Source organism: Neolamprologus brichardi, chromosome 19 (genome assembly GCF_056152115.1).
Source record: "Neolamprologus brichardi isolate AB-2024 chromosome 19, ASM5615211v1, whole genome shotgun sequence".
NCBI lineage: Eukaryota > Metazoa > Chordata > Actinopteri > Cichliformes > Cichlidae > Neolamprologus > Neolamprologus brichardi.
This window is the reverse complement of record NC_142122.1, coordinates 12,763,862-12,835,950: the sequence shown is the minus strand read 5'-3', so window position 1 is coordinate 12,835,950 and position 72,089 is coordinate 12,763,862.

The window sequence follows — 72,089 nt, the reverse complement described above, 5'->3', positions numbered from 1 at the left end:
CCCAACTTTTCAGAAGAAATAAGCATGTTTAAAGCTTAGTACAAATAAAAAAAAAAAGTTTTTATTTTTGTCATATATTGTGGGTGGCAATGGAGAAAGGACCCAAATCCTGGACATGAAGGCAACGTGACATTATTTAGCTGTCCAAAGAGCTAACAGGGAACTGAGAGATGAGTACAACATCCAAAATGAACAAAAACAGAAAATAACTACTACTACTACTACTACTACTACTACTACTAATATACAGGAACATATATGGCTGTACAACAGTGATCATGGACACTGATTTATCTCATCTCCTCTGTCTTCCAAAAATCTCTCAAACAGGATGTTTTTATCTGTATATTACGCCATCCTGTGCATTTAATTGAAAGCAGCCCTAAATATAAAAGATGTCATGAACACATCACATCTGAGATCAGAAAATGCACCAGTAGTTGGGCTAACTTTATGACACAGTTATGTCAAACATTGAATTTAACTGATGTTTTAAAATGACAGCTCCAAAAGAGGGATGTGTTATTTTGTTAAATGCCTGCTGCATTGACTCCGCTCACTTCTCTGGTGAAATGGACTAAAATGCGAGGAGATGAGAGGATAATGTGTGATTTGGTAAATAAGAAAGGGGGATAGAGGGAGACAGGGCCATTTATAGGTATATATATATAGACCAAGAAAGCTAACCTTTAAAATAAAACAGGAAGCCACTGAAACACAAGCCTGGACAAGCTTAACTTCAACCCAAAGCAAAACAATGACTCAAATAGTAATAATATCACAAGAGGTAAAACTTACAGTCTACTAGACTAATAAATAAACCCCCCAAATCCCCCAAAACAAACACAAAAATCAAAACTTCAAACACTAGAGTACCAGCAAAAAACAAAGAGAAACCAGGAAAGTAACGATCCCAAAGGTCAGCGTCACAATAAAAAAATTATCATTTGGAAACTGGAATTAAAAAACGAGTCTAAAACTTGAAAACTTAACCAAACCCCAAGAACATGACATGTTCCATAGCCCGGCTGCCCTTTCAGAACAACTGTACAGTCAATCAAAAGTCGGCAGCTCAGTTTCAGTGAAGACTGATCATTTGATTGTTGCGGTTTTGTCTGTAGGGTCTTTACCTTACAATCTAAAGCGACTGAGGTGTTTGAAGGGCTGTAACTTACCTGGGCAGCAGCATTGACTAGTAATTCATTACCACTCATTCATTTGTCACAAGTAAGCAGCCAACCCTGTACTTCCTGGTAACACTTGGGCACCGGCAATATGAATACAGCACAATCACGTTTTTTTTGTTCCTTTTGGGATTACCACAGATGATCATCTGTCTCTATCTCACTCTGTCCCTCTTCTGTCATACCAACCCTCTACATTTCCTTCTTCACTCCATCCATGAATCTTCTCTTTGGTCCTTTCCTCCTCCCTTGCAGCTCCTTATTCAATCTTTTTCCATACATCTACTATCCCTCCTCTGCACATGCCAGAAATTTGAACTTTGCTTTTACTAACTTTGTCTCCAAACCACTCAACCTGAGCTGTTCATCTGATATACTCATTTCTAAACTGTCCATCCTGGTCACTATCAATGGAAGTTTTAACATCTTCAGCTCTGCCACCTCCAGCTCGGCCCATCTTTTTGTCAGTGCCTCTAAACCATATATCATAGCAGGTCTCTCTACCATCTTCTAAACCTTCCCTTTCACTCTACCTACTATCCTGTCACAAATAACCCCTGTCCCTCGTCTCCAACAACTCCACCCTGCCTGCACTCGCTACTTCACCTCTCCTCTGCACTGTCTGTTGCTTGGATGGTTGACCCCAGGTATTCAAACTCATCCACCTTCACTGTTAAACCTGTCTCTCTCTCACACACACATATTCTGTCTTGCTTCTATTGACTTTCATTCCTCTTTTCTCCAGAGCATACTTCCACCTCTCCATGCTCTCTTCCACCTGCTCTCTACTCTCACTACAGATCACAATGTCGCCTGCAAAGATAATAGTCCACGGAGACTCCTGCCTGAACTCATCTGTTCATCTGTCCATCACCATCACAAAGAAGAAGGCGCTCAGAGCAGATCCCTGATGTAATTCCACCCCAACCTTGAACCCATCTGTCATTCCTACCACACACCTCATCACTGTCTTGCAGTCCACTAACAAGTCCTGCAGCACCCTTACATACTTCTCTGCCACTTCTGCCTTTCTCATGCAAAACCACAGCTCCTCTCTTGGCACCCTATCATCTGCTTTCTTTAGATCCACAAACACACAGTGTCACAGATTCTGACCTTCTCTATACTTCAACACTCTCAAAGCAAACACTGGATCTGTAGGGCTCATTGATAGAATAGAATAGAATAGAATGCTTTTCAATTTTTCATATGAATGAAAATACTTTTCAACTTTTCACAATTTAAAAGAATAATGTGGACATTTGTAAATGAAAATGTGACACTTGATTCAGATATATGACTACATTTCAGGCCAGAAAAGCAGCTTCAGTGGTTATCTAAGCTTTCACTAACAATCTGCATCATTGTTCTGATAAGCATTAGCGCTCATGAAATGTTTTCCCTGTATCTACAGAAGCTGTTGGCTTAGGTCACGTCTTTAGCTGGACACAATTTGTAAGTAGGAGTCCTGAGTTGGATTGTTTTGTTATGTACAAATCAATACATTTGTTTTGGTTATTTGGTTTGTGAACAGCTTGTGGAGCTGCTGATAAAATCTCAGGAGTCTAGCAGCTAAACAAACAAGCTAAACAAAGATCAGCTGATATAAAAGATGGTGATGGTGCACAAAACTTAGAATTTCACTCATTTCTAGGCAACCGACACGATCCACATTGACACAAAGAATCCAGACCTATATATCGAACGGTTGTTATATAATGAGGATGAATGCGAGTGGATGATTCAGGTTTCAAGTCTGTTATAAAATACTGCTTTTTGTATGCTTGTTCGTGTCTTCTGAGGGCTCAGAGGGGCACTTTATAGTATATCTGGATTATCATGGGTGTTGTTCAAGTCCGGGCACTGCTGCTTGTTTTGAGTGCATGCCGGGAATAAAAGGGTGAACCCAGTTGATTTAGAAACATATTGATTTAGGAAAATATTTAAGCAGCGATTCTCTTTTTTTTGTTCTCGGCTTCAAATGTTTGCTTTCACGGGGTGATTTGTATATGAATGCTCATGAGAAATCATATGTATGTCAGCCTTTGGGCACGAGTCTGCGCACTAACGGGTGCCGCAGGCCTGTGACTATATTCGATCTGCATAACTGTGGGATAATTAACATCTTCACCTGGCTCCTGGTTTGTTCGTTTAAAAAGCCTAATTAATCACAGGGACAACGTTGAGACTGGAGTCAGTGCTGTCGAGCGTGAAATTACCTTTCTCAGAGACTGGGCTCAAACGTCCATAAACAGTGATCCTTCCAGCCTACCCTCTGTACCAGACTCTGACATTCTTTATCTTACAATGTACATGGCCTTGGAAGGAGGGAGCGGGGTGAACAAGAGCAGGAAAGGACAGCAGAGGTGGGAAACAATGCTGATGAATAAAAACGAAGCTAGAAGGAAAAAGAGTTTTCTTTTGTGATATCCCACTGCGCAGGCAGACGGATAGTCCTGCTCCGCTGCGTAAAAATAAAATTAGCTGGTGGGCCAGGTATGTGGAACACCTACTCGGAGTGAGCTCTTTGGCCGAATCGATAACTCTGAACTCTCCAACACGAAAGCAGTGAGAAACTCTTTACATCAATAGGCGTGCGCTATCATATCCCACTGCTGATGTTGAGTACAGCAGTAGCCGTTCTGGGAGTCGCTTGTATGAATCATTCAAGACACCCACTCTCCTAACCTCTCCCTCTCTACCTACCTGCCCACCCGGCACCCCCTCGCCCACCATGAGCCGCCGTCAGCATCAACTGTCTTTGTACTTAACCTCACACATCACAGCTAACTCGTATATCAATGTTTTGTTGAGACAGCAGAGAAGTGATGCATGCCTATTTCTGGCTCAGTAGGAGTAGATGATAGCTCCTGAGTGTGTATGTGTGTGTGTGTCTGTGTGTAAGGGAGGCATGTTGCTCAAAGTGATGGAGATGTATGTTTCATGAACACTGTGGAAGTGCTATCTGTGTATTCAGATCTTTGACGCTAAAGCATGGAGACACAGACAGACACATACAATAACAAATAATGACAATGACAAGTGTCAGTGTGACAACATCCTTTAAGGAGATGGATATGATCATAACATACATGTCTGCCAACAATTCAAGGTTAGAATAAGTGTTAGCTGTAGAGTATGCCTCTTACTGGATTGCTAGGGCTAATGGCTAAGGATATGATTGATATATCAGATAATATTAATAGTTTAGTGTCAAAATTTGGCTTAAAAATCAAATGAAAGCATGGATCCACCCTGCCTTGTAACAGCGGTTCACGTCGCTGCTGCTGCTGCTGGTATAATGGTGAAGGGATATTTTCTTGGCATTCTCTGGGCCCTTTAATACCAACTGGGTGTTATTTAAATGCCACGGCCTACCTGAGTATTACTGCTGACCATCTCTATCCCTTTATGACCACATCTTCTGACGGCTGCTTCCGGCAGGATAATGCGTCGTATCATAAACCTCATATTACCTCAAACTGATTTCTTGAACATGATAATGAGTTCACTGTGTTCAGACGGCCTCCACAGTCATCACATCTCAGTCTAACAGAGCACTTTTGGAATTTGGTGGAACAGGAGATTCATGTTATGCAGCTGAAAAATCTGCAGCAATTGTGTTATGCTATCACATCAATATGGACCGGAATCTCTGAGGAATGGTTCCAGCACTTTGTTGAACCTGTGGCACAAAGTGGGGTCCAACTTGATACTAGCAAGGTGTACCTAATGAAGTGGCTGGTAAGTGTATGTTTCTTCTGTATACCACTACAAGGGATTTTAAATCAAAGGGGGAGGATGAAGTTAAAGTGCAGATATTCAGCCTTAATCCAAGCAGTATACCCAAAGAATTGGATTGCACTGTTATGGAACAAAGCCCCACATTTTCAGAAACTCACAAGTAACTGCATCAACTAACATAATTGTAAACATAAGAATTGTTTTTTTCATACTTGGATGACAATCTGTTGCACTCTGACTGCCTGAAGCCTAGAACCCACAGACATCTCCAAATGCTGCGTTTCCTCCAGTGAGATTCTCTGCCACTGAAGCCACCTCCAGCTGCTGCTCTTGTGAGGCTCTGTCTGCGTTCAGTTTTGTCTTCAACAACTGAAAGCTGGCAGTGTTGGGTTGAGATTAGGTGAATGACTTGACCATGGAAGAATATTATTTTCCTTTGCTTTGAGACACCCTTGGGTTGCTTTTGCAGTATGGCTTTGCAGCATTTGGCTGAGCAGAGAGTATAGCACTGTACACTTCAGAATCCATTCTGCTACCCCTATCAGCAGTCGCATCATCAACCCGTGTAACCTGGTTCCACTGGCAACCATAAATAGCCGTGCCATAACAGTGCCTCCACAATATTTGACAGATGATGTGGTATGCTGCTAGACTAAGCACCACTGCCTGCACCCCTTTGATGCTCCTCCGCCACATGTGCAACAGACAGCGCTGAATGTGTAGTAAACATTGGTGTTGTAGCCGATCTCCTGGAAAAATTATGTGTTGATGCCATTTCTAAGTTACACAAAAACCGATACAGACATGGTCATATCTCTTGCAGACCAATACACCGGTCAAGCTCCAGTTAGTTATTGAACATTTCAAAAAAAATGTGAGATTTGAGTTGCTATCCTAATGCAACAAAAGGGCAAGATGCATTTAGTGAGATCAAAATCACTGGGAAGTTGCAATGCGTATGTTTTTAAAGTAAGAAACAAAATTATGTTCTGGTGTTTAACATATTTTGAGATTTTTCTGTGTGAATGAATATCGACATATGCAGACTTTTTCTATTAACTACGTCATTTAAGCTGGACCACCGCCTTCTGGCAGTGAGAATACATCTGTTGCCAAGTCAGAGCTCAAGTGTGTATGTGCAGCTGCATATGCGATGCAACAATAACGTGAAGTGATGATGTGGGGTGATTTTATTCTAATTTTCACATTTTACATAGATTTCAGACATTTAAAGGTGTCAATATGCTTTAGGCAGAGTGCTTTTGGATTGTCAAGGACTACCTGAGCCACATGCTCTGAAACTTTTCCAATAATTGCATTGAGGGTTCAGTTTGCTTGCCAATTTTTTGTATCTTTCCAAGGCCAAAATTCCTACAATCACACCCACACTGCAGCAATTTGCCAGTTTTCACAATTACAGAATGTTAGAAAGGCACTTTTTAAGAACCAGGGGATTGTCGTCTTGCTGTTTGGCATTCAAAAGTTATTAGACCCCCTACAATGAAAGCTGGAGATTGAGGAAAATATTAAAGAACAACCTTGTTTTTAAAAACTTGGGACTCTGTGTAAAATCTAAAACAGGATGCAATCATTTGCAATTATATTAATGCAGAAACAAAGATGTCGTACTGAATGTTGAATCTAAAAAAATGGTTGTTTGTTGAGTGATTTTAGCTGATGGATATGATCACTTCTTGTAAACCGAGGGGACCAATCACCACTCTGTTTACAGCAGAGTATAATGCATAATGCAGATGTTTTCAGTGGATCACACATCTGGACTTGAGGCACGTCAGTGCAGAGTGACATTGCATTGCTAAAATAAGAAAAGCCTGGGCTCTAAACAGTTAGTTGCAATATATATATTGGCATAACAGCTGTGCAGATAATTGAGATGTTGGCTTTGGAGCTGTCAGCTGATTGGATGACTCCTTTTATCAGACCAACTCGTGCCCAGAGCAGCCAGTGTTTCTGCGTCTTTTTTTTAATATATGTTTTATTTATTTATTTATTTTGCTTTGCATGGTAGTTTTGACAAATTGTTCACCAAGAGTGGTTTTTAAGTATTACTGAGCCCATGCAGTAATTTCCACTACAGAGTCATGTCTAGTTTTGAAACAGCTGCCTGCCTCTGGGTCTGTAAATCACAGCCATTCCGTACTGTCGCTGCCCTTGCATGGAAGCCAGTTTCCACCATTAAAGAAAAAAGTATCCATAATATAAATTTCAACTTATTAAGTCGAAGTTTTGAGAAAAGCAACTCAAAATTTTGAGTTAGCTTTGCCAATCAGTAATCTACATGGAATGCGCGCTCAAATTGGCGCTTTCGAGAGTACGTTTTCTGATAGTAACGCCGTGTGATTCAGCTAGTAACACAAGGATTTCATTGTTTGTAAAACCACGCTGAAAATAATCAGCAATTTGTGCATTCATGACTGGCTGTAATACTGGTAGCTTAGCTGTAGCATTTGTAGCTGAGGGCTTCAGCTTCCGGGTAACAAGGAAACGACATCATTCACGTAGATTATTGATTGGCAGCGCTAACTCGAAATTTCGAGTTATTAATTTACAATTTTTAGATAAACTAAGTCAAAAAGTTTCTCAAAATTTCAAGTTAATAAGCCTAAATTTCGAGTCATGGATACTTGGTGGAAACAGGCTTCCATACTCTTGCCCTTTGCATACAGAGATTTCTTTCTTTTAATTTATGATGTGCTGTAAATGGTGTCCTTACCAGCTTTTGTTGCTCATGTCTCAGTTTGTTTAAAATGCAAATTGATCAGATATTTAAAAGAAAACAAAACAGGATTTCTCAGTTTCAACATCTGATATGTTGTCTGTGAGCCATTTTCTGTCAAACAAAGGCTTTAAATGATTTACAAATTATTGTCTTTTATAAATATTTTGCACAGTATCAAACCTTTCTTTGGAAACGTGTTGCATAGCGTGGGCTGAAATCAGTAGTGGATTGCTTTTTTCTTGAGCATCCTTTTCTATCAAGTAATTGGGCATGTTATTGTATTTTTTATTTGTTTTTGAGTCAATAGTGGAGAGATAACAGGAGGCAAGGGAATGGAGAAGCAGGGAATAATTTGGAACGAAGACCCTCTGGCTGGGTTCAGCTAAAGCAGATGTAGCATAAGATCGCTCAAGATCTTGTACTGGTGCCTTAGGAGTCACCAGTGCACCCCATAATGATCTGTTAGTATAATGTAAATAGCATTAACCATAAACTAACTGTATTCTAAGATATGACTGTATCATCTGTTACATAACCATCTCAATTTTTCTGTGCAAAATATGTGAAATATGTAGACTCTTAAAGCTGCCAGGAGTATAGAAATGAAAAACACACAACTGCCAAATAAGGCACATTTCAACACAAGCACACACACAGTTTCTGGTGCATATTTGCAGATAGACAGTGGAAAACACCGCTTTAGGTCAGAGGGGACTAACATTCCAATCTTCTGTACAAATCTGTGAGCAGGGTCCTGTGGGAACTGGCACACATAATTAATTTGGTTTCATAAACTTCTGTTACCACATACTGGGGGACTGGGAGCTTAGAGTAAACAAATATTGAAATTATTACATCCAGATGTTGTAATTCCCAGGTAATCCACGTGGAAAAATCCTGTGTATGTGTCTAAATCTCTGTATGTGTTAATATATATATATATATTATATATATAGTTAGGCGTGTGCTCATCCAAGTGTGACTTATTTTATTGTATGTGTGTGTCTGTTTTTTGTGAAGAAAGAAGGCAGACGTCTGCTGCTGCTCAGTTCCCAGGGAAATCAGAAGGCACAGCGAGGGGGTGGGAGAAAGAGGGGTGTGTTGGAGGAGGGGGTGGTGGCTGCAAATAAATAATTTTCTCAAGGAAGGGTGGGGAGTGGGAAGAAGAATTAGGAAAGATGAGGGGAGATGCAGCGAGAACGAAAAGGAAGAAGAAAGGCAGAGTTTCAGGGAATAAAATGTTGACGCCAGGCTGCTCGCTGGCAGCTGACAGACAGAGAATGTGGCCTGGTTTCTGGGTTGCAATCAAATCCCTATAAACAGAGTGATCATTCACTCTGCCTAAATTCTACTGCATTACTGCCAGCCAGCGAGGACACACACTAGTGCTTGCTCACACAGACACACACTTGCAGTTTTTGACAACAAAAAGGTAGGGGGTTTTTTTCAGCAGGGTTTGTGGTTTATGTATGCAGGAAGTCTTTGCATACATATCACAAAAATAAACAAATGCACTGCCACAGAACAAACAGTGAAAAGTGGCAAGCGGAGGAAGGAAAATACGGGAAGAGACAGTAAGGTGTTTGGACAGATTAGATTTAAATCCCTAAGCTCCCTTGGGGGTCAAGAGTGCCTCAGTACGTCTGACGTTTATGAAGGTTTTGCTGTATGGAACAGTGCGAGCTTTCAGAGGTGATGTAGGAGTTGTGACTTTGTTGTTGGTGGTGTTTATTAAGCTGCTTAGCAATATAATTTTCAAGGAAATATTCAAAACTTTGTAGACAAGCAGTTTCGGAAAAACAGGATAAGTGGAGAACTTTTGCACCTCAAGGAAAGAATTTACCGTTTGATCTTCGTAAGAAGCGTTAGACACCTGAGTCGGTATCTGCAAGCAAGCTCAGAAACAAGCACGCTTGCTTCTCTGTTTGCACAGTCACAATAAAAAAAATAAATAAATCATTGGCCTGTGCGTCAGAGCTGATCAAGAATTTCTTCCATCTCAGTCTTGACCAATAAGCAGGGAGCTTACCTGTGCACTTACTCCACTCAGAGGGAGAATCAGCGAGCATGGAAACACCAAGTCAGGGAAAAGAAAAACTCTCATTGACTTCACGTGCTTCTTAATGCCTCTGCCTCAAGGTTCTGCTGTTCTCAAGCAGCTGCTCACTTTGTTCGCAGAAGCCGATGAAGCGTCTGGATTGTGTGGTAATGAGGTTTTTGTTTTTTTATTTTTCTCCACATGTGCCACAGGTAGATGCTCACCTGCAATCTCGGTCCGTACTTTTGTTCTTGCAGAAAATAGAAAAGAAGGAGTTAAAGGGCTCACTCGCTGATTGATAGCAGCGGGTTTGGATAATTTTGAAGACCGAATCATGTAGAGGACGTGTGTAGTTCTGACTGATAAGATAATCCTTTATTTAACACACAATGGACAAAAAAATCATGACATTTTATTTTTTCTAACCAATTTAAAACAATAACTGTGCATTACATAAGAGAGCGTTCCGATTCATAGGAGTGAATACGACTTTATTCAATATCAAATGCTCATTGAAAAAAAAAAATCTAAGCAGCAACTGTTCTGTTTCAGTGGGACTGGTTTGGGGGCTGCTTTTTCTTTTTTCTGTCTGTGTTTCCCTCATCTGGTTCCCTGGTGGAGTTATCAGACGGCGTGGTGTTACTCTGCTCAAGCTGCTCCTCCCGCACCTGTTTTGAGTGGTGCAATCAGGTGTTGAGCACATTAACTTTGAAGGGTACCACATTTCTCTGCCAGGTCGTCATCGGTAACCTGGTGGAAGTCAGGCAACCTTTGTTAGCTGTAAGCGTCAGTACTATTCATTAACTAACTGAGCTGTTGTGTGTTTCCCCCCAGTTGTTTGCCCGGAGTCATGCTGGGAAACCTGCTCAGCTGGAATACAGCACATTGAGAACTTTGGATGCCACAAGCTATTTTTTATCCTTCTCAACCAGTCTCAACAGATGGCCGTCCTTCCCTGAGCCAGGTTCTGCTAGAGGTTTCTTCCTGTTAAAAGGGAATTTTTCCTTCCCACTGTCGCCAAGTGGTTTTTCATAAAGGATCTTTACCTTAAAGCACCTTGAGGCAACTGTTGTTGTGATTTGTTGCTGTATAAATAAAATGAATTGAATTCTCTCCTGCAAAGAAAAGGACTTCCCTGTCTAACCAGCTCTCTGCCCAATCTCCACCTACTCATCTCTGGTTTACCTCCTGAATCTCTTCTGCTCGACTGTCCCTCCGAGATTCTTCTGCGTAACAAGTAAAGCTACATGTACGATCCTGCAGATGTCCACGATTTTGGTCAGACAGATGGGGAGACGGGTTTTCACCCAACTCAGACATGCTCCCGTGCATTCCTGCAAGACCCTCACTGCAGGTTGCTGGAAGTGGATGATGTAAGGGACTGCCAAATGTTGATTGGTTGGCCCTGAATAGTGCAGGGAGTGAAAGCGCAGTTTACGGGGAATGGAAGAACCTCAAAAAAACCCTTCAAACATACATGAAAAGTTTTTCATGTGTTTCACTTCATGTGTTTCACTTCATGTGTTTCACTTCAGCTCTTTGTTTGTTACAACTTCTCCATGGCTGGCTGACTGACCAACACACAAGCAAGTCTGCCACATACCCGTTGTAGCACATACTTTGTACACTGCCCCATCTTGCAACAGCGCTAGCATCTAGCCAACAGTGCAGGCAATGGAGCAGACATCGAGCGATCTACCTCTGCTCGACCATAAAACTAGCATTAGGCAGCCACAAACACTCACAAAAGCCAGTCATCAAACACATCATTCTCCAGAACTACATCTAACTCTTTCTGTGCCAGCAGACCACACAGGATTCCACTCTTCAGTCTGAAAGAGTATGTAAGCCATATGTATCCCACAGAAAACACAATGTCCAGATAAACAGAATCAAGTTTCTGGGATTTCCTTACCTAGATGATTAAGCACCATCAAGGCATTCTTCTCCTATTGTCACAATAGAAAAGGTTTTAAGGATGAGCTCTTACCAAATGGCAAACACAGGCTTCACAGCAATCCCCTTTTTATAACGTTAAAATATTGCTTTCAAAGTACACATATCCTTTTTTTTCTTCCAGCATATCTGTGAGCAAGATTGATTGACAGACCCTGGCCTGCTCTTCCCAGCACTGACACCTCCATCATGATGTGAAGTATACATCTGCACTCGTGAAGCAAAAATCCCTGCCATGCACTACAAAAAACATCATCTTTACAAAAAGCAGCATTTGCAGAAAGAAAGAAAGAACCCCCATCCCTTTCTTCTCTAACTCTGAGTGTTACAGTTTAAAGATAAAGAATTCTGGGTTGTGGATACGGGTGGGTCCATCCGTCTTGCTGTCTTTGGGCGCTGCAATGACAACGCCTCCACTGTCACAGCTGAGAAATGGTTTCCCTCTATTTGCATTTTTATTGATGCTCCAAATTGCAAATAGCTTTCTCCTCCTTCTGTCTTTGTCTTTGCGTTGAGGAGACGGAAAAAAAATCCTCATTTGTTCAAGCTGGCCCTATATAAATCACTATAGTGAAGTGAAGTGATGTGAACTGGACTCATCTCTGAATAAAACATCAGGTGGCAGACAGGGCACACTGGAAGCAGTTTTATCTCTCGAGCTTTTTTGAAAATTTTGCTTTTTCAAATGGGTGCACTGCTTACTGCTGTATTGTGCCAAGTTGGAGCTAACACTGATGCAAAAAAAAAAAAAAAATACACACAGAAACAGGACCTAAGCAGACTGCATTCAGCTTTTCTGCTAACTCATTGTCAAGAACATGTACTATATATTACATACTATGCAGGGCTACACAGCAGCTGGTCAGACACATTGATTACCTTGCTATTTTCTGCACAGGTCCAATATGGATTGGACCATTACCCCAGTCACTTTCCTATAGTAACAAACAGCAGTCACTGCACTCTGCGAGAGTGCAATTACTTATCAGTCAGTGAATTACTGTGCATCAGAGTCGCACACCTCTCTCCTTTTTCCCTCTGTCTCTCTTGTCTCACTTTCTTTCAAAATGAGTGACTGTGAGACGATGAAATTTCATTGTTTATGTATTTATTCATTGTGAAGCAGGGATTACTGACTTTACAAGGTCATTCAAACAGATGAGTGAATACTCTATTGACTGAAATGTAAATACAGGCTCACACTGGGCTCAAGTCACACAGCTAGACATACAGCCGCTGTCTTCATTGTCCTTCATTGTCAGCCAGAGGAGCAAAAGTGTTTTCCTTAAACTGCTGATTAAGTTGCTGCAGCTTCTATCAAGGTCTGGGGATCTTGGGAAATAGGAAACCAGAAAATGAGATGTTGATATTGATTCTACAATCGTGAACAGAGGGCACCTTTCACTTAATCTTAACTGATCTGACAGCTATACAATAACCCCACTTACCTGTAACCTTTATAGTAAATATTAAAGCTGTAAAATAAAAGTATCATGGCTAACTTAGAAATGCAGGGATGGTTTGTTTTTCAGCAAATGCTTGATGGAAACCCTGATTGTCTTGCTCCTTGGACTAACTGGTTACAATGTGATGCTAGAAAAAGAACCACAGGTGAACAGATGTCACCATTATTCTAAATCAAATCATTGCAAAGAAGGAATTAAATTAATTTGTATTTGTTATTTTAAAAAAATGATAACTAAAATGGTTAGTAAATTGTTGTGAACACATGACCACACAATGCTACGACTTACTTTGTCGCATGGGGAACTTACTATGTTGGACTCCTCTCTGTCCACAATGCCACTATCATTAACTACGCTATTACCCATATGTGAAGGCAATGAGTTCAGTACAATAAATGATGGACCCCATAGATACAGGGTCTCAAATTCAAGCCACCAGTGACGTGCGCATCCCCCCATATTGTTTTATTATGAACAGTTTAGTCTTATAAAGCTGACATGGTAAACCTGCTAGCAAACAACGCTCTACAACCTAAACAGAAACATTACATTAGCATCACTGCGTGGTAGGACTTGCAAAACATAATTAAACACAATTTGTTGCTGATAAACTCATCTAAGTGTTCCTGAAATTGCATAAAGTTGCACTTTATGAGGTAGCTGGAGTGGTGGTGGTGGTGACCTAAGCACACACGGCTTTCAATCAGGAGAATTGTTTGGTTCGGTTAAGCTATCAAAGCTACCTGGTTAGCATTAGGGAAACATTTTGGATTCATTATCTACATTGCACAGCTCCATTTTTAGGTCACTGTGATGCTGAACTCCATCTAAGCACAGCTGTTGGAAGTTGCTTAACTTTATTTTGCATAACATTAGGTTTAAAATTATGTTCACAACCCTTTTTAACTCTTCTAATTCCCCTCACCTCCCAAAGCCGACCAAACGGCTGTACCTTTCCTGGGTCTGGTTCTACTGGTCTTTTCTTTTTTCATTAAAAAGACTGTTCTAATTCTTGCAAATACAGAAGGTTGATGTCATTGAATTGTTAAATACAACTGAAAATAATTAATATAAATAAATGTTTGGGGGATGACGGTCTTGGCAGTCTTCTCTTTATTGCCATACAGGTGGTAGTTAGTGGCTTTGCTAAAAACAGCTGCCTATAGCTGCTGGAGGAAACTGTAAGACAGAATCACAACTTTAAAGCGGCAAGTTGTAAAAGCAAAGGAGCTGAAAGAGACTGGTGTGCTTCATAGAGATGAAGGAATTACAAAACAAGCGATCATTTTCCTAGGCATTGCTTCGAGTAATTCATTTCACACGGCACACTGTAAAATGGATTCATATAAAGACATCGATCAAGGCAACTTTAAAGACAGATGTTCAATACAAGTGTTTATGACCTCATTAGTGCATAGGCAATAAATATGAAAAAAAAAAAAAAACTGGTTAATTACCAAATTGAAAAATCACCTCGCGTTTAAATGATTCTTTAAATATAATGTCTTCCATGTCTACACATCAGTGTGAAATATGCCAATATATTGATTTGGCCAATCCATTAAAGAAAAAAAAAAAGTAATCAAAAAATATGTATAGTCACCTTCAGGTGTCCTTCCTCCAGTCCTGACCTCTTACCCTCATCGTCTAATGACCTTTCACTCTGACAAACAGACAGATGGCTCCATTTTACCCCCTCCATGCAGGTGTCACAGGGATGATAGAAGAGAAGGAAGAGGAATGTGATGAAGAAATGAGAACCTTAGCAGGATGTGACAGAACACTGCTGGAGAGGATCGGAGCAGAGAGGATGGATGGAGTGGTGAAAAGTAGGCAGGAAGGAAAGCACTGTTTGGTTGTCACTCTCAGATGTTCTTTAAAACACTGAAGTAAAAAGTAGAGCTTGAGCGTTATCCACTGTCTTCCCCTATGAAACCCAGAGTTTATCAGCTTTTTTCCATCAGCAGTTCATTTATCACTTGCTATGAAATTGCAGATCTTTAAACTTAACTTTTCCTGAGGAATTTGAGGGCTTCTTATTCAGTTTGACTCATTTTTCAAGGTTAAGAGTTAATGTCATGCTATTGTCTGACTATTTGAAGGCTATTTTTACATTTCCGATTAAATGTAGACTGAATTTTATACAAACTCTTGATAACTAACAAACGAAAATTCAAAAGCCAGCCAAGCAAAAGTATTTTTCTCATTATGAGGACTTTTGAATTTTACTGAGTTTGACTGGAACCACAGGTGAGGTGAAATGTGCTTACCCCAATTGTAATTCTGTCATTTCTATTCACTCTCTGATCTCTGCTCTACATTGTGTGCGAGTGAGATCACGTTCGCTCTGTAATAGCCCTCAAATAAAAATCCTCATCGAAACAAAGTGAGATGCCCATGGCTCATTGGAATGACAACAGCGGTGTATTCTGCTTGCACCTGATAAAAATTTTACATCGCCTCCTCTACAAAGAGGATCAGTGCGATTCCTTAGAGAGAGACAAAACTGAATTCAGCCCCAACATGTGCAGAGCACTTCTGACATATTCACGCTTACATGGATAAATGTGTTGCGTAACTGGTGAACCATCTGCTTGCAAAAAATGCCAGATAAATACTAGGTAAACAGCGAATGCGACGAGGTGAAAATGAAATGACTTAAGAAGGGTCTGTGAGAGCCGAAGTGACAGTCAGTTAGTTGGATAATTGGTTTGCGAAGTAGAAAGCAGGAGGTGGCGTTGAATCAGAGCTGGAGAAGGGGAAAGGAATGAGAAGATGAGAAGCGAGTTGAAGTGAAGAGAAAAAATGGGGTGGGGAGTGGGTGAAGTACAGAGCTCGGTTCACGCACAGCTGGCTGATGAAGGATGAAGGGAAAGAAGCAGAGGCGACTGATAGAAGTTCAGACCTGCTGAACTGAAGCAGATGTCCACCATCCAGACTGACAGGGTCGTTGGCTGCCTGAGGAATAGCAGGGGTATCAATTTATAATGCTACCTGCCTAATAAGCCTTCTGAGATGCTTCATAATGCATTACACTTAGACCAGTAATTTTCATTTTTGTGTGCATATTCTGCAGAAACCCTCAATTTACAAAGATCGTATATTGATTCTAATTTTTGCTAGCCTTTCACCACATGCTCGGAATAATTAAATTGAAGTATGGACAGAAGAAAGACTCAGACATATGTTGCAATTTGCAGCGCAGAGAGTAAAGGATGGGCAGAAGAAACTTGGTGAGAAACAAGACTTAAAAGCGCCGAGGAGTGACGCCTCTCCATAGCAGTAGCGGTGCCTCTTAGTGGTACTGACAGCAACAGAGAGGAAGAGAGAAGCTGCAGGAGTGGGTCCAAGATCTGAAGATGTTGCCAAGAGTAGCAGCGGATTTGTGATAAGTAAGAGAAGTCAAGTAACTTTCTGAAGCTAGTTTGTTGCTCACTTTATATCAGATGTGAAGCAGATAAATGTAGAAACTGCATCATAATGAGTCATAAGAGCCAAGCAAGCCATGTATTATGCGAAACACTATCAAGTGTATGATTGCTGTAGCCATTGTATGGTTTGCTAGAACAGTCCTTATTATCTCATTTATTGAAGTGATTCATATTTGATTACATTTCAGAATTCAGAATGAGCATATGCTGTATCTAACACAATAAGAATGAAATGGATACATCCCATATGAAACACAGGGTGAAAATTACAGTTAGAATATGTGATATTATTATATATAGTGACTTGTGTTATGTTGGTGAAATTAAGCTATAAAGAAAGTTGGTTGCTTTGGCTGCAACTCTCCTTCAAACCGGAGAGCTCTCTCTCTGGAGAGTGGGTAAAAGAGGAGGATGGGTGGTTCCTAATCTTACAGTTGTTCTTTCTATGATGTCTCCTGTCGAGCCCTCTTTGCCCCACGCTTGTCTGAACCCACAAGCACAGCAAGCCACTCTCTTTCCCATGCAACTCAGCCCTATGTCAGCCTGCACTGTGCCACCCCTGCCAACAACCTGGTTCACACGGAGGATAACGCTCGCTGACAGCTCCACACTCCCTTTTGCACACATGTTCACACGCAAACAGACACATCCAAGGCTGTGACACAAGCAACTTTTACACAGCCAGAGTCCTTTTTGCAAAACCTGCTTTGCTCGCTGGCGGTGTTTATGTTGTGGAAAAATTGCAAAGAAATTCAGATTTACTGGAAAGATAAGATGGATCTGAGTATGTGCATCCCATAGAAAGCGGTCGTCTGTGTTTACCAAACTCTCTTGCATGCAGCGGGGTATATCATAGGGCATATCGAAAGTGACACCGTTATTACCACAACAACAGCCCCCCCATCTGGTGGGTAACAAAAAAGAACGTGAACATATGATAAGATCACTAACAAGTGGATCTAACAAGTGGATCTGTGCTTTAGAAAATGAAGATTTATGTCATTTAAATTTATTTAAATGAACCAGAATTAAATATAGGTATTTTAAAAGAGGTGCAGTGTATTACGGCTAATTTATAAGCCCAATTTAACCTGACATGCATGACTTTGGACTGTGTGAGGAAACTGGAGGACCAGGAGACAAGACCCTTAAACTATGCATGTAATGGACTCAAATTACTGAAGGTGTGACTGTACCGAGCCTTCTGGTCTGTTACAGAAAGGATGAACTCATTTGATTTGGGTCAAAAATCAAAAGTTGGACTTACAACGTAAGAATAGTCATGAAGAAGACAATCGCCAGACCCCTGCACAGGAGCAGGGCAAGAAAAACAATGTCTGCAGAAGAGACACCTTCTAGCCAGACTGAAGAGTGTCCTTTGGTCAGATGAGACAAAACTAGACTAACTCTTTGGCCAGAGAGAGAGACACCATCCCCACAGGGGAACATGCTGGTAGGAGTATTATGCTGTGGGGATGCCTCAGTGCTTCTGGAACTGGGAATCTCTTGAAGGTGCAAGGAATCAAAGAGAGAGAAGGATATGTGAAAACTCTGAAAGAAAAAGCTTAAAACCGTCAGTATCAAAACTGGGTCTTGGTCATTGATTTCTCTTCCAGCACAACTCAAAACATACATCGGTCCTGGTGAAGAATTTCTTCCAGAAGACCAAAGATAATGTTATTGCCTGGCCTGCACAAAGCTGTGAGTTGAATCCCACTAAAAGTCTGTGCGGTGCACTGAAGCCCAGGGTTCATACCAGAAGGCCATCAAATCTGCAAGAGCTTGAGAGATTTGCTAAAGAAGAAAGGGGCTGGGTTACTTAGGAGATGTGTGTGAGACTTTTTGAAAACAACAATTCACAACTGGAGGCTGTTATCCAGCAAAAATGATACACAATTGACTATTACAATCAGGTGTGTGTTTTTAGTGAAATTATTTTTTTTCCTGTGTGCAAAATATGGAAATGTAAGCATCCAAAATAAAACCAGGATGTTTGCACTCCGAAACTTTAAAAAACAAGATTAATAATAATTCTGTGCTGTCTGTAAAAGAATCTGCCAAATCAAACATGCAGAGCTACCTGCTGTGGCAACCCCTTGTGAATAAGGGAGAAGCTGGAAGTAGCTTTATTCATTTATTTATTTTTTAAAAAAAACTCAAATCGCTCAAATATTAATGTTCACCAATCTCACACAAATAAATATTCCACTGATCATAATTGATTTCTGCGGCTAAAACATCTAATCTTGTTTTCTTGTCTTTTATAGGGAATTTTATTTCACAGCAGCACAAATTATGTATTCATTTCAACACTAAAAAGAGAGCTTACATAACAATAATACCATCACGAAACAACATAAATTCAATTACAGATCATATGTGGTCCAAATAAATGCAAAAAAAGTAAAAGTCTGTAAACACAGGAAAAAGCTGCCACCCTGATCACAGGTAAACAAGTATACATCCATTTCTATCTTTACTTTTGGCCATACTCAAAAATAGTCACAATAATAATATTAATTAGTACAGTCACATTAATATTTGTTACTCAAAAATAGTCACATTAATAAAGAGTGCAAGTTAAATTAAATCAGAATTAATGCTTAATCTGAAGCGACACGAGTGCAATATATTAAATTCAAATGTGTTTTTATTTTTCGCCTACTGCCATTTACATATAGGAGGGGGCAGAACAGTTGAAAAACCTACACTTCATTTACCAAAGTCATAATTAATAGAAATTTTGATATTATATTCCCTCAAAAACTAATCAGTTTTAGGAGGATAAACTGGCATCCAGCTGTTTTCATCCAATAAACATGGCAGAGTCTAAAACCTAGGGGGTCCTCCAAGGGCAATCATTGCAATCACTGCACAGATGTAGCGCAGACTAAGACATTTGTTGATTTCTCTTTTCAAAATGAGTTTATTAGTAATCATTTCACTCCACAGGCTGGAGTGCCCAAGCTGGAAGTTCTTTATTCAGTGGAAGAACAAAAAGAGTGCAGGCTAGGCTTGCAGAAACACAAATATGCCACATGCAAAGGTCCCTTTAGAGTTATAAATGGTTTATTGCTAATTTGATAAATACTCAGAAATTTCTTCGTATGATGACACTCTTTTGGATTCCTGTACTGTGAGGTTGTCTATTGGTAGAACATCACTGGTGAAACATCTTTACCTCCAGGTGCAGCTTAACCATGACCATGCTGTGAGAATAAAGGTATTTTAAATGTTTCTTATTTGATGTTTAAGAATATAAGGGTACGCATAAAAATAACCCCACCGGAGAGAAACTCTAACTAGAAATAACCCAGCTCATGAAGAAGAATGTGAAGCTATAAGACAGAAAATCACTCATAAAAAGGCGAACTAAAAAGCATTTTACACACACCTGTCTGATGAAACAAAAGGCTCACCCTCGGGATCAGTGGAGATATATGACGAATAAAACAAGCCCAAAGGGAAAAGCAGCAGTGCTTAAATGACATCACCAATCAATAAGACACTCACACCTGAGTCCAAAAAGTAATCATGGAAAACTGTGAGGGAAGAAAAGTTGTTATCCCTTCACTTATGCTTCAGCTGGCAATATAATGTTTCTCTCCCTGCTTTCACCGTTATTGATTTTGTCAACCGACAGGCCAGACTCAGGGACGAGCAAAGTTTCAATCTGTCAGGTTAAGCAGATGATGCATTTAGTTTGGAAGGGGGTTGGGGATAGAAAAAGTACAGAGAAATGCACTCCAATGGCGACAGCACAGCACAGGGTGATATTCCTGATAGACGTGAAGCTAATTTTGTTAACAGTCCATCGAGTGTCCCAGTTAGCTGCTGCAGTGAGCCAACATGAACAATACTGGAACCATGTCAAGTGAATGGAACGAAGCCATTTTTAGTGTCAAACCAACACCAGTGTTTTTCCTGCCATGACAGCCAAAATGCATGCTGAGATAAAAGTCTATCACAGAGAGTGAAATTTACTTTAATCTAGCATGTCTGTGTTGTAAAGAGAAACGGCCCAGAAAACCCTGTAAAAGCCACTTCATACTTTTAAAGTTTTATTTTAGGGATTATAATCTGTAATACTCCGTTTCCACAGGCAGGGATAGTCAGTTTTTTATTTATGGTAAGTTACAGACTATAATTCGAATCCTAAATATGACCACTTCTTTTTATTTTTGTTTATACACTTAAGTTTCATTTTCCCTTTGTGTCTAATGTTGTTTCTCCTTTGGTTAGATTAAGGGAGCACACCTACTCGCTAAGGCGTTGAAAAGGACGTGATTTTGGTTAAATTACTAAAGTTACCACAGGTTCGAAAGCTCCGTTGTCAGGAGAAAAATATATGGTTCAGTGAAATAGCTGCATTAGTTTCAAAGTCATGCAGACAGCCTCAAAAAAGGAAATTCATGTCCTTGTACACACACACACAAAAAAAATCACACGATCGCCTTTTTTGTCAGTATTTCATGAACTGTCATAAGACCAGCTTTTTGACATGTGATAGTAGAAAAACTAGGGATACCATTAACAATGTCCTAAACATCTGTAATGTCTATAGGTCGGTTTCATAGGTATTGACTAATTTATTATAACATTGTAACTGTTTTTTGCTAATCACTGCAACGTGGGAACCCAATCGTCCTTTAATTGATGATCATCTTCATTGTCAATGATTTCTTATGGAGCATTTTTAAATGGTTGAGAGATATTTTTATCTTATCTCTCTTTCTTCCCCCCACCCCCCACCCTCTCTCAGGTGTGCAGTTACACATACACATACACTGTACATGAGAAATCACTATCAACTCTGTCTAGTTTCATAATGCTCCATAAAAAAAAATCTTAATCATTGAATTAATATCATTGCCTTTCAAAGCGAGCTGATTCCATTCATGGTTATTGGAGAGTATTGCTGCATATATAGAGTTGTAAAGTGTTTTGTGACTCCCCAGAGAGCTGAAAGAACCTGTAAAATTACCTCAGCTGATAGCATATTATTTAAATCTATATGAACAGCTACTTAAACTAAAATCTCCAGACTGCTGGTGGCCAGGTGCACTGCATAGAGGGTAAGCTGGGTATTCTGTGCTGGGAAAAATACCTGAAGGCAGATGCTGTGTCTGGTTCTGCTGCAATGAGTTTGTTTAGCTTCTAAATACTGCATATATGTTGAGGCTATCTCTGTCTGCCTGCTGTGAAAGCGGTGAGATTCCACCAAAACAGTAAAGCTGCAGAGCAGACAGCTAAACAGTGTAAAGCCTTTCATGTTTGAGATGTGGTTAGGTGCATAAGTATCTGAACAATGAGAGTTTTGCTGGTGTACAGCAGCACAGTGGATTTTAAATCAAATAGTTAAGCTGTGATTGAATTGCAGACGTTCAACTTTAATTCAAGCAGTTTAACAAAATATTGCATTCACTGTTTTGGACTTATAGACGTCCCCATTTTTTAGGGGCTCATAAAGTAATTGCACAAACTAAAACAATTTTAAACATAAAAATTGTTTTAATGCTTGGAAGAAAATCCTTTGCACACTTTTCTAGAACTTGTGCTTCAGAAAATGCTTTGTTTGCTCCCTTGAGTGCTCTGCCGGGTCTTCACTCAGCCACAGCAGGTCCTTCTTGTTTATGGGTGTCTCTACCTTCAGTTTTATCTCCAGTAGCTGAACAGTATGCTCTATGGGGTCGAGATCAGGTGACTCGCACATTGAAAAATATCCCATTTGGTTGCTTTGAGAAACTTTTGCATTTGCAGTATGCTTTTGCAGCAACATTTGTTTTCCAGCATTTTGCAGAGTCTGAGCAAAGAGCATAGTGCTGTATACTCCAGAATTCATGCTGCTAATTCTACTATCAGTCCCGTCATCAGTAAAGACTAGTGACCTGGTTCTACTGGTTCCTGCTTAATTTGTTATGAAATAGTGAGGGAACAGGCATCACCTGGACACGAACCTGAGAAACCAAAGTATTTATTTGATATTTTTATTTTATATTCACTGCTGCGGCGTGCAGAACCAAAATTTGTCATTGTCCAAAAAGTTGTGGACCTAATTTAGCAACCGTAAAAGGAACTGAGATTCAAACTGAGAAGCATGGACACATTTTTCACTTCAACCAGTGCCAACATCCTGCACACAGCAAGTTTGTTATTTGGAAGAGTTTTGTGGTTTGAAACTAGATTAGAACTTGAGTCTGAAGTGTCTGTGTGGTCCTCAGATAACAACTGCAACAGATCACTGTCTTGTTCTGACTCCTTTGATGTCTTCAGTGCCCAAGGCCACAGCTTTCTTACAGGAATAATCAGTGACATTTAACTGCCTTGAATTACAAAATGTACATAATACATCAGCAGGGGTTTGCAAGTGCGGAACAAAGCCTGTCATTCTCCTACAACCAGCAGAGCTTTGTAAACAAGCAGTTGGATCCATCCTTTTCCTGAGATGCTGTGAGCCCTTTAACAGTTAAAGAAGGAGACTGCCATGGGGTTGCCCTGCTACAATATCTTTCACTAAATAAATAAAAAAATGAACTCAGGTACAGGTCATATATCTGTTCTGTGCTTAATCTTGCACCGTCTCAGGTGAGAATTGTCTGCAGAGAAAAAGGTGAACATTTGTGCCGTACAGGATTCCAGCAGACAAGAGACGATAATGAAACAGCCTCCTCCATCAAAAGCACCTCACTGTGAACTGAATCAGACAGTTGCTGTACAGTACATAGCGCAGACTGTTTCCATTCACCTCGCCAAGGCTCGTCTCCCTGGCAACTAAAAACAGGTTCTGAACTTCACTTCCCTCAGATGCAACCTAGAGAGGAAACATGCTGTCATGAAACAGATATAAAAAAAAATATATCTGTGTGGAAGCTAATCTTCCTCTTATGGAGGATAAAGAATGATACTCACTTACAGAAGTCAGCTGTGAATCAAGTAAAGAGGCAACATTTGGGCTGTGCTGGATTCCAGCGCAACACAATGGAGAGCAGAGCATTTGGAGGCACTTATCCACATCTGCGAGGGAGCTGCTGTTGTAACAAACAGTATCTAGCAGATGCTCCACTGTTCCCATAGGTGAGAGACCAGTTACACAGCCTATGTCACACAACAGTTTGGATAGCTTCACTGCGTGTTCAGATGCAATTTTCTCCTCTCATGCACACAACAAATTTCACAAAGACACGAAATGTGTTAACTCCTGCAAACAATGTAGCAGTGCTCCTGCTGTAAAGATGTAGCCCAGTTGATACAGTTTCATGTCATTGCATTCTTAGGCGTTCTATCGAAAGTGATCATTGTCCAATCAGATAATGTTTCCAAACACTTTGTTTGTTGCTTATCTTGGAGGCATTTTGGAGGTTTCAGTCTTGCTCAAGAGCCACATACGCTCTCCTAAGACAAACCCACAAAGGTGATTTTGATGATTTTTGCCAGGTGGTGCCGTGGTTACCACTGTCACCTCACAGCAGGATGATCATGGGTTTGAACCTGCTAGCCAGCTGGGGCCTTTCTAAGTGGAATTTGCAGGTTTTCCATATGCCTGCATGGATTCTCTCCAGGTACTCCAGCTTCCTCCCAGAAACATCCATATTAGGTTAACTGGTGATTTTAAATGTTCTGTAGCTCTGTCTGTTTTGGCCCCATCATGGACTGGTGACTAGAGAGATTGATTCCAGCCATAGGATATATCCGCTGCATTCCTTACAGCTTAATTGTATATACACAGCTAAGATTATTTTTGCCAGTGTGTAGTTGTTGAAAGTGGGGTTTTCCTTGATAATATTAACTTTTTTCCCCCAACTTTCTGCACCCACTAGCACATAGACACTGCTGCCCTCTGGCAGTTAGCCAGAAAAAAATCCAGCAATTTTTGAGAGCTTTTAAGCAATTTAACCAGTTCATGCGTAATTAATGTAACTTACCAAAACTGGTCACCTTCAACGGCAACAAGCCGCAAACACGGTTGCATGCACAGCAGTGCATCCTGTGTCAAGTTTCCATGATCCTGCTCTGGCTTAAATCTGAAACTGCACCCTCGACACTGCAGGGCATTTGACTACACTTGCCACTGTGGTGGTCATGGAGATTATATTTTGTCAATTGTGTGCCAGTGTAAGGCACAATGGGAGACATCCAGGTGTTTTTGTGTATCTGTTCAACTTCTGTAAGACTCAATGGAAGCCCTCAATAGAGAGGAAGCATGAGCTGTGGGCAAGAATAGAGAGAAGAATGAAGATACAGACAGGAGGAGGGAGCGGCTGACAGCAGTTGGACAAACACTTGACCTTTTCCTGTTTTTCACCACATGCTGCTCCACCTCTCGAACACACACACACACACACACACATACACACACAGGCCCTTGGGGTATGTTTAGCCCTAAGGTTGCCATCTGTACCTGCCTGTTTGGTATGCAGTTGGCTCTGCCCCCATTGCACTGAAGCCGATTCCCTTTTAGCTGTTTGTGGCTCTAACTGGCAGCACTTAGTCGGGCCCATGACATCACTGTATATTTATACATATGTGTGATCACATATTATTTTGTTTATGCACAAACATATATCTGTTTCCATGCGTTTCCTGTCTTTATTTATGTTTGTAACCCTGTGTGTTCATGTGCGTCTTTGGTTGGTTTGTGCGCTGTAAGATGGATCTTAGCGTGTAGCACTGACTTTCTTGTAGCATCAGGGACTAATCCTTCAGCGTTAGAAGACCAGCTGTTGTGCAGAGCAGCGAGATCGGCTTCATATGTCTCCTGGCTTCGTTTGTAAATTCTCTTAGATCTGTTTCATCATAGAAATTATAGGGCGGTGGCTCGTATCTGACTAAATGACAAGCACAGTTTTTGTTATGCACTCTGAATTAAGAGCAAGTTGTTATGTGCTTAAATGAATGTTTGCATATACACTGCATGGGTGTGTTTAGGGACATGTGTGGCAGTGAGAGCACATTGAACCGAGACAATGGATCAGCAGTATTTTTTAATTAGTGTAAGATTTTGAACACTTGCATGGGGAAGGCCTGATGAGAATGTTCATATCTGCCGCTGATTCCATGTCCCGTCAATGATATTTAAAACTTAATTAACAGATGATCAATAGTGTTTACACTGTAAAGCGACTGGGGCAGATTCTAATTAGAATATCCATACATTATTAATGACATTAGCAAGCTCTGAAATTAAAAGGAGACAACTGCCGCATTCAATTAAGGCAGCGTTCGCAGAGAAAAATTGGTGGCAAAAGACTGAAAGTGAAAGACAGAGGCTGAGTGAGGCATAGATGAGGGCACAGATGAATGGGAAGAGATAACAATCAAAGTGCAGAACAGTCACAGTCATCTTGAAGTTTGGTGATGTACAATAAGTGAGGAATATACCCGAGACTTAATTAGAATAATTTGTTATATGAATCCCAGAGTAATAATGATAAGTAATATCACAGAGAAGTACAGGGAATGGGAACTTACTCGAGTTAGCCATAAAGCTTGTAGAGGTAAAATATATATGAGCGCATATACAGGTAATGGTTTGCCTTTGAGCGGCTCTTCACCCAAGGTAATTAAACAGAGCTATGCCATGAAAATCATACCCACGAAAAGTAATTATGATTCAGTGGGACTTGGGAGCGATTTTTATAGTTCTGAACCTTAATTCTGTCAGTTATGATAACCCTGTACCGACCAAAGGTTCTGTTAAACTTCACTTAAACGAAATACCGTTTTTTTGGTTCTCTTCTTATGTAGAAGAAACAACCTGCGCACCTTTCAAGTGGATGTAGCATCTTGGCACAAGACGGTTGTTCGGTAACGTGTAAAAGCCTCGAGCTACACCTCTTTTCTTAATATTTTGCTTCCAAGGACTTTTTCTTTAGCTGCTTTTCCACTCATTTTCAGGCCACTCCTTGCACCTGACCATTTTCAGAGAAGTGTTTTCTTGTTTGTAAAGGCACTAAACACTTACTTATGAATCATTCAAGCATATAAAGGCACCTTTAGGCACTTTGTTACTAGCAGCCTGTTGCGAAAACACATTATTTGCTTAACTTTCCTCATTTGAAACTACACAGACATAAAATTGTTTTTTAACACCAACAATGGGATTGCAAATGGGATTGCAACAAAGAGCAATTGTCTGAAGCCTTGGCATTTTTTAGCAAGGTGTGCACTGTCTCCTTACAAGATCTTGACAGGAAACAGAACAAAAAACAGCCAACATCCAAAGAACAGCTTTAAATGTCCTTCAAGAAGCCTGGAGAACTAGTCATAAATACTAAAAGAAATTACAACAGAGTTTGCCAAACGTTTGCCTTGTGTTGGAATGAAGGTGGTCATACCAAATATTGCCTTTCAAGCTTATTACAAATGTACAAACTCTGTTTTTGCTCTTTTCTCATTTTCTTAGCAAAAAAATAAAGAGATAGAGGAGTGACGCCAGACGCCAGCACAGCACTGTACATTAAATATTTACAATTCCACTATGTGCACCAGTTAGCCAGTAACTGTCAGCGTGTCAGATTTATAGGTATAATCAGCAATAACATCTACACTGAAATCCTAGCTGGTCAGAGCTTCTTTTCTGAAGAGTTTAATATCTGGCTGTGAGTCTATAAGCTTCTTAAAAAGAGGTAAAGCTGACCTACAGGTAAACTAGGAGTACAATTACAAGTGAGTAATTAACCGCTCATGTCATTGTCACTTAGTGACAGTGGGAAGGAAAAACTACCTTTCAACAGGAAGAAACATCTGATAGGAACAGGCTCAGGGAGGGGCAGTAATTCTTTATGACTGGTCGGGGGTGAGATGAAAAAGAAGAAAACATTTCATGTTGCACTTTTTCAAGTTTCACTACAGCTTGGCAAGTAGTTGGCCAGTGTTTGCAGACGAGTTGGTGTCTTCTACACAGACCTTCTGCAGCTATGACAATCTTTGAGCAACCAAAGCTGTCACCTATCAACAGCCAGCAACCAACCTTTCACCAACCGGTTAGGCAATAAACATTTTTCTCTAGTGATCTGGTTGCTAGGGAGTCACCTGTGTGACCAATGTGATTTTGTTTCTGATCCAGAAACAGCACTGAAGGGTTGATAAACCATCCTTTAACAATAATGCTAATACTGAATAATGCTATCATGGTTTTGGCATCTGCCTCCTCAAGAGGAATGACCACAACTACACAAGACTCAGGTTGTGTTAAACTGTCATTATCCTTTTATTCCTTCATCAGAACCATTTGAACACAGAGTTTGAGCAGTTAAATGAGCCTCAATGCAAAAGAAAGGCTCTGATATCCAAACTTGAAAGCAGCCTTTGAAAACATCTCACTGTAAGTTCATCTGGGATCAACTATTGCCACGTGTGTCACTGGAGAAAGGAAAAAAAAACACTTCTGGAGGATGAAATTTAAGAAACTCCAAGTTAATTACAAAAGGAGCTTAAACACTCATAATTAGCCTTTTCTATTGTAGTATTGGGTTATCACAATGTCATGTCAATGTAATTTAAGAGGGAAGTGGAGGAGAAGTGGAAGTTAGAATTCAAAAGTGGCACTTAGTGGCTCAGCTGGGAATCCACTTGGATCAGTCAGTAGCTTTGAGCCCCGGCCACTGGTCTCAATAGCTATTATATCATGCCAGGGTAATATACATGGATGTTAAAATTTTAAATGAGGAACCAGTGAGTTGATTTATCAGCCAGTAAATTTCTTTTCTTCAACTTAAACCTACTCGAAGCTCACAACAAAATTGAGCAACTGTGACAAGGAAATTGAGACCACGAAAAAGGCAGTTTGCCACTTGGACACTTTGGATAAACAGACATGATATAATGTGCATGTATAAGCTTAAGAGGTGATAGCACCTGGATTTAGCTACCTCTGGGAAGATTCAAGTTAGAATGCAAATCAGAGCTTTTCCAATTGTCTAGGCTGACTCACAACAGAGAATAAGTATGAAATAAGAAAGATAAGTGAATTTCCTGGAAAATGTACGTTAAGCAATTTGTGTATTTCTTCTATGATGTTTCTTTTTAGACATCCCAATCTCAGGAAGATAAGATAAAAATGAAAATCCAATTAAATCTAAAATTGAAAGACACCTTTTCTACGTTAACCTCATAAAACATTGCTCATTATTTCAAATTGCACTTGCAGCGCTCATTGAAACCATGCAGAATACCTGGACACTGAATGTAACCTTCCCGTGAAAGGCCTCTCCAATAATGCTTTTATAATTGGTCCTGCAGAGATTAACAGCGCCCTATTGAAGCAGATCACGCAACCCTGAGGTTCAGATGTAGGATGAATTGCTGACACCGTACAGTGAGAGTAGTAAGCACAGATAGGATTCCCGGTGTCATTCATCAGAGGGTAATAGACGTGCCCAGTAGGGCAGAAAACAAGAGAAAGCAAGCGGCAGCAAGGAGGAGAGAAGCAGGAGGGATACATTCATTTCATCTGCGATGAGAGACAAGAGACACAATATCAAGAAGTTCGAGAGGCCATCTTTCACCGTCTCTTTACCCTGGGCTTGTGGATTGCTGTCTGTGTGTGTACATGAAAGAGAAAGGGTAATTTGATTTTGTGTCCTCTGTCTAAAAAGCTAAGGATTGGGACAACCAGGCAATATGGTCCACTGACCTTCTATTTTTACTCAAACGTCCAGCCTTGAAACACTAGCTTCCTCTTAGATTTACTTTGTCTGCAGCAAAAAATATTGGTATGTGAGTACATATACAGATGCAACACACACACACACACACACACAATTGCATCCCTCACCCATCGTAATTAAGCCTTCATCATTGATTCTGGGGGCGTTTTGGCCGTGTAACCTAATACCAGCAGAAACATTTCTTGCATTCATAACACAAGCGGGTGTGTCTGTCTTATTTGCTTTGTGTGAGCGTGTGTGTTCGTGTGTCAGCGTGTGTAAGCGTGGGGTCGTGTTTCCTTGGATACAGTGATGGGCTCTCAGACTGCTTGTAGCGGTCCATTAGAGATCAATGGGATCCCTGCTCCTAATTCCTACTATCAGGCAGCCTCTGATCCTTATCTGCTGTGTGGAAAATGCAGTCAAAGTCATTTCATCTTGGCACATACACACACACACACACACACATACACACAAAGACACACAAACACACACACCATGCATACAGTATGTGCATGCAGCATGAATAGCCTGCCAGACGTGGTTACTATTCATTTTATATGAAGATATTCTCACCCACACATATAAATCTTCCTGGAATCAGGTGTATGTGTGTGTGCTGAACGAGTAAGAGATAAATGTCTACTGAAGTCTTAAGCAGAGATCATCATTGCAGTGAATAGGACCTGAGGTGATGGCTGTTAATCTGTGAAAGCTAAAGCTTCCGAGCTCAGGATGTGAAGCTCAAACACACAGTAATGCTCGCGTGAATATGGTGGGTGTAAATATACTTTATATGAAACACAGTATATAGTACCCTTAAAATTCACAGTGAAATTAAAAAGTGGTGCTTATGGTATGCACATTCTCACAGTGATCTTGGTTTTAGGAATTCGCATTGTTCCTCAGAGCTCAATGCTTCTGGGTTCAAATCTCCTGTGATGAGTTTGTGTTACGTTTCAGTTTAAAAATGGACCAAAATGCAGAAATCAAAGCAGGCAGATGAAGAAAAGGCAAAATTTTATTCGATTGAAAGGTGAAGTCCGGAATAACCAAGCACAACAAATTTAAATATAAATCCAAAAGCATGCAGGAAGCCCGGGCCACAGAGGGCAAGCAGGGTAAGGTAAACAGACACTACAATAAAGGACAAGGGGAAAACTAGACTATTTATTCACGGAACAGTGATTGGAAAGGTGCAGAGATGTGAGGAACGGGGTACAGTTGAACATAATCAAAACAATAGCTGGAAGTAAAACAAAAAGACACAAAAAAAAATCTAGAATAAAACAAGAAAATGAACAGCTACCTGAAACAAGAAGAGCTCGAAACTGGAATAAACTAAATCACAACATAACATAAAATTAACAGAAATCAAAAACTCCATATACCTAGAACACTAGAACAACAGCGAAAACAAATGGAAAACTCTTCAGTAATAACTCAAAAAGTCCAACGCAACTGGTCCCTGACCATTAAGGTTTACATGTTCCTCCTGTGCTCCTGCAGGACCACAGAGAGAACATGAAAGAAGATTTTAAATCGGTCATAGATGTGGATGAGAGAGTCTGCAGGTGTCTGTCACTATGTTAGTGCTGAAGGACACACAATGTGTAATTTCCATGCTTTTGTGTGCTGTGTGTACACAGTAATGCAGTATGGGAAATTTATATGTAGCTGGCCAAATGTTTTAATACAAATATGATTTCACCCAAAACACAGACTTTATTGTTAGATATACAGTATCTCTCTGTCAGTGTGACATATGGGCTAAATACTGTACTTCACAAAATCATATCAATCCAGCCTTTAACATCCTTAAAAGGAAAACAAGTCATCCTCCAAAAATCAATAAGAGGCAGCATTAAGGAATCTCAACCTGATGGATTGCAGTAAGTGTCACAGAATGACTGTGTGGAAGGAAGACCGTGCACTCTTCAGGAAGGAAGGACTCAAAATGCAGCTTTGATGCTGTTAATTCTCAGAGTCCCAACATTTGCAGTGTAGGAGCAGGGAATGTGACAATCAGGAAGAACACATTTTTCCGTAGCCACTGGAGGTTGCCAAGGCAGACGAGTATCTGGGCCTGTGTGACTGATGCCTTAGTTGTCGTGACAGTGACAAGTTTCCATTGTGTTTCTATTGCTAAACTCAGCTTGCATTATGCGCAGTTGTGTCACCAGAATCTGGAAACCTGTGTAAAAGTATCCCAGTTCCCTTTGAGTTACTCCAACTTGCATATTCAGGCTTCTGTAAGGGGGATTTGACGTTTATATGCAAAAGAGACAAAAATGGGATACTTCAAATTCAATCTAGTTTTTCACTCTGTAAGCTATTGTCTACATATAAAAGTAATTTTTGAACTCTGAGACCTCTACATGCAAACAACTGCTGTCACCTGAGATTTATGTAGCTTGAAGGAATACTAAACTCTGCACCAAAGTTTCTGTATGGATCCGTTTCCACGTGTATGCTTGTCGGTGTGTACCGTTTCCTTATCAGCTGCGGCTTTCATTGTGGGCCTGCTATTGTGCCTGTGCACTGAGGGTGTAATTTGAAGAGGTAGGTTACTGTTAGGGTAAAGCGATACAGCAGTAAACAGCATTGTTATACGGGAAGTGGTGGGATAACGGAGTGGTCTAGATTTCACAGACGATCTCCAGCTGCTGTTATCGCATAGTGTAATGAAACCTTTACTGGCCAGAAACAACGGGGGACATCCTCTCTCCATCTCCCCGTTCTTTTTTCTCATCTCTTTTGTCCTCGTCTTGTTCTATCACAGCGTCCCTCCGTCTTGTAATCATTCTTCATCCTCGTTTCCTCTTTTTTTCCATCTCTTTTTCATGTATCTCGTCTATCACCCCCCTTCTCCTAACCATTTTCCATCACAATCTTTTGGTTTTTATTTTCTTCTTTCCTCAACTTATTCCCTTCATCGCTGGTATAATTTGAATAAATCCCCTCCTTTGTCCTTCACTCCTTTTTTTGCCCTCTTTCTGGCAGTCATTTTAAAAGATGCTGTCTTATTATGGGATGCAGACAGAAGATAAACACCAAGAAGAAATACCTGTTTTTCTTTTAAAAATCTCTCTGAGTTCATCTCGAGCAGTTCTCTGCTGCCTCTTTTCTCCTTTCAGCAGCTCGAAAGACTTTTTTTTGTGGACAAGTTATCAACCTCTGTGAAAATGCCAAGCGCATTTTTGTAAAATTACCACATAGCTTCATCTTTGGCGGTGCAGCAGAAGCAGAAGCAGATGTGAGCACAAGCTTCAGAAGAGAGAGAGAGACAAAAAAAAAACCACCCTCAAGATTGTCTGCGAGGCTTAAATCTGGGATTTTGCAAACAAAACAATCAGCCAATTTGGCTAATAAACAGACTTTCACAATAAGGCTTGCTGTTTTTGTTGATTTTCGCTCTTGGTGTGCTTTTGAAGGCCCCAAGAGGTCTTGGAAGTTTGAGATTAATTACTTTTCTTTTCTGGTCGAGCAAATGAAAGAGCTCAGAAGAAGCCCTCGTCACCTAATCAGCTAATCAGCTTCAGCGTCCCCACCACCTCACTCCCTCCTCTCCTGCCCCCCAGCCTTATCAGCATTTGACACTCCTTTGAGCTCTCTGAAGATCAGTCCATCACACAGGCTAACACCACAAAAACGCTGCTCTTTCTCCCACTTGAAAAATAGATTAATTGATAGAATTTTTCTTTGAAGGAGTGCCTTTGCGGCCCTGTAAACAGGGCCCATTCTCGGCTTGCATGTTTGCAGGCATTATTTGGACGCTTGGGTGGCAAAAAAGTCTCAGAGGTCTGCTGGTCGAGCGGCTGGTGTTGAGCCCCAGGGCAGTGAAGGGAGGCAGGCACCGAGGACTTGGGAACTCCCCCCCCCCCCCCCGCTTACTCCGCGCCCTCGTCGGAGCAGAACAGCAGCGAGCTTTCACAGCCGAGAAACCACAGAGACTCGGCAGGCTGATAAGAGTGAAACAAGCCATTGAGTCTGGTTTAAAGAGAAGTTTTTCATTCCTATGTAAGTGTGGGAAAGAGTTATGCCATGGGAAACAGATATGCGATGGGAAAAATGTCTTTGGTGCTGAGAAACAAGTGACTATGTAAAAAGAACTTTAATTAAATACTGACTCTTGATGGGATTATTTTGGGTTGCTTAATTCACTGACTCATTTCCCCCCTTTAGCCTGACCTTGAGTTGCCTTTACTGCACCCGACCTCCTCCTCATCTGATAGTAGAGATGAAGCAGTCGGCACCATCCCTCCGTCGCTCTTCATCTATCTGTCTTTCTCCCTTTCACTCTCTTCCTCCACCTCTCCATCTGTCGCAGGCACCCCCGTTTCTTTTCTTCTCTTGTTACCTTGCGTTTTTTTCCTGCCATCTATTCTTCCCTCCTTCCATCTGTCCCGACCCCATTAAGCTCAGAGCAAGAGTGATGAAAACAAGAACCCATTCTTTATCGCCCTGCCGCGATTTTCATCTCATTCCTAATCAGCTCATCCCAGCATTCCCCCCATTCAGCTCAGTTCTCGACATCTCTTTTTTGTGTATATCATTGCTTTAAGTGCATACAAGTGTACGTGTGTCCATCTTTAGATAGATAAACCACTTTTATCACTCTCTTTCATTCTCTTCATCTACACACAATAAGCCTCGCAGACTGATTGGCGCTGTCTTTCTCTTTCTATCATGTCCTACAGCGTTGTGTCACAGTCTGTTCTACAAAAGTAGTTTTCACATCACTATTTTCTAGATTGGTAAATTTTCTCCCTGACGAGAGAGCTGAACGTGTACCCTGTGCAGACTCCGGTGACATATTGGCACACAACTTGAAAGTCAGATCACAGCTTTGGCTTGGTTTCCTGTGAAATCAAGAAGAAAACGCATGAAAATCACCCCTTTTCATCTTTTGTGTTTTAATCCAGCGAGAACAATTATCCTATACAGTAAAAACACAATTCTGGCTGCTCTCCAGGGTTCCTTGCTGATGAGCTTTGGAAATATCTTTGCATCGCTAGCATTTTGCCCATTGTAATGTCTTCATTGTTGTCACACAGTGTAAATTTCCCCTGAATGTACAATCAGTTGCTGTGGTTAATGAATACAGCTTCCTTCTCTGACCTTGGCAGAGATGAGTGTGTCCCTATTGCCCACACACGCATGATTACACACACACATGCACACACAAACATCTGCACAAGCCCATTGAGTGCCCTCCCTGTCAACACAGCGAGGTAAATGAGTCTCGCTCAATAGTCCCGGCCTCTAGTGATACAAATTATCGTTGTATTCATGAGCTGGCGGACCTGTTACAGCCAAATATCGGCTCTCTGGTCGTGCTGCTGGTACTTACAAGTACAAATTGTGTGTTTTTTTTTTTAGCTAATCGATGTATTGACCAGTCTATAACAGGAAAGCGAGCATGCGTCTGCGTCAAACACACTACTCTCCAGAAACCGTCAGCGTCCGGAGGTCAACACGAATTATTTATGTAATGTAGCTATTGAGTAAGCTTATATTTGTTAAGCGTTGTTAAGCTGCTGCAGAAGCCGTCATTTACAGGAAAGTGTGTTCCCCGCTAACTACACCCTATGGCATTCATCTGTCCATCGGGTCAGGAGTATTTGTTTGTTTAAGGAATAGCCATTTCAGGAGGCAAACAGTGCGTGGACATTAGCTATTTATAACTCCACATGAGTATTGGTGTGCCCGCTGGACATAACAGCCTGTGCTTATGGAAAGCTGTATATCACTGCATAGAATTAAATGAGACACAGAATCAAAACATGTGCTCACATCGAGCGTGCGTGTCTAAACGGCAGCCAAAGTTCAGCGCGTTTTCAGCTTTCTTTAATGCCCAGAGCAACTATGCGGCCATGCATTATTGAAAATTATCACACCATAAACAGTCACTGTTTACTTCTGAGATATGCTGTGTTTTATTGATCACACATCAGCATATCAGAAATCTATACGTTACACGAGAAGCTCTGAAAAGTGAGATGACCTCATGTAGAAAAAATGCACCTCTACTTCTACTTCATTAAACTGATGCCAGTTTATTTACAAACAGCTCTCCCTTCCATAGACCTTGTGGTTAAAGTATTTGCCAGTGTTGGTCTGTGGGTTGTTTGTATTTTGGATCTGATTTGGGCTCAAAAGTAAGAAAACAAACCAACCCCTCTTATTTGTTTTCATCATGGACAAAAAGCAAGTCGAGTGCCCAGTGAATTCACAACCTCTAAAAAAAAACCTTCTGGGGTTGACAAAGTAAGCTGATTAGGATGCCAAAAAGCTCCTTGAAATGCCACTTGAGGCTGGCTCCAGGAGTGAGCATATCGACTGATTCTCATATTAAAACATCCATTGTTAAGTTTGAGTTTTCCATCTCTTTAACTCAGGAGTCAGATTATTATTTTAAGCAGTGGTGGATCTTCCAAAAATCACCTCAAACAGAAATGTTTCCAGAAATCACTCTTATTATCCTTTTAAAGACTGCACTTTGTCCATTAGTCTGAGCTTAAAGCTGACTTTTAACATGCCTGGACTGAATTCCTCAGTTTTGATGTGTTATTTTGACTGAAATCTGAAGTTCTTCAGCCTTACAGGCTTTAAAAAAACCTATTGACAAGATATGTCCAACTGCAAACAAACATCTTTTTTATTTCTACCATGAATTTTTAATAATTGGTGTTTTTCTAATCGTAGAACCTCCCCAGCAGGTACAAAAGTGAGTTTTACTACCTTGACTTCATCACAATGTGAAGTCTGTGGCCTAGTCAAGGAGACACTACAGCACATTTACATTGGATTGAAAAACGATGAAGAAACTCTTTTTGGCTTATGTGCCAGACAAGCAATTTTTCATTCAGGCGAGTGGGTGGTATCTTTTTTACCTTAATACGTCCATATTTTTTGTAGCCTCCAGAGTCGGTCAAAGTGTGTCGGGTGAGCCGGCGAGTCAAAGAACACTGAGCTCATCAGATTGGGGGCCTTAAGAAATAGCAGCTGAAGCAGCCTGTTTGAACTAAAGGGCTGCTTTGTTTTGTTTTTTACTAACTGCAAATCATACAAAGATATGCCAGCAGGGCCCTAGAGTAAATATACAGACCTGAAAATGAGACATGTTCCCTTTGAAAATGTGTGAATTTATTCACGCCTGTTTTCAGCTTTTCATGACTTCTTTCCACAGATATTTGTCATGTTGTTCTGAAGACCACCATTCTATCTCGGGCTGCTTCTGCTCTCGCCCATGACTCATCTTCCGTCCTTGTCCTCCAGTACCCCAGCCTTCGTGTCCTTTATATTTTCAGCAACTCCATGTTTTACTTCTCTTGAGATCACTTCTGACTCATCCACTGACTCATTAGATCTGTTTCTGCGCATCTGGGCGTGCATCAAGTATGTTTTGAGACCCTCTGTTTTGTATTGACAACCAGTCTTTAGAGTATAGATAAATGGTAGTCACCTGACTGCCACTGCGGTGCTCGTAAGTCATTCATCAATGCTAATTTGGTGAGCAAATTTTCTCCGTGAACTCAGCAGGCAGATGAACAGAATTGAATTAGCACTGATGTGTCACCAGTCAGCCGTGTGAAAAATAGATGAAGTGAAATAAAGGTTAAGGGCACGTTTGCATGTCATTGAAACACACTTTACAGTGTTTAAACACCACGCTACCAAAATGATTATACTGCACATGTTGGGGTCGCTTTGATAACTCTCTAAAATTAAACATTTAAAACTGCAGCAGGATGATTTTGTAGAAAAAAAGTATTCGATAAACTTCACTTTAGCACACTTAAAGAGGGACATCTTGATTCAATTAAAAATAAACCACACACAAACACAAAAGTCTGACTAAAAAACAATGTGGAACATAAATCCTCCTTTATGGTTATCCACTCGGTTAAATACCGATGTTTATGACGTCAGTGTTTATGTCTCAGGACCAACTGCGCATATTTGTTGATGGAATATTTTGGATAGAAACCGAGCGGCCAAAACCAACTTTGCACTGGGGCGGCACCCACCATGGTTTGAGCCTTAATGACGGGTAAGTCAATAATTTCTCTGCAAACACTAGCAGTTGTCTTTCAATCTGCTCGTCGGGAAGGTTAACTCGGTTCAGAAACATCGACGCAGCAATCTTTTCACTGAAATTCTTTGTTTTGGGTAAATGCTGGTGAGAAAGGTTTATAAAATAGGGGCACATATTTCTTGACAATACCTGGATGAAAAGACTTTCATGGAGTATGAGCATGTTTTGTCAGAAGAATAGGTTTGTCAAGGCTGTATGAAGTCACGCTGTGAGCAATTTTATTGCTAGTGTTTTGTACAAAAACAAGTCTACATGTGGTTTTGTGCAGTTATTAAGAAATCATAGGTCTGCAAAAGAAGAAAAAAAGAGACTTGAAAAATAACTGACAATGCCGAAGCTTTATACTTTATTTTCCTGCTATGAGGGGGTCGCTTCACGTACAGTCCTTTTACCAAACAATGATTCTTTCCCTGTTTTCAGCAGTTATTACCAAATCCTGTCCTTTAATAACTATTACTACACATCTTTGACAAGGTACATTTTAATCTGTTTAATGATCATAAGATATTTTTGATCACCCTGCACTAACAATGCAAATATAAACGCACAATTTTGAATCTGTGGATACTTTTTAGTAAGTTGGATTTTAGAGTTATATTTTGACTTAATAGTCAACAGTCTGCCCCAGGGCAGCTGTGGCTACAACTGTAGCTTGCCTCCACCAGTGTGTGAATGTGAGAGTGAATGAATAGTGGTATTGTAAAGCGCTTTGGGTGCCTTGAAAAGCGCTATATAAATCCAATCCATTATTCATTATTATTATTATTATTAATAACTAACTTTCATATTATGTTCTCAAAAATTTGAGTTAGTAACTTGAAATTTTCAAGTAATCCTGATATTTTGACTGCTGGTTGGCAAAAACTTCTCTTTTTTGTGGTGGTAACTAGCTTCCATATCTCAGCCTCTGTATGGAAGCAACATGTTGGTGTTACAAAACAGTATACATTATTGTCGTCTGCTATTTTTCTTCTTTGCAGCCTAATTATTCTAACACAGGTAAGGCATGACAGACTGTTCATGCCTTAAAAAGACTGGCTCGATTGTGTGCTGCGTGCGTCTATTTAGATTTTCAAAATTTGGTACCGTTTCTGAAATATTCAACTTTTTCTGGTGATAAAGTCTCATTGACTTTGAATGGAGAGCCACCCATTTCTCACCTTGCCATTAGTGGCATGTGTTATTTCCCCCTTTATATTGAAGATTGTGAGCTCAAGTACAGCATGGGATATTTCACACATCAGAATTTTTTTAAGGAATCCTTTTTTTCCTTATAATCTTATTCAGAAAACTAAACAGTACAAAATTATTACATACTGCAGAGGGACAATTTTACCACAACAAGGTAAATGTCCCCGAACAGTGAGGGTGAGTACACTTTGAATACAAAAACTTGACAGAAATCATTATGACCCCTCGGAGCAATTCTATAAGGCAGTAGGGTAGCTGCTATCTCAGGTACAGTAAATTTGTAGCCTATTAAAGAAGCTGCCAGTAGCAGCAGTCCTACTTCAGTTTCTCCAGTAATTGAAGTCTAGTTTCTTTATATTTTCTTTTTAAGAAATGGGAAAAAGTCCATCGATTTATTGAAACATATGCAGGCAAAAACAGCACAGATTTGAACAAGCTTGGAAATCAGTATTTGGTATGACCACCTTTATTCTTCGGTACAGCCTGAACTCTCCTAGCCAATCTTTGTCTTTAGGAATTGTTCTCCAGCCTTCTTGAAGGATATTCTGTCAAGTACTTGGGGGACACAAGCACAGTGTCTAGGATAGCCTCGAGGACCACAGCAGCATTAAGGCCATTAAACACTGAGTGTGTAGCAAAGAAACAACATGAAAAAAAAGCAGTGAAAATAAATTCCGCCTTAAGCAATGATGATGAGCTGGTCCTCATATTTCCTATGAAGAAAAAGGAAGAAACTGAGATTCTGGGTTTTATTTATTTTTACCTAAGAAGCCAACTTCTCACAGATGCCCTCATCCTCTACTTCCCTGTTTCATTTGCAGCCACCTTTCCTCTTCCCCACCTTCCCCATCTTAACCATGTCCTATTAATGCTGTTATCAGAGAGCGGTCATGAAGCCAAAGGCAGATGCCCAGGGCTCAATCCCTGGATAGTGCTGCTTAGACTGAGATATACAGTTTGGCATACCATGTGTGAGATATGATGCGGTTTTATGCCATATTGCCTTGCAAGTGTCCAAATTACACACAGGGTGAACATAGAGAGCTGTTAGCTGACAGATGGTTGTAGCACAAATCTGCATTCAAGTCAGTAGGGGCTTCAGGCTTACAGCTCTTCAAGCTCACACATGACAAACAATAATGTGTGCACAGGCTGTGTGTGAATATATGCACCTGTATATATATATGCTTCAAACTTGGTATTCAATATGTGTAACTCAGCATTTTTGCATGCTTGCTATCAAAAATTCACGTCTGTCTTTGGTGGTGCATGTGTGCCTGCATGAGCATCTTTTGGCTGTTTGCTGGGCACAGATTCAGCAGAATGCCACTGGAATGAGAATAAGTGTGGCTTTGCCATGGCAACAGAGGAATGCCAGAGGAGACGGGAGCGGCAGAGTCAAAGCCCAACGCTCACCACAGCAGGGGAAGAAGAACGAAGGACCTGATTAAACACCACCATCTCCCCTCCTGGAGCCTCCAGCCTCCGCCCTTTTTATCTTCCATTTCTATCTGCTGTGAGACGCTACAAAGTGAATGCCACTCACTCGCCTGGAGATTTGCGTAGGCACAAACCTCATTACAAGCAGAAACGCAGTTTATGCAGATATATATATATATATATATATATATATATATATATATATATATATATATATATATATATATGTATGAAAGAACGCTTGCAAGCTCAATGACACAAAGCAGACGCAACAGCATGCCAAAAATACAGTTCTGTACGGTGAACAGCTGAAGCATCAAGGTAGATGTTGTCAGTCTGATGGGTGATTCACAGTTTAAACTTGTCTGCTGGTTGCATCAAGGAAATCTTTGATTGATTCATTCGGTCAGAAGTGTTAATGCCGAGTGCTGTACCTACATGCAGCACGCTACTCTGATAAAATGACGTGAGTGATAGTTTTCCATGTACCTTAACGTACTGAGCTCATCGCTGGTTTGGGCTTATAGCTGCTTTCTACTTCTGTTTGCTTTTTCATAGTTTTTAAGGGTCATCGGGGAGGTTTGCACCTTTTGTCCTTTTCACTGAGGCGGCAGAAATATATGGAGGGGTCAGGGAGTGGGCAGCTGAGTGTCATCTCAGATCCCGAGAAAAAAAAAAGCAAAAATCTTAGCCTTGTCCTAGTATGATCAAATTCTACCATTGGGCATTTCACAGGAGGCTTTTTTAGTTGTTTATTTATTTATTTTCACAAAAGTAGATTTATTTATATCTACATACTGCTGGCAAAGTGCTTTAGACTTAATTAATCCTACTTTTTTTGCAGTGTGCGTCACCAGCCTCGCTTCTCTCCTTTCCAATGCTGTCCTTTTTTTGGACTTAAGACCATGAAAGAAACAGCCCCCTCTCCCACCAACCCCCCAACCCCGAGGGCAGTCCGGCGATATTAGCTGAAAGAAATTAACAATGCCGTCAAATTAAAAAAGATCACTCCGCGACCTTGTAAAGACAATTATAGCTGTTCATTCTGGCCGCGCTGATGAGTTTCTTGTAGGTTCATCATCATAAGCTAAATAAAGTGGGGATGAGATCAAAGCCGGTGAGCCTGACGCTACTTTAATGTAATTCATATTGACGTCTGTGATGTAGTGACCGTGGAGAGACAGTTAAGGATCGGAGCTAAACAAGGTCCAACTCAACAAATAGTTCCTCGCATTTCCTCCCCTTATAGTCGGTCCTGTCAAAAAAATTATCCATATCAATTAGTCTTATCATGTCTATATTTAGTCAAGCAGAGTTTGAATTTCCTGGTAATCACACGTGGCAGTGTTTCATCTTCACACTTGCAGGGGTCAATAAAAAAAAGTTTTGCTGCGAGTTTTTCGTCGGCAGTGCGATCAGGAATCTCTCTGAATGATTCTGGCATAATATGAATGGAAATATAATTTATTACATCCCTCCTCCACTCGGAGATTTCAGTGAGTACACGTACATGAAGGAGAAAACATTTCTGGAAATTGAATGGGATCCTTGCAATGATTTCATGTCCTCAGCTTACAGTCTCTCTCTCTCTCTCTTTTTTTTTTTGGTGCACCCTGTAATTTCACTCGTAATGTGAGAGTGATCGAGTTGTGATAATAGCACGTTTTCATTTCATATGAGACAGGAAGACTCATTACAGGCCCTGACATGTTTCTCGACAGGGGAGAGCAACGCTTCCTGCCATCTCCTGCATCTCAACAGTTGTCAGTCTTACATTTCCATTTCATCATCAGTTCCATCTTGATTTTCATTAGTGCAGGGGCACCAACTCTCAGAACTCACCCAAGCATTGCTAAGTATAAAATAGAGAGCTGTCTTAGCTGTGAGGTGGTGCATTGTGATGTCAAACACAAACAAACTCATCTATTCGCTATCGCAGCAATGCATTAAGTAGCACTCAAAAGGGTGGAAAACGCAACACAATTAGACTCTTCATTAGGTAACAGTGGGAGTTACTGTAGAGCTATAAGGAAAACTGAAAACTTGGCAAAACCTCAAAAGAAAAAAAAAAGAAAACCTCTAGATCTGTTTGCAAACTGCAGCTTGTGTAAATTGGTGTTCGCTTTAGAAGATTGAGAAAGATGAAAAGATATGATTAAATGAAATCTCGCAGGAGCTGAGAGAGCCCATTTTGAAGCCTGGATTTTTGTTTTTTATCACGGCGTCAACAGTGCACCTATAACATCAAGGAAAGATTAAACAGGGAGGCCGTGTTGCCAGCAGCATCTGAGCCTCCTTATTTCTACCGAATGTCCTCTGAATCAAAGCCAAGTCTCGTCTCTGTGGGGTTTACAATAACATGAATCCTGGCCTTAATAACCCGCGCAGGTCAGCACAAGCACACATAGATTCCTCTATCCCTCTCCTTCTCCCGACCCATTTCTCAGCTTCGCTCCCCGGAGCATTAAAACAGACAACGGACCTTGGTTAGGTCATGGCCAACACAGACCTCATTTGTCACAGAGGATGAACATCTATGAAACTGGATTGTTAATTATGAGAGCAGAATAAAGACATATGAGTTATGAAGAGACACAAACACACTTACACACACACACTCACACTGAAGCACCAGCCTATACCTTGCAAACAATACTACAACACATGTATGTAACCTCACAGTAACCTTAAAGGCTGTCCAGGCCCTAAAATATTCTGATTTACTTTATGGGGACTCGCTCTGTGTCCTCACAATATGGGTAATGTTGTACGTGGACCACACAAACACAAGCGCAGCATGCCATTAGGAGCTGGATAAAGATGCATGGGAGCTTTCAGTTTCATAACTCATATTATATTGCATAATAAATGAATCTCAGACTCCTCAGTCTAAGTGGGATTAGTTAACTGATTAACACAAAGAGGACTCTGTGCTGTTTAGAGGTGGTGCGGTGGCTCAGGCTGAAGTTGAATACTGGAAATCTCATTGAAATTAAGTCCTTATTTTCATGAAAAACACTGTAAGCTGGATATTTTGTTGAAGGGAGGTCATTCAAGTGTGTCTGCTATGTCAGACCTAGTTTATACTAAGATTCAACCCTGAAATGCTGTTATCATGGTGATTAAGAGAAACAACATTTCTGCTTTAGCAGAGTCTTCCAATTATGCATCCTTATGAAAGTTTACATGAATCACCTGGATTTTTGTTAAAATGAGTTTAATAAGTGGAATACATTGAACCCAGACTTCCAAAGTTGAGTTGCAATCTTTTTTTAAATATTATTAAGACAAAGTGGAAACTCTGTACTAAAAATACTGTAACCGTGGAAGACAGTTACCTTGTTTGACTTTTAAACTTTCTTTTGAAGCTTCATATCGTCTTCCCACAAACGTAAGGATGTATTTTTGAGAGGAGGAAGGATTTTGTGCCTCTTCGCTTTTATTTGAAACACTGAAGGGACCTTTTATTTGTCAGTATGAACAGGAGGACTGATTACACCAAGCAAAAAAACTACATAAATATTATATTAGCTGCACTGTTTCAAGATAAGAGAAGTTCAAACCTTGTTTAATTTGTTTGTTGAATCTCATCTCATTTTGAAGTTAGACGGCTTTAGAGAAACACTTTGAGGCATACTGATGCCATCTGCCAACTGCGTCTATCCCCAAATTAGAGTGTGGAACAGCATCCAGCATTGATTGCTTCAACCTTTAAACCTACATCCATTAACAACGGTCCTGCACCTCAAAGCACCGGAAAACATGCTAAAATGCTTGGATACGACTTTTTTCTGTTGTCATTGCATTTTATAATCAGGAAGAAATAACCACAGCAGTCACCATAAAAAAAAAGAAGAAAAACCAAGACAGAATACAGAAAACTGATGATGAGAAAATGAAAAGCAGTCTTGATCCATTAAGGCTTCAGTCTTTTCTGCACGTCAGTTTTCTGGAGGCAGAATGAGACTGAAGTAGGCTTCTATGAAACTTTGTCTGCAGGCTGCATGCATGAGCTGTTTGGTGCAAAGTAACAGACTGCTAGCATTAGCAATACAAGCACTTTGCACAAGAACTGGACAACTACCTTCTTGGACCGTTGGTATTATACAAAAAAAATCATGTTTTCTGTCTGATTTTATTACCAGTCATACAAACACGCTCAAGAGGTCCAGTTTAATGACTGGAATTAGAGGAAGTGTGGACTAGCAGACAGCTGCTACACCAGCTTGTATTGATGCACTGCTCAATAAAAGTAGCATAATAAAACCTTAACAGATGCATCAAGGGGAAAAAATCCGGTCCCGGTGGAGTTGTCATGAACGGGGAATTTTGTAAACATGTTCAATTTTTCCCTGACTTTCAGCACCGGAGTCTTTTGAGAACACCGCCAAATGGCCACTGGAGGAACTCGTGGGAAGGAGGAAGGACTGGCAACTACTGGAATGTTGCGATTGGTTAAAAATCTAAACCGGACGTTACATCTTGCTTTTCTATGTGTTTTCAGTCTCAGTAACATGCAGTCTGCCTTTATAAACCTTTGTGAAGGAATGGGCCATTCTAAATTTCTTCTCTCCCACATATTTAACTATCATCTGTAAGTATTGCAAAGTGAAAGGATTTAAGATCCACAGCAACTCGGCCACCAAGTGGCAGACCACGTAAAGCTACAGAGTGACAGAGGCACATAGTGTGTAAAAGTCACCAATTCTCTGCTGACTCAGTAGCTGCAGTGTTCCAAACCTCCTCTGGCAACAACATCAGAACAAAAACGGGGCGCCAGAAGGTCATGGCCGAGCAGCTCCTGTATGTGTAATGTGTAGGTGGCCCATTTAATTTGCCCATGTTTGACGCTGCCCTCAAGGGACAGTAAACAGCTACACATGTGGACGTGCACCTGCAAATCACTGCATAGCACCAAAGCTGTTCAGTACTGGAGACTGAAGAATAGCACGTTTTTCTGAGTTAGGCTACATTCAAGTCTCATTGACAGAGCTTTTAGCTACTTGTTAACATGCAAGGGAGGAATCCAACATTAACATATTCCTGTCCGTCCGGACGGACAGGAAGGCCAGACAGTTACACGCTGACTGAATGACTGCCTGACTGTCAAGAAACCAGTCAGATAAGTCAAAGCAGGCTAACTGACAAAAGGCCAGTAAAAGAGCTTCAGGCAGACAGAGAAAAATGAGTGTTTTGATCGTCGCCCTGGAAGAGTAAATAGCCGTCCTGGCGACACAGCGGGGTGGCGGCAGGGTGGAGGCGAAATAGAAGAAAAGAGATGGGGCGTAAAGAGAACAGGGTGCAATACTGAGGGGTGCTGAGGCGGTGAAATGAGGGGTTTGAACTGCTGATGTAAGCGTGGACACACTCTCTTTGTCTTTCTCTTGCACACGCACACACACACTAACGCACACGCAGCGCTGACAAGCCGTTTCTACCCATGGGAAGTCATTCAGGGTTCAGAGGTTCAAATGAAAACGAATAACAGTGGCTGGACGTATTGCTCTTCTTCTTCTTCTTTCTGGCCCTCTCTCTTTCTTGTTGCAGTCGTGATCAAGCATTTTCCTCCATTTGCTTCCCCTTCTGCTGCCCCCCACCCAAACCAGTCTTCCTTCCCCACTTCACCCTCGCCCTTTTTCCTCAGCCACCCTCGGCTCTGGATTCCACACATCTCCCTTTAAATATTAAAAGGCTAGTCTGAGCAGTGCGACCGTATGCAGCATAGCGTTCAGAGAAGCAATTCTGTATTCATTTTAATCATCTTTCAAAGGGCAAAAATTCTCTATTCATTCTAATCTGTCTTGAGCATTTTAATAAGAACCATTCTTTAGACCTGCACTGAATTCTGTGCCATCTTTCACAGCAGGGAGCAATCTCCCTGGGTTTAGGTCTGTGTTTGTTGCCATCTGTAATTGGTGTTTTTCCGTTGGGGACCGTCTACATCGCATGACAGTGGCAACGCTTGCATATTCCATTTTATCAGGCACCGGTTGATGGTTTTTTTTAGGGCGGGGAATGTATTTAATCATGAATTTGACACAGAAGAGCTGCCGTTTCATCTCAGATCAATTAACAATGGGATGCACACAAAGATGGGAAAGTTTATGACTGAGACACTTCTGAAACCAGCCCCAAGAGCATATGTATATCACGAAGGACATACACCCCCCCACACAAAAAAATAAATAAAAAAAATAACAGATGTTCATGTGAATACTCTGGAAGGGCTGGCTGTTTTTCTAGTGTGCTGTATAAAGGCAGCACAGGAGAAAAATTCAGGATTAATAAAACATCGTTCACAGGTTTTGTGAGAAAATGTTGCTGGTTCTTTTATGAAACTGGTTTTTCTGACCAGCCAGTTTGATTTCAGGCCTCCAGTAGGTAAGAGCAGCCACATGAGATGGAAAAGATATTAAAATTCTGCTTTTCATATTCATAAAATTCAGCCCTTTCCAAGTTGTTTGCAAGGTCAGGGAATTTTTTTTAGTTGTAGGGATGCAATGATTCCCAATTGAAGTTGGAGGTATTAATTATTGACAGCTTTCCAAATGCTGGTATAAATGTTAGCATAGAGTGGCTTAAGAGCATTTGAGGCTGTAAACTGTGAAATCGCACAGCCTTCTTTGGTGTATGGTGCTTGCAAGTCGTATAATTTTTGGAAGCTGCAAAACCATGAAAAGAAAGACAGAGTTGCTTTAATTAGTTTTAATCACCACTCAAAGGGATTTAGCCACCAGCATCACCCAGTGGGTACTAAGGTTCTGTTTGAGACCTTGAGCTGACTGTTTTCATAGTTACCATGTTGTTGTTTTGAAGTCAGATGTCACGAGCAAAGGATGAATCTGACTGAAACACCAAAAGGGTGTTAGCTGGTTAAAGTCAGTCTTGAACTAAAAGTATCCTGATTTATTCTCCTTTTTGATTTAAAACCAGACAATAATTTACAAAAAGAATAAGTTGAATTCAGCATTTATTGACACTATAGAAACTCAGCCTGAGCCAATAAGCTCATCAGAAAGGTTTTTACTGAGGTCAAACCAGCCTATTTTTCTCAATGACTTCCTCACAATCATTCTTTTTGCAACCATCCAAATCTCCCCCTGGTGGCCGATATATAAAGTGCAGGTTTAAGGCACTTCTGCAGTGGCTTCACTTCACAACTTTTTCATACAGTCTAAGTTTGCAATAGCAGCAAAGACAGCAAGTGCTCGCCGGGGGCACATTAGCAAAACTTTTAATGGATACAGCTAGAACAGGGAACATTAGCATTCATTCTGAGTAATGTTTACAATCTGGTGATTATATAGTGAGCTCAATATTTACTCCCTTTTCAAAGTTGTTGGCAGTAAAACCAAAATCATTTACTGAAAGGCACTAAACTGTTCTGCAGAGTTTAGATGAACTAGAGAGGAGGTTCATATTTTTTCCTGCGGATCTGTCACTGCAAACAACATTTTTTCCCCATTACAGTTTGTAACTTGATGTGTTCCACAGAACTGGTGATCCCAAAAGCGGATATTAAAGCAAAGGGAAGCAGGTTGCAGGTTAAGGGTGATTTATTTGGAGGGGGTACGCTGGTGAGAGGCAGGGGAAAAGCTTAGGCTGGAGAGCTGGAGTGCTATTTGGGCTGGTGAGAAGTGCAAGGCTCCAGAGAAGCGAGGAAATCCAAAAGAGGTGCTGCAAGAATGGGGCTCAGAGTTAAATGCGGAGGGGAAACTATGAAACAAATGACAACTATCGAGATGTAATCAATCAAATGGCTCGACTGCAATTTCACTGACCTTAGTGGTGACTATGATTTTTGAAAGACGGCGGTAGAAGAGCTGGGTGTTTTGAAAAGGCTTGATCACTGACAAGGTGCAGCTGGTGAGGCTCTGCTCCAGCTCAGGGCACCTGTCTCTAGTCCTGCAATCAAGTACACACACACACACACACATAGAGGTCAGGTGGCTTAGAATAGGATGCTGAAGGGGAGTAAGATGGGGCTGCAGAGGCTGGTGATCAAATGTGATATTGATTAAAAAAGTTTTAACTTTTAAGCTAACATGAAAGATGTGCTATTGATGAAATAGTAAAAGGTCCAGAATTTGCATGTCAGCAAACTCTGCATAGCCTAACCCTCTCAAGTCGCTGACGTGAAATGTCTGAAATGAGAAAAGCAAGCAATACTACGAAGTTTTGGAGTCTATTTTATTTTTTGCCATTCTTATTAACATTATTATGTGAATTGTAAAATCTTTGACCCTGTTTGGAATATTCATGAAATATTAAATCGTCAACCACAGTCAGTGCTTTCCATCACTGTTCTAATTTTATGCAGACTCCAGTGCAGATGTCACTTCAGTTTTGCCCTTGAAGCAAAAACTATGTTGATGAAACGACGCACTGATCACAACAGGAATCCTTTTCACAGACTATTTTAGAAATCAGTTCATTTATTGTGTTGACTTCAATAAAAGACTGAAACAGCAGGCTGCAGATCTGGATCTACTTTGATCGCGATTGACCAGAAGTTTATGGTGCAGCACAGGGCGAGCTGTCACTCACGCAAGCTCTAATTCATGCATGCGACTGTCTACGTTAACACACAGCAGCACACACAAATACAACCTCACAATGAACCAGGAAAGGTGTGAGAGCACGTGTCTTGGTTTGTTACAAGACAAAACGATGGACACCAAGTTGCCTAAAAGCCCTGCTGGGAGTCGGCGGAGCGCTCAGCCGTGTAATGCTCTTAGTGCACTTTGGCAACAAATATGCACACAATCATACCCACTATATGCACACACATACTGTATACACCCAGGCTTGCAAATACAGTTTGCATTTTCACACTTGACAAAAGCTCCTCATGCACAAACGCACAAACAAATCTGCAGGGGCTGTGTGTCGGTGACACACTCACTGCAGAGTATTATTCGAGTCCTATTACACCACACTCGTCATTTGTCCTATCTCCCTGCTATCAGGCCTCATACTCTATTTGACAACGATGAGGCAAATTTGCCTTCGACTAATGGTTGATTCATTCAGATTTTCTGCCATGTGTAACATTAACGTTTGTACTTAGAAGTCATTTCGCCGTAATGTTTATTTAATGCTTCTGCAGTCATTATGCCGCCTTCCATGTTCTTTTTAGAGCATTGTGCCCTTTTTTTCCTTTTAAAAATGTAGGCTGCTGTTTGTCATCAGGTGCAAAAAGCTTCAGTTCCCATGCTGTCTTTTTTTTTTTTTTTTTTTTTAAAAACAGTGACAAGTTCAGATGTAGTGCCCTGACAACATCCTTCTTTGAGACATTTCTGTTTTTGATGACAGCGAGCGGAGAAAGGAACACATCTCAAACGATGTGTTCTTCTACAAAGGGATATGAAACACCCTTCATAGATATGACTGAGTGATTGACTGAATGATTATATTTAGATTTCAGCCTTTCATCGCGTTTACAGACGAAAAACCAGCAACATGCGATAAGTGGCCGACGGATGACCTCACCAAGCTGGGATTGGATGATTTGGATCAGTTTGGATGTTTTGACACATGCTTGGACCCGTTTGTCAAAGAGGTGAGAACTGAGCATGCGATCACAAGTTTCTCTTTTTGCCCTGACAAACCCATTATAACTTGTCCACTAAATGCACTCCATGGGAACATTTATTGCAGACAACAAACATCTGCAGCCTGATTTCCATTCACAAGCTACACATTTTCTAAAGAGCCATATGCTGTGTTTGCCAACGGCCTCCCTGCAGCTGACTGTGCTGTTGAGTGAAGCTTCCTCATGCTGCTTTGAGGCTATTACTTCTATACATACTCTTTTATATTTGTTTGTTTGCGTACTGTATTTTGAAGCTGGCATACATTCCACTTCCCCTTTTTCGGCTTCTTCCGTAAGTGTTTAAAAATGGATGAGAATTTTATTCAGTGCGAGGCAGTTCACTCTGCCAGTCAGGCGTCATGTTCAAATGAAAGAGCTGACTGTTTGTGCACTTTGGTGTGGTGTGAAGAAGTATGTATGTGTGTGAGTGTGTGTGCATGCGTGGTTGGGTGATCTTGTGGGTGTGAAGAGACAAGTGGGTGCGGGGGTTACTGCGAGGTTAAACCAGTCTACTGTCAGGTCAGCCAGAGTTCAGCAGCACAGAGGCTAGAAAGCAGCAGACAGAAGCACAGCTCAGGTAGACTGAATGATTGCTGTGGTTTAGACAGACAAGAGCACCGAGGTGGAGTTCCCCCACAGAGACAGTGTTAGACAAGAGGATACTGAGGTTTAGGAGATCGCAATTAAATCCACGAGAACGCCTAATCCTCTGGAAATGAAAGCTAAAGATAAGAGATCCCATCAGAATTGGGAAAACATAGTAAAATGTTACTTTAACAGTGTAGCATTACTCTGAGTTCACCATGGGAATACTCAAAACTGAAGACTCATACTGCTCCTGTGCCTGAGTCTGGGTGTTAAAATATGTTCAAACCCATTATTTTATGTCTCTCCGATTCCCTCAATCTCTCATATTTTAATTTATAAACCAAAAACGTGGAAATGTATATTTACTGTATGCTAGCTTTATTCTATTAAAAAATATCTTCAAATTTCAGTACATATCCCACTGAACTGTGTTGAATAATTTCTTTAGGAAATGGAAAAAATACGCCGCAAACATGCTCTAGAAAAAATGTCTGAAATGTCTGAAACTTTCTGTGTCTATTTGTCTGTTTTATTTTATTCCCCCTGATGGGACGGAGTATGTAATCGGCTCCATTTGTTTGTTTGTCTGCAGTCTTGTGTCCACAGTTTTCAAGATATTGCTTTTAAATTTTGTCTGATGGTTGATACCAATAACAGCTTGAGCTGATTTTGTTTGGGTGAAAACTGGGTCAAGGTCAAGGTCAAGGTCACACTAAATGTAAGAGTTCAATAAGATCTTTATATTGCCTGCAGTTCTTCAGACTTCGTGACAATATACTACTAGTGTTGGTATTGGCAGTACTTGCCCAGTAGTTACTTTGTATCGATTGATACCAAACTTTGGAGTATAGCACAGCATGACTACTACCAAGATTTTTACTTTCAATGTCAGTAGTAATTTCCCAGCCACGAATAAGTTCTTGTTATGGCACTTGCTCTATAGTTTACTATAGAGCAAGGTTAATGGTGTAGCTGGAAACATTATCACCAACATTACATTTTCACTAATTCTTTTACGCTTAAGCTGCAGTATAATTTCTCTGATCGAGTAATGTATTTTATATGTGTAAGGTGTTAAGGCATGCCTTACTAAAACCACTGAATGAAGCATTGCACTCTCACAGAAATGTGCATGAATTCATTTGGTGATGGAGAAATATATAAAAGTTGCTATAGTTGATTCTTTATCTGCTGTTAACTCTCTTACACTGCAGGAATTGCAGCTATTAGAACACCAAGAATACCTGTTCAATGAATAAAATTCACATTGATGCTCAACAGCTTGGCTACTTGAAAAAAGTCTTTATTTTTTTAATTACATCTGTTATTCATCTAAAACCCTAAAACGTTGATGTACTTGATAATTTGGTTGTCTCAACTGCTGCTTCTAAGCCTTCTTCAATACATGTTCGGTTTGAATTAAATAATAAAGTAGGGTCTGCTTTAGCTGAAGCTCCAGAACAAGAGTCCCTGAACCAGTGGGTGATGATGATGCCTCACCATTGTAACATTACACATTACACTCTACATCACATATTCAACTAGTGATTTATTTACCATTGGCAGATAGTTTAGTCCATTGTAACTGCATCTTGTCTTTCAGATCTTCACCCACCCTTTGCAGAGCCTTACGCTACACAGGAAATATTATTTTAATGTTCTGTTGACTTATCTATAACAATAGGCCACATTAACAACTGATAATAAATATACTACAACCCGCAGGTCTCGTAACAGACAAACTCACAGATGGAGCTTTAATAGATTGGGCTACACCCATTTTAAGCTGTATAACCGATGTATCCTACAGTCACACAGTCACTCTGTAAGGAAAGTTAGCCAATTTAAAGACAGTGCTGGGTCGTAATTTCACATTATCCAAGAGTCTACCATGTGTATACTGGGCATCCTACTGTTTTTACCAAGAAATCAGTGTGCTTTACTGTTTCTAAATATCAAGAAATGGTGTGTGCTGGGCTGGCAGACATCAATCAAGCAAGTGCTGAAAGTGAATTAAACTTGACAAAAAGAAAGCAAAAAAATATTCTTCAGAAAGATTTAAAACTTTGGTTTTGTTTGCCCAAGTTTTGTCCCCCCCAAAGTTGTCTTAACATAAGCAATTTATTTTGAAATATATTTATTTTACACATCAAAAGAACAAAAAGGCTCAAACTCATTTTAATCAAGTCCTGACGCATAAACCCACAGTCAAAAGGCAAAATGAAAACTTTTTCTCAGGCTTAGCAGCACTTACTGTATGTCTGTGTGGTGGATTTGTCTTTCAAACCAAAAAATAAAATCTGCAGTTTATTCTGTTATGTTTTCAGTGTCTGAACGATCTTTGTATATAATTGGGGCACAACTAACCTGACCTCTCTGTTCTTTTTTACAGGACAGCAGCGAAACTGCCGTATGACAAAACTAAGAAAAAAACTCCACCTCAAGTTTGATTTGCAGCCATCGTGTAAACAGTTTTGTCTTTGTGCCATTTCTGTATATACCCTGTTTAATATCCAGCTGACTTTGAATAAATGGCAGTCTATACTACAGCTTGTTACTTCACACAGTGCAAACACAGAGACAGGCATTGAGGCTCGCATTCATACCTACATCCAATTTAGAATCACCTACTGTAATATGAATTTCTTTCACTTTAAGAGGAAAGTGGCACACAAAGGGATGACATCCAAGCTCCACATAGAGATGCCTCTATAAATAAATAAATAAATAAGGGGGAAAAAAAAGAAAAACAGTATTAAGCATCTCCATGTCTGTCCTGTTTATGTACTCACTGACTGCGTCTGTGCCTGGTATATTTAAGTAGTGTGCAGCTATGAATGTATAAAGATTTTTAAAAACCATTGATTGACACTATTGATTTCATCTTTTTTGTCCTCCTGCAGTAAAGCTGCAGCAATTGCTTTTTTTTTTGGTGTGTGTGTGTTTGGATATCATTTCTGTTTTCTTTACTCGAACGCCTCTAACCTCCAGATATGAGACACAGCCTGCTGAATCACCTTTACTATTAAAGCTGTCATTTCATTTTTTGAACAGTAAGAATAGGCGGCGGCGTGGGCTACTTTTTATATATCATTGTGACAGGAAAAGTGTCATAATAGCTATCTGCATCTCACTCACTGCTGTGTTATGAGTCCATTTAGCTTCTGTGAGACCCGGACTCTAGAGGCTGAGCGCAGAGAGGAGGGGTGAGCAGAGACGGGCAATCAGGAGGATGTAGCGTGATGGATAGAGGGTATAGAACGATGAAATATGCATCAGGGATCTCGTGAAATTTTAATCCAGACTGTTGACTGGAGGTTGACCCAGTTGTGACCCAACACTTGGGGGAGTGAAAATATCCACAGAGGGAGGCTGGAGGGGTAACACTGGGTGCAGGAGCAGGGCGAGGAAATTGTGAGGAAGAAAGGAGTAATGAGGTTCACCCGAGGTGTAGACGGGTAATTTGATCTGTCTGAGTGTCTGAGCGTCTCTTAACGACACAAGAAGGTAGGAAAGGATCGGGACAATGAAGTCCAATTTTTAAGGGATGTGAACAGGAGATGTGCTGCAGCTTTAAACAATTCCCTAAAAAGAAAGTGTACCTTAAATGTTTAGGATTGTGTTGACAGAAATGACTACACAGTCCTTGTGTCGAAGAAAATCACACATATTTTTCTTTTAGAATAGTTCAAAGGAAACACAAACAGCTTTCTCCCAGAGCACAGCACTAAGACTTTAATCCGTTGTATGTTATTACAAAAAAAAAGCTTTTATGCACACACACACACACAGAAAAAAAAGCTTTATCCCTTTGTGCATATATCGTAAGCAGAACATTTGACCATATCCCCAGGACATCAGTCTGTCACAGTGTCTGGTGTTGGGGGGGGGGGAAGAGAGATGTTAATATTTGCAGAGGCTGATTGAACTGCACGGGAGGATAAGGCTGACTTATGTAAATTCTGTTTTTAGTTTGTATTTGCCTTTAATGTTTGTATTCAGCAAGTTGTTGCTGATGTTGAACTCATAATCTTTTTCTCCCTTGGCATTCATTATCAGCCGTTATCTGGTTGTTTGTGTTTTAGAAACATATTTCAGTGTTTGCAGGAAAAAAAAGGAGCATTTTCAGGTGTACTCGTACTGAATAGCATTTAGATATATATTTATATAGCACTGGTGTATATACTTTATTTGTTGTTGTACCCACAAAGTTCTGGCAGATAAGGTCAAGCACTGTTCATGGACACCACCTGTTAAAATTTTGTCAAGACTACTCAAAACATAAAGGAGGCTGAATATGTAAAGTGCTTGTTTATTGCAGTATTTCACCTAATCACGAAATACTACTGCTGTTTTAGCTGTTTTTATTATTTATTACTACCAGCTTTATTAATCAAACTGTTTAATCTTTGTTGATTTAATTAAACTTTGCATTCAATTTGATAAAAACTTTAAAATGGTAGTTTCTCTAACTAAATGGACGATGAAAGAATATTCTGGATATATCTCGCAATATCACAAATGCAGCTAAAGTGAATTTTTAATCCCAAGTGGTACTTACATTACATTTCCTTTCACTAATTCAAACTGATACATTTAAGTTTTAATCTTGTGCAATCCCACTCTCACCCTGGATTGTCCTATGATGCCGTTTTTTTTTGTTTTTTTTTTAGATATTTGTTAGATGTCGCCTGCGTATCTCCAGTATTTGCCGCTGAGAGCAGCACTGTTTTAGATGCTTGCAGAGTCCACGTAAAGAGGTTTGATGCTAGATGATTGTCGTTTGTGTCACAACAAACGGCAGTCGTTGCTTTTATCCACTATAAAGGTTTAGATGGTAAAATTTACTTGTCTAGGTTTGGCTGAAATACATCGCTTTACGGCAACAGATTTGCCCAGCAGCTGTGATAAAACTGCATTATTTTACACCCCGGGAATAAGCATGAGAATAAATCTGAACAGACTTCTGCAGAAAACGTTGAATAGATAGCTCAATATTTACGCGTTTTAATTAAGTCACGTAAAATTAGGCCATTATGCAAAACAATGATGAACTTATTACTTGTACTATACATCTCAGTGAGATCCATGCATGTTACCAAAGTTATTTTTTATTAGACTAGTAGTATATCAGAGCTTTTAAAATGTGCAGCTGGTTTCTGGTTAATCCTAAAATGTTCACCTTGATTCCAATTCTTGGGAATTTTTGATTTTTTTTCGCAACTGTGCGCTTGCTCATAAACCTCTCTATGCGTTCCTTTTTGTGCGTTTGCATGCGCAGGCGTGTGCACTACTCGCAGGTTTAACCACTCCGTCAACGTCTAGCGCAGCGGTCCGTAGCTTCATTAATAACCCTTGCGTTTGTTGAACGGGGCTCTGGCGATCTATTGCGGTCTATTGCGGTGTTGTTTTTGTTTGGCCCTGGTCACGGTGATTCCTGGGAGATGGCAGCATCATAAATCTACAGCTTATTCATGGAGCTAACCTGACCTTTATGGCCACACCGTGAACAGGGGGAGAGGCAGGGAGAGAGCTGAAAAAAACCAAAGGAGAATAGTAGAAAAGGCAAGGGAAAAGAGCGAAGAACGAGGGAGAGTGTGAAGTTCGAGGGTTGAAAGGTAGAGCCGAGGCCATGAGAATGATAAAGAGGAGGAAGGCAAGATAAAAGAAGAGTGAAAGGTGCTGTGGGATAGAAGAATAGACAGAGACGGCTGGGAGAGATGTGAATAGATAGAGAAGGAAAAGGAAATTCAGCAGAGAATGAATGAAGTGAGAGACAATAACAGAGTATGGAAGTGGTCGAACCAAGAGGTTATTGCAGGATGAAAGCAATCAATGAGTGTAAAGGCAAGAGAAATAGAGATTCAGGGAGATGGAGAATGGTATGCCTGTATGTGTGTGTATTATTCCTATGCGTCTCGGGCTGATGGAGCCCTTCTCTCCAGGACCTCCTTCACCTGTTGGGTCTTTAATAAAGCCTCCATGTCGGGGGTTTCATTGACTCTCAGATGGCAAAGCATCTTTCTACATAAGCTGTCTCATACGTGAAAAGCAAAAACTATAATGTTCTGTGAGAGTGGCTCAAAGTCTGTGTGATTGCGTCTGTGTGCCAGTACTGGGCTTTTAGTTCGTATGCAGTGAAAGTTTTAGATAAAAGCAAAGCAAGAGGAGATGAAAACTGTTTTTCTTGCCACCATGTGCTCATTTGTTCGTTTACATCACGTCACATCTTTAATATGTAAAAAAGAAATCTGGAATATACAGTGAAATGTAAAACACATAAATAATTATATTTTAAAAAGTATATATCTATATCTATAAATAGATTTTTTTAAATACCAAAAATTAAATGGTTGCTTAATTCATTGAGGTCTACGCCTCTTCATTGAGTTCTAGAATACTTTGGTGTGCAGATGTTGACTCGATGACAAGGTGCCCAAAACAAACCCAAATCATCACCCCTCTACCATCGTGCTTGACAGCTGGTATGAGGTCTTTGTGCTCATATGCGGTTTGGTTTTCACCAAACGTAGCGCTGTGCATTATGGCCAAATATTTTCACTTTGTTATCATTGTTCCAGTCGTCTTGTGTGGAGATAAGTCAGGCCGCCATGTTCTTTTTAGGGAGAAGAGCCTTTTTCCTGGCAAAAATTCCAAAACAAGCCATGTTTTTTCAGTCTTCTCTAACTGAACTGTCATGAACTTTAACATTTAACATGCCGAGACCTGTAGAGTCTGAGATGTAGCTCTTGGGTTTTTTACAATTTCTCAGAGCATTGCACGGCCTGACCTTGGCATGAATTTGCTGGGACATTCAGTCCTATGAAGACTTGCAGCTGCCTCAAATATTTCCCACTTGTGAATAATCTTTCTCTCTGTGCAATGATGGACTTTATATTATTTGGAAATGTCCTTAAACCCTTCCCAGATTGATGGGCAGAAACCATTGCCTCTTTAGAAACACTGCTGATATTTTACCTCATTGGTTATGTGTAACCACATACTTCCAAATGCACCGGACCTACAAACTTATCCAGGTGGTCACGCTCACTGATTATCACTTATTCAAGTGCATTTGATTAATGGCACCTGGTTGCGCAGTTTCCTCTTGACTCCTATGACAGCGATAAAATTGTACTTTTTTCACAAACTGCTTTTGCATTTGTTTTTTTTCTCTTTAATTTAAAAAAATAGTTTCACAGTGTAATATGCCATGCTTTGTTGTTTAGCTCTTAAAAATATGTTATGTATGACATGACTGTAAACCTGCCTCACTGAATAACGTTGAACATTTGACTGGAACATGCAACGGCTCGGTTAATCAAACCATGTCAAAGATTCGCATAAATCAGAATCTATTCTATAATAAACACACACACATAAACTGAATTCAATAACAAAGCGATTAAACATCTAATAAAAATAGCTTAAATCTAAAACTATTTAAAACAAAGATGTGTCAAACTATTTGTTTTCTAGCATTTGAACTTTTTAAGAAATGTTTTCATTCATTTTTAAGTGATTTAAAACTAATATGAAAAACTGTTTTCATTTGAAAGAAGCAAAGAAAAAAGATTTTGTTGAGTAATTCATCATCATATCCAAGCTTGACCCAAATATCTCAAATATGCAGCAGCATGTCCAGAATCCTCATATTGTTACTAACAGAAAATACAAAAATGAACCGACTCTGCTCTTATGTCTCATTATTATCCAAATGATACTCTAACCATTTGCACCTAATTGCTCTGGCAATATTGTCTCTGAACCTCTGTTCCAATTGAGCTCATTAGGCTGAAATTGCATAGAGATAGTGGTTTAGATTTGTGGGCTTGCAGCATGCTGGACTGATGGAGCCATTCCTACAGAAACTGCTCTCCTCATTGGTATTCTGCACTTGTCTGCCACACAGACCCATCATAGATCCAGCAAGTAAAAGAAGCACCATTAAGAAGCAGCGGTGATCACTGCTGTGGATCTTAGACACACAAACGCACACACACGTTAGCAGATCTACAGATGAAACATTACCACGCACAGTAAGCCAGTTAACTACTACATCCTTTGAGTTCAATATCAAGTTAGTAACAGAAAAGTCATCTAGTGGTCAGTGCACTAAATGTGTCACATAACTTGCAGCTGTTCACCAGGAAAATTGACTCCAGTGTTTGTTTTGAAGCTGTGTTCATGGAGAAAGGCTCTGGTTTGGTCTGAGAATTATGTTCTCTTGGTTTGTTGTCTTGGGGATTTTCCTGTAATTTCAGAGAAATTGAACGTTTTGGAAACTCAAATGAGATCTCTACAGACTGCCAGGAAAAATCAATTGGCTGGTCAAGGCTGTGGTAAGCAAAAACTACACACACACGCACTGAAACACAATCACAGCAATCCAAGAACACACACTTCTCTAGAGGTAAACTTTGCAGTGGGGAAGATAATACTGTATTTAAACGATGGAGAGACAACCACAAAGTAGCCCTGTCTTGAAACCTTTATGTTTAGTACTGTGCTATCCGCATGTTGCTTTTTTTGTTTTGTTTTTGAGCCAGTGGTAAGTATATTTGGACAAGAGGGTAGAGGGCTAAGTTAACAGCACAAACATCATCGAGAGATACTTTCTGTCATGGTTTGGCATGTCAAAGACTCAAAAGCAAGAAGAAAAAAAAACAGACAAGGTAAAGTGAAAACACCCCTTAAATGGTATTGGGTAAGTAGCCCAAATTACAAGGTATGTAAGGTGAAAAGGTAAAATAACTCGTTGTTTGTAGGCATTCTCTTAAGATCCTGCCACAGCGAGTCTATTGGGTTGAGGTCTGGACTTTGGCTCGGTCACAATAAATACCAAACATGAATGAAATCACAACAGAAAAACAGATCTAACCTCACGCCAGAACACAGAAACCTCTGAGGTTTAAATAAGCACAGGTGACAACAATTATCTTAACCCTAACCCCATTTATTGTTTGGAGAAAAGCAAAAACAGACTTTTTGGAGAAAAATGCAGAAATGATAGTTAGATAGTTAGTAAGAGTAAATATTCTCTGTTCTATAATTGCAAAGACATGGGAGAACAATTTAATAAAAACAAAAATTACATACTGATTGCCTAGTCAGATCTCAGAGTCAACCTTCCTCATTTTGCAATAACTTTAGACCAAAACTGTTATTTTTACTGTTTATTTCTGCTTTCAAGTTGGGGATTCAAATATCGGAGTAGGTGGAGATTGACTTGTTTATGAAGCCAGGCTCAAATGGCCATTTAAGGAACTACTTTTGTCTGATCCCTTATTCACAAGGAATTGCCACAGCAGATAGTGCCACAGACTTTTACATCAAATGTCCATCCTGGTGCAATTCCCAGGGGTTTCATGTCTCCTGCCAGAATCAAACCAGGGATTTTTGCTTGTTGGGCAATATGTAAACCTCTACAGTATGGAGCCACAAATCTTTCATCCTCAGAGGTTGCTACAACTAAAATGCATAAATGGAAGGTAGCCTCATTCAAGTCTAGAGAATAAATTAATAATGGCTGTGACAGGATGACCCAGCTTGTTGTGCTTTTGTCTAAGCTCCTTGGCATAAAAACTGGAAGTAGTAACAACTAGTTTAACTCTATACATACCGAAATCTCATAATCTCACAAAACAACAGTTTGATGGGAGTTGTTTGCTGTGGAAATTTCTTAAGCTTTGTGTCCTTGAGAAAGCCCCTTTACTCCTACAAAACCTTTTTCCAAGTTCCCATTCTTTCCTTCCTCCCTCCTCCTTGGGTTTCTCTGCTTTGCTTTGCTTTTTTTCCTGACATTATCTCTTCCTCTTCTTTCCCTTGTCTCCCTCAACCCTATCTTTACCTGTCCTCAATTCCCCCCCCCCCCCCCCCCCCCCATCTCCCTGCCTTCCTGTCATCTCTCCTGCTCTCTGCTCATATCTTCATAACTCTGTCTTCCCCTTCCGTCTTCTCCCGCCTCTCCTCCATCTCTTCAAAGTCATCTCAGTCTTTGCTGTCACCGCACTGAGAATTACGCATCGCTCAAAGCTGTAACATCTGACAAAACGCTGTTCACTGACATTGTCGGTAGTAACACATGGAGAGATAGGAAAAGTTCACTCAAGCAGCCATCCTATTATCCCACCAGACACACACACAATTGCTACCCACACTATGACAGTTGTAGATACATCCAATTTACCTTGTAGTGGCCTCCCGAAGGGACGGCGACAACTGAACAGTTCGTAATGCAAAATAACAAACACAAGCAAGTGCACGATGCATCACATACACACTGGATTCCTCTTCCTCTCTCCCCCCGCTCCGCATTAAGTGCATTCAAGTGGCTGGTAACAGTAGCAGCATCAGGCTTTTATCGCAGTAATTTGCAGCCATACATCAGTGTGACACTGGCCGGGGCAGGACGGTGTCAGCCCGCTCCCAGACTCTAAACTGCACTCTCTGCTGACACCCGCCAAGGGCAGCCAGATAATGTAGATGTATGAATTAAACAACACAACTTTGATGTTGCAGATCACAATGCATCATTCATTCACATCCACAGTGAGACACAAAAGTGAAGGATACTGTTCATCTACAGCCGCGAGGATGCGATAAGGGATGCAAGGGATAAGCGATGCACTGGTCATGGCTGGACTTCAATCAGTGAAGCTTCAGTGAAAATATACAGAGTGCTATTTATGCAGTAGCTCACATCTGCATTCAAAGGGAAATGGCCAAAGGGAGGCTGCTGGGAGAGGGAGAGAGATGGGGAGAGGTAGAGAGGGAGAAAGGGATGATGATACAGGGAGGATGAGAGGGATAAAATGTCATAGCTGGGGTTGATAGACGGGGAAGGTCCATCCACTCCATCTCTGAGTATATGGAGGGATAGAGATGAAGGGAAAGGGAGGGGATGAAAAAGGAGCAGAGAGATAGCCGTGAGGTAGAAGGGGGACTGTATTAGAGAGAATGTGAGCGAAGGGAGTAACATGAATGGAGGAGAGAAAGGGGGAAAGCCGGGGGATTAGGGAGGCAGGAGAAATGAGGGGAGGAGTATAATGTTCTGTCAGAACAGAGGAGATGTCGAGAAAAATGTGCAGGTTGTTGAAGGTGAAGAGGTACAGGTGGATTTGAATAGTAGTCTGCCTGGACAGGGAATGGGAGGAACGGTGGGAGAGAGTGAGAGAGGGAGGCTGGTAAAGGTTAAGAGGGATTTTGTTAGGTGTGTGTGTGTGTGTGCGTGCGTTTATTCCATCCTGACTGATTTTAATGGGGATCCTAAAGTTTTACGTGAGGTTACCTAGGTAACTAAAAAAATGATGCTGGGACTGGTTGTAGGACATTGTTATTTGTGCTGGGGAAGAGACAGAAGACTCACCCATGCTGTGCAGATCCACGCAGGTCTGATGTTTGTTTGTGTGTCTGATTTGAGTATTCATCGGTGTGGGAAGTGTGTACAACACCTTAGTAAACCCTTATGTTGTGAAGATATCACTAGTATTGTGTGCGTTCTTTCCTTCTTTGTTCTTTGAGAGATTTTATCGCTCAGAGCTCCGTCTTGCTGCCCTTTACGACATTACGCAGCGAATTCAGTCATGGAAGTGGAACACGATTTGTGCAGTTACACTTTTCTGAGCTCGGATACACGAATTTGCACTGTTGACCAGGCTTCACAGTGCTGAACTTTGAGGCAACTGAGAGGAACAGAGCTGAAAAAAAATTATACATGCATTGCATCACCCACAAGTACATCACCAAGCTTTCTGCACCACCTACAACATGGATGTGCAAATACATTTTGCTGTGCCACATTCTGGTGTGACCAGACATGTTAGGATGTTGTATTATTTTAAAAAAATGGTTTAATTTTCAGCATAAAGGGCATATTTCTCAAAGTGTATTGCAAATTTTATTACTTATATATGGGCTTTTTTCTTCTAGTTTGAGCCACTATTTGCATTATTCATATATAAACCGAGAAGATGAATGAATTTGTGATTGACCTAAACAAACTGTACAGTAAAAATGACTGAAGACTCAAAAAAAATGTCAATATTTATTTTATTGATTAAAACCTCCAGAAAATCTAAAAGCTAAGCTCTCATCTTAAAATGACTTTCAAAACTTTATCCTTTTCCCTTAAAAAAAATCATAATTTAAAAAGATTAATTTTGTATTTACATGGGTTATCTTTGTCTGCCGGTAAAAACTTGACAAATGTGCAAAAAAGAAAGAGAAAGACATCAGAAAGTGGGCTCTGTATTGTGCAGCCAACACTGAAAGGAGTTCCAAATATGCTCAAAATATGAGCAGAGAATCACAAAGACAGACAGATTACACAAGCTAGTGTATTTGACTGTGGGTTGTAAAGTGAGGACATAAAAAAGTTGTCTCTAATGGCTCCTGATTTTGCAGACAACTTGTGTGCGAGAACAGTTAGTAAGTAAGCAGGAAGTGAGTGTGTAAATTACAACTGACAGTCTCTATAATTACTTCTGCCAAGGCTCAGTCTGTCTGCACCTTGCATGATTTTATTTCTTTTTTTTTTTCCTACATTTTCTAATGTTTCTAATCAATGGTTAAAAAAAAAAAAGAAGAAGAAGAAGAAGAAGAAGAAGAAGAAATTAACTCTCCCAAATGTAATCATTTCTATGATTACATTTCGGAGATTTAATTTCTTCTTCTTCTTCTTCTTTTTTTTTTTTTTATTTTTTTTTTTACCATTGATAGATCAAAAATGGACATTCCACATCATGCCTTGACAGATAGATATCATAACAAAAAAGAAATTGGGACATATTGTCATGAAAATATCTCAAACTAAACAAAAGGCAGGTGTTCCTTTAGATGCAGGAACTTAATTCATGCATAGTATGGAGGGAATTTTCAGCCTCAGCAGTGATATTCATTCAATTAGCTGAGGTTGGTTTGGCATCCAAAACATCTAAACAAGACCCAAGTTGCAATAAGATGGCATTAATCCTTCCAGTTTAAGATTAGGAAGTGCAGAGCGGTTTCAAAGAAAGAAAATATGTGTGTTTATCTATTTTTTTAATAATAATAAAATATTTTTAAAAACTGATAAACACCAATTTTGCTCCAATGTGCCCATGTGCAATATGTGCTTTGAACATGTGTTTTATTCCTCAGGTTTGTCTGCATATGTATTGTTTATGAATTCATGTGTTTCCCAATGTGTGTGTGCAGGAATGTGCCTCGTTTGTCGATGCACCCTTGCCGGTATGTGTGCATAGGTGCACATGTGTGTGCGTGCCCATGAATCTGTCTGTCCGTGTAGCTGTGCTTGCACTATATGACAGAGTGTGAATCACCAGAAGCAGCAGAGCCATAAAGCCCAGAGCTGTTAGGCAGGATGGCTCCTGGAATGATCACAGGGTGGCTGTACTTCTATTTCCCAGGCAGCTATCACTGTGGGAGGCTGCTGTCGCTGTGTTTGCAGGGACCCGAGGGTTAGCCGGTATATAGTCACGCCTGACAGGACAGCCAATGGCCATAATGTCAGCAACAATGATTGAACACATGAAATATGTGCTCTTTGTCCATGGTATTGGACAGGGTGGAGGTTAGAGGTAGGGTCAGGGTAAGGGTTAAGGCAAAAGGAAAATTGCCTGTTTGGAAAGAAAGCCTGCGTGCTCTGCCTCCAACCTTTATTAGTCAGTGCTGAAAACTTGCTTCAGTGACAAACAAGATATTTGTCAGTTCTGATTTCTTCTCTAAAGCAGATCTCTGCTGGTTACCCCCGCAAAATGTACTGTAATATGAAGATATTAATAATGCACTATGTTCCCACTGCCAGGGCGGATCTATATAATTGCACCAGACAAAACATTCTTCTGATACTTACTAATGCAGCATAATTTTTGAATAAGTTAAAGATCAAAATATGTGACTATGATGGAAACATGCACAGGTTACTGAATAGCTGAAGTTGGCTGTTTTTTTTTATTGAAACCCAGAGGACTGCTGATATTTAAAATTGTGCCTTCTGATTAATGCACAGAAGTATATTGATAGGCATATGTACATGTATGGCCTGAAAAGGAAAGAAGAAGAAAGACAAATTGCATATTGTGGGCTCTGTTTTGCCCTTCAGCTCTTTTCTGTTTATGCCTTTGCTTCTCATCCAGTCTTCAGTGCAGTTTTTCTCCATGTACACAATCAGTCAACAGTGCTTGTATTTACATTGCACCAATGGCACCCACTCCTGCCATTAGAATATGGATGCAACCATTGTTTTGCATGTTTTCCCCATTTGTATTAGTTATATGACATTTTGTGACAAGTGTGGGTTTTTGTCATTTACCTTCTGCTTCAGCTGGAGAGACTAAATGGAAGCTCTGTGGAATAGTGAATGAGAAATAACAACATTATTATTGTTAAGTGTTTCATAAGTAGTTTTGCAGGCATGCTCATCTATCACAGCTCCAGGGGTGGGTGGGTGGAGGCAGCAAGCTGGGGGGATTCTGGAACCTGGTATGAGGGGGCTGCACGGTGGTTTGGTGGTTGTTAATGCTTGCATCTGACTGTTGATGACTTGAGATTACAGGCCAGGATACAGAAGCTCAATAGTGCCATCAACAGATAGAGGGGGGCATTGCCGATCACTAAACAGCTCTGAAAATTCAACGGGGTGATAGTCTGTGAGCTCTTTTGGGGTGTAAATGGTGAAGATTTATCAGAAATATGATCAGGTCATAAAGTGAAATATGCCATCGTCTCTACGGGGTCTGGTGAAGGATATATGAGGCTCGGGGATTAAGGTGAAGATGAGGCTGGCTGGTGTCCAACCTATTCTCTGCCAAGGTTAGACTATCCTCTGGCCTTTAAAAACCTGTCAGCTATGCAGCCTCTATTGCTCTCTCTCTCTTGGTCTCACACACACACACACACACACACACACACACACACACACACACACACACACACACACACACACACACACAAACACACACACACACACACACACACACACACACACAGAGTTTGGCCTTATACTGCCCAGAAGCAAGGTCAAGGTTAGAGCACACTTCAAAATCACTGGCCCACTTCATCTTGCACACTTTTTTTTTTCAACTTGTTTCTTAGTCCAACACACACACTCATACATATCAGACGCACAAAAAAAACCCAAACACACCACACCGCAGAGTTTTCCCCCCATAAATAAGCATGGTCCATCCATCATGGGGCCTCAGTGGATCCTGGTTGCCCTCTAGCTACTCCAGCCCAGCAGCCCCAGCAGCAGCACCACACTGGGGGACGGACAAAGAAGGTTATCCCAAACCTCCACAAGGAGAGGAGTAATAATAATCATTATCCCTCTGAGTGTCCGTCTGGATTCCTTGCTGGTTGATGTGTGCGAAACAAATGGCCAACAGTGCATTTCAAGGCTTTTTTTTTTTTTAAAAAAAAAAGAAAGAAATCTCCCATTTTTTTCACTTCTTCATATAGATTTTCCGTCTGACCAAGACTAACTGTCTAACAGAGTGAGTGTAAAAGCTTCAGTGTGTGTTGTAAGTTTTGTGTCAGTCAATGACTGCGAGGGGATGGAGCTCATGTAATGCTGCAGGGAAACGATACAGATTCACCCCTCTGATAGTGCCACAGGGGAGATGAAGGAAACATTGGAGAGTGGAAGCTCAAAGTGTGTGTGTGTGTGTGTGTGTGTATGTGTGTAAGTGTGGTGAATGAAATACAGAGGGAGTTTGTGTGGGCTTTCCCTTTCAGTGTGTGTCGGAGTGCGTGCACATTCATCTTAATAAATGAATCGAGTTTCAAATTAGAACTCAATTAATCTATAACATTTGGTTTCAAAGCAGGTATCTGAATTAAGTCGCTGCTCAAAGCAATATCTGGAAAAGTGCCAGGCAGATTACTAAATAGGAAAACAACAGGTAATAAAAAAAGGAAAAGAAAGAAAGTACACAGACATTTCAATGCCGTCTCAGTGGGAACATTATCAGAGATAATCTAATGAATGTCAGAAGACCGTAAAAACTTGCTTTTGTGCTTTAATTAAATTTTCTTGGAAGAGTGTTGCACATTTCTTCCAAACTAAAAGAAAGTCATCAGTAGAGGTTTCTCTAAGCTACACACATTCACCACCACCTAGTTGTTTATTAGTATGCATAACATCAAAGTCCTTCTAGCGAGTCTAGCCAGCGACTGGGTAGTTATTTTCATTTAATAAGACTGGGCGTTTATCTAAATGAATGTGAAGAGAGCTATAGCTTTAATTTCTGTGGTCTCATACCATGCGTTCATTCATTTACAGCTCGATCTAGAGTCGAGGCGTGATCAACACACCACCAGAGCACTGAATTGGTGCATTGCAAGGGGTTCAGTCTAGAAAGATGTAAGCCCATCTATCCAATCACTCATGAGGATCGTGGGATGGCTTGAGCCTATCCTAGCTGAGTGAGAGCAAAAGTACACTCTGGACAGGTCACCATTCTGCTGCATGGCTGGAGACTGACAAAAGCTCACATTGAAATTCACACCTTAGGTAAATCACCCCTTAATCTAACCCATGCGTGTCTTTGTACTGTGACATGAAGCTGGACTACTCAGCTAGCATAAGCGAACTCTGCACAAAAAATCCAGCTTGGATTTAAACCCAGGGCTTTCTTGTTGTGAGGCGGCAGTGCTAAACTTTGTAATGCTAAGCTTCCCATAACGTTTTTGATATTCATAGAATATCAGTTCTTTATTAGTTAAATATATAGCACTTATTAATGCCTCTTTCTGTATGACTATATTTTACCTCAACTGCTACTGCTTGGCCATTATTGACTTTTCCCTCTGTAACCTCATAATTACTGTTTTTTTGATAACAAGCCTTGAAGCTGTACATGAATCTGACACTTAATAGCCCACACAGATATAGAAACATCAGAATCATAAATACACAGAGATGTAGTTTAAAGTCTGCCTGATCCTTACACAAAAAACAGCTCTGTCAACTAAAATTATACAGCAAGTCTGAGCAGTGAATTTGTATTTGGGGTTTGAAGTAACATGCAAAAAATATATTTGAAAATCTTCTTTTATAGCACGTGTCCTTGAGTGGAAACCTTTCAAAGTAAGAGCTTTTCTGTGTCTGTGTGAGTACTCCAGCTTACTCTCACAGTCCAAAGACATGCAGTTACTGGAGTTAGGTTAAACTGCATGACTGTGAGTGGGAAAGGCTGTCTCTTTCCTGAATTGGATAATCAGAAGAAAATGTATGAATGGATGAAATATTCTTAAAAAAAAAAAGAAGAAGAAGAAGAAGAAGAAGCTAATACTTGTTGTGCTAACTTTAACCTTCTTATCCTGAATGGAGAAAGAACCTGTGTGTCTTCAGTGTAAAAATGTAATGCCCAAATAAGTACTTTATCATGACTAATAAACAGCCAATATGCATTCTAAGCTAGCTAATGATGAACACATTTACCATTACATTGAGTTTAAAACACGGGTCTTATTTTGCAGTTTTCAGTCCTGTCCTTTTCTTATGAAAACATTTTAGTCACTAAAGTAATTTGCTGAAATGTGGGCACGCAGCGGAGTCCAGCAGGTCGACAAAAGCACTCAAATGATCACTGAGGCTGGAAATAAAATCGCAGCTGAGTCACACTTTCAAAGCCTCGTAATTGGAGGTGAAACAGAAAGTGAGTGCACCAAAAAGTTGGCTGTATAGAAAAACGCTGGCAATTCAAATTATGTCGAACCACTAAGACATTCTGCAGCTGCAACGGAAATAGTGAACACAATAAGACCACACTCAGTGACAAAATCTGGCCCTGAAACCACTCTGTTAAAGTTGGTGAATTTCTCCCACGAATAAAACGAATCATTCAATCTTTATGTAAGATTGAAAAATCTTATACAGAGACATAAAAAATAACACCCAGACTCAGGGAGAGTCTCGGTGTTACACACTGAAGAGTCCCACACCCACAAATCAGACTAGAGCACAATGAGATGAATGCTCTAATTTTCCCCCAGATTAATTCTTCTACAAGCGCAAACAGGATCATTTAAAAGATGCCAAAATCACACAAAAAGCCTCTGCAAAGTGGTTTTAATGAATTAAACATTAACATGTTACCTGTTTTGGGATTGCATGCATTAGCACCAAAACAAATGGTTCGCTCTTTGACAAAACTGGGTTGCACCTCGCAGCATCACAACGACACTGCTGCGTTATAACTGACAGAAATGGTTCACCCTCATCACACCTCTTTTGTCTCCGCAGACTAATTAGGGAGTAATCGCTGTCAATTTAGGCAGGGAATTTATGCAACATGACACATTCTAACAGCGCTCAAGGGCCTTATGTATCCTCATCTTGATCAGAAACTTAATGTGGTGCCCTGCTTATTTATAGGCGGCTCTTAACCTTTAAGACTGCAGGGAATGAGTCCAGGAACATCCGCAGACCTCAGGGATTTATGTCCCCTAGTAAAATAAGATTAGTCTCAACCTAACTCAAGCACTCTCCCCATCCGTTCAAAATGATGCTGTAATTTGTAAAGGTGGCAGAAAAGAATAAGGAGAAACTGTCTAGTACAACAGTTTAAATGGAAATTTATACCAATCGTCCTGCTGTGGACAAAATGCGTTTTTCCTTTAATGTGGACTTGAGCCAGCGCACTGGCAGATATATGTAGATACTGAGCAAAGGATCTCCTTTTATTTCATTTCAGTCAGTTAATATAACATTCTTAAAAATACATCCAGCTCCTCTTCCTCCTCTGAACACCTGTTTGTTAAATGAGTCCCTAAAGCAACTGCGAACCACTTATTAGCAAGTAGCAGCACTTAGGAGATGTTTGGAAACGCTGCTTATGCGTCTCGCTTTTGCTGACAAATTCAGTGCAGCGTGTCTGATTTTGTTTTTTCAAAACTGAAACGTATATAAAAACACTTATCACATTATCCTTAGTAATGTCTCTTGTAGTAGGTGCTAATTCTTATCTTGGGCAAACTACTTATCAAAGACAGTCTGTCATTTGTTTTTCTTATCTTATTCTGAAGTACTGGAGCTTTTAGTTTGAAATTTTTTTTTATGTACAGAAAAAAAATAGTTTTGTTAAAATAACTCAATATTTGTAGGATACATGTTCCTAAATTGGTCTAATTTTAAGCCTATAATAAATACAAATATATAGATCCATCCATAAATAGTTCTTAAATCCTTTCCTCTGTTCCACAGAGGAAATTTTAATTCTGGCAGTTATGCGAAAGAACAGGTACAAAATGCAAATTATTTTCCTTCTCATGCATGACCAATGAGCATGACCCAGACCCAGAAGCAGAATTTAATGGTGGTAAATGGTCTCTGAGTATTTTATTTTTTTAATTATAATTTTCTGAAATGAGCCACTTCTCAGCGTTTATGTGATGCTTTTAATTCCATGATTTCTTGGGTTCAAGTTAAGAGTTTATAGATGTTTTGTTCATATTTGTGAATGAATCCTTGTGTGTCCTTGGCTCTTTTCTTTACACTTCATTTGTTTTTAACATTCTTTAGTTTTCCTCCTTTGTAATAAGTAAGTTTCCATCCAGCCTGTGACTACTGTAGAGTTCTCACTGGACAAAATATATAACATGATCAACTTATGTGTTATATGTTGATGTATTTTTTTTTATCATATTTTTTGCAAGAATGTGTGCTTTACAGCACTTTGAGAGCACATGCTGTGATGAAAGCATGGCGCTCTTCATGTTTTTACTAAATCAGATGTGATGAACATCAGTGATCTCAGTGCATTTACTAGTGCAGGCAGCTGGGAGAGCATGTCACCAAGGTTCTTTTTGTATAGTCACTGAAACACATCATACGCAGTCAACAAGTGTGTTTGCCTGTTTAAAATGTGGTTTTACAGAATGGTCAGAATGTGGGTTGCAATTTTCTTGAGAACTGCTCACGATGCTCTACCAAAAAAATTCCCTTTATGCAGTGGGCACAATTGAACTTTAATTATATAGCCCTCCACAATAAAAATGACACATCCTTTTGTTGGTTTACATTGTGCTAAATGGATTTATGTGTTGTAACATCGTATGATTTAACACTGTTGCAGGCATTATTGTGGAGATGGCTTCCTCGTGTATAATCTTGTAATGAAATATGATTTTATTAACTCTAAAAAGGCTAATGGAGTTTAAGGATCTACGAAAAGACAAATAAGCTGTCTGTTGAAGGTGGAAAATATTATTCTGGCATGTGTTTTTGTGTCTTTTAATTTTGCAATTAGATTTAGCCCCTATTTTATTGTGAGACTCAATTCAACACTAAATTAGATTTTTTCTTTTGGTTCCTTTAAAGAGTACGCTTGGGTTAATAAATAGCCAAAAGTCTTTTATATCCACATTTTCATTCAGTGGCCTAAGCCGTTGGATATACGCACAGGAGGCACTAAAAAGGCACTTTATAATGGTCCAAGGACACTCAGCCTTAAAGAACCTAATGTATGCTTTGCTGCCAGTGCAAAGAGGACGGAGGGTCGAAGCACTCAAGGAGAGCAGAGCACAGTGTGAACATGGAGAGTGTATTTACAGTGGAATAGATGGCAGATGAGATGAGGTCTGATTTTAATAGAGCAGAGACCTGCTCCCACAGCCAGCTGCCTTTAGAGAGGCCTCAGAGGAGAGGTGCCAAGGAGAGGTGAGGAGCAGTGTGTGTGTGTGTGGATGAATATTTGGATGAATAGTCACCTGTGAGGACTATGATCAAAACCTCATTAATGAAAAGCTGATGTTAAGGGTAAAATGTTATAACTGGGTAGGACTATATCCAAGGCTGCTGTTGTGTGTGTTTGTATGTGTGTGTGTATGCCAACCCATAGACCCATAGACTTCCCATAGACCATATAGATAGACATAGGTGCTTTATTAGTCGTATTAGCCACATCTCCTGCATGGACTCCTGGCACTCTCTCACCAATTTCTCAGCTTTCAGAATGGCTCATATGCTAATCAGAAGCTTGCTGCTTCCTCTGATCCATATGTTTAAGTATGCTTGGGCAGATGCTGAACTCTAAAAAACCTCTGATGCATCTGTGATGCACGGTAGTAAATAATGAATGTTTGTGTGAATGGGTTAATGTGGTTTAAAGAGCTTGCTTGGAGTGCTTGGTGACAGGGAAAAGTGAAGGTAGAACACAGAGAGATGTTAAAATGAGAGGATGGAACAACCCACTTATTTGTTATTACAGAAGATTAAGAGACTGGACACCGGTTCAGCTCGGGGTTCAGTGTCAATTTACTTTACAGTGTTAAGGTCAGTATAGTTGCTTCTTGGGGAAAAAAACCCCAAAAAGACAAAAACCTGTCCCGAGACATACTTATCAGGTTAATTTAGTTTAACTGGTTACTCTTATATTCTAATGCCATGGGTATCAATATGTGTGTTATCCTGTCCAGGATCTAATCTGTCGTTTGCCAAATATATATAGGCTCCCCTGAAATGGATAAGCTGTTTGTGTTGTGTTCATGCTAGGGTAAATACATTAAATTCATTGAAATTCCAAAGGTGGTTGTATGCAACATAGTGCTACCAAGGTAATAAAAGGATATTCGCTTGAAATGCTGAGCACTGTACAACTGTGGTTGTTTTGGGACCATAGAGGTGTAACCTGTTGCTGTAAGTGGCAAAATAATGTAATGTCTACTTATAAATTGTATGTATATAAAAACAGTAAAACCTTGGAAACTGATAGCTTAAAAATGGTCTGTGGTAAAATTTCTGCAGTGAATCCTAAACCAGCTGATCCAAAATGAATATTAATTCATAAAGACTTGGAAAAAAGAAATCAGAAGAAAGAAATTTAAACTGATTTATAGGAAGACTTGATGTTTTTCCTTTTCCCGCTTTCATGAAAGGTCGGGATGGTGCATTATTATTGGACGGCATGATTCCTGTTTGTCAGAAAGTTTGTTATTCACTCAAAGGATGGATAATGGCATAG